The sequence below is a fragment of the Schistocerca americana genome, chromosome 1, assembly GCF_021461395.2.
Source record: "Schistocerca americana isolate TAMUIC-IGC-003095 chromosome 1, iqSchAmer2.1, whole genome shotgun sequence".
Classification (NCBI taxonomy): Eukaryota; Metazoa; Arthropoda; class Insecta; order Orthoptera; family Acrididae; genus Schistocerca; species Schistocerca americana.
In genome coordinates, this window is record NC_060119.1 from 1,220,565,750 (window position 1) to 1,220,637,838 (window position 72,089).

At 42.3% G+C, this 72,089-nt stretch overlaps 2 non-coding genes across 2 annotated transcripts; one reads left to right on the plus strand and one right to left on the minus strand.

Moving 5' to 3' along the window:
- Positions 1 to 27,905: 27,905 nt before the first annotated feature.
- On the plus strand, positions 27,906 to 27,979 carry Trnat-ugu. The gene has a single exon. It is a non-coding gene; the product is annotated as a tRNA-Thr (tRNA).
- Positions 27,980 to 35,764: 7,785 nt separating this feature from the next.
- LOC124554817 lies at positions 35,765 to 35,871 on the minus strand. Its single transcript, XR_006968461.1, has one exon. It is a non-coding gene; the product is annotated as a U6 spliceosomal RNA (small nuclear RNA).
- Between the last annotated feature and the right edge of the window lie 36,218 nt (positions 35,872 to 72,089).

Genomic DNA, 72,089 nt, shown 5'->3' on the forward strand with positions numbered 1-72,089 from the left:
GTAATTTTATTTCCCATCAGTTACTTCCTGGCAACTACTTCCACGCTCACCTAGTGTGATTAAATGTGTTAATGTTCTTGACGAATTGTTAGTAAATAAACCAAATTCTTTAAGAAAATATTTTGTAAGTAACATTACGGTTCAATAAGAAATATTCTCAACCGTTGGAGAAAAACATAGTGGGAAAGTTATTTTTAGCGCTTTGGTTAACATAATTCTACATTTAGGTTGAAAGTGTCAATAGTCACGGGACTCCACTGCCTGTCTCTGGAATCCAACGTTGGTTCTTTGTTGGGCGTGAAAAATAAGATGGTGGGGGTGTGTCCATTGATGGCTTCTGATGGCAGAGTAACAATATTTATTGCTTAACTGCAACACATTGGTCGCTGGGCCTTTGGCGAGGTTTGCTTACGGTCTTAATACTCTCAGCGACAACGAAGGCGGCCGTCGCTGCTTCGACTGTAGCTCTGCTGGTGTAACTGGAATCTGCAGCATGGGCAGTGGCTCTTTGGCCTTGCTGGGTCGTGCGGCGGCGGCTGGAACGACGCGCCGCGGACCTCTGCAGTGGTCGTGGCTGTGGGGTGTGGCGTCGGCGGCAGTGGGGCAGTTCGGTGACCTGCCTCAGCGACCACCATCCCCGGCAGGGGCTGTCTGGCGGTGGTAGGGTACAGTCCACAGTTTCGGCCCCGGTCACGCGATGTTGTGGAGGCAACGTCCCAGGACGATGGCGATAGTGCGTTACCGTTCCACCACGCACCTCAGGCGATGGCTCTCATTAGAGAGTTAGTTAGTTGGTTGCGTGTTCCACTGATCAATCGCACGGTACGATAGCCGTTATGATGTGGAACGTGTCAAGTGCACAAGAAATGCACATATGAAACAAGATTTTTTATCTATATATAACAATACAGAGTTAATGATTAATATTTCTATTAGTAACCCCATTTCATTAAATGGCACAAAATGCATATACTATATTTATAAATTTTTTTTATTCCTATTCAAGAATTCATTTATAGTATAGCAGGAGTTGTCAAGGAGCTATGATTTCAATTTATTTTTGAAACTATTACTGCTGTCTGTCAGACATTTTATTTCATCCGGTAATTGGTCGAAAATTTTTAGAGCAGCATATTTTACCCCTTTCTGTGCCAGAGATGGGTTGAGTAACGGATAGTGTAAGTCTTTCTTTTTTCTGGTATTATAATCATGAATGTCACTGTTGTTTTGAAACTGGTCCATGTTGTTGAGAACAAATTTCATCACTGAGTAAATGTACTGCGAGGCTGTTGTAAGAATTCCCATCTTTTAAAAAGATGCCTACAAGATGTGCTACTATGAACCCCGCACATTATTCTAACCACATTCCTTTGAGGAGTGAATACTTTTTGTCTAAATGTTGAATTACCCCAAAGTACTATCCCGTATGACATCAGAGAGTGAAAGTGTGTAAAGTATGTTAGCTTACTAATTTCAAAATTGGCAACTACTCTGATTGCAAAAGTTCCTGAACCTAGTCGCTTTAGAAGATCCAAAATATGAATTTTCCAATTAAGATTCTCATCTATATACACTCCCAAAAACTTAGTATGCTCTACCCCATCTACTAACTTCTGTTGATGTGTTATATTTATTGAAGGAACTGTACTGTTTGCAGCAGGAAATGGGATGTACTGTGTTTTTTCAAGGTTTAGAGAGAGCTGGCCCACCTATTTGCGTCACGGTACCCTACCAATGAGCTGCACAACTGAGTGTAACACACATACGATTTCTGGCTTCTAGTACTCCACATTTTAATTAGCTTTATTAGTGTTAAACCCCTTCTTTAACTAACTTCTCTCCTGTAACCGTTCGACCCTCTAAAAAAATAATGACAGTCGTTTAAATGTGGCAGTCATATTGACCCGTGTCGGCTTGGTCTGTCTTCTTACATCCGTCTCTGTCCAGGCGCCAAGTGGCGTTTCGGTCGCCTGTTAGTTGAGTCTTTGGTTGTAGTTTCGTGAGCAGCCAGTCGGTCGCAGTTAGGGAGGGAGAGAGAGAGAGGGAGAGAGAGAGAGAGAGGATGTGACGTAATGTGAGCTGTTCACGGAACTTACGATTGCCTAAGCGTCTGGTGGTCGGCAGAGTTGTGATGGTCTGCAATACTTTGACCTAATGTCGACGCAGCCGGTTTACCCTGGGTTAAGGAGACTTAGTTGCTGATGTGGTTGTTGGAGTGTTGTTTTATTTTCTGATGCCATCTGTTCTGCCCTCTGGGGGTAAGGTATTCGTTACTTGATTGATACATGTGCTCCCCTGTTGAAGTTGCTCCCTCTCGCAGGATTGCCTGTGGTTCTCCGTCACCCTGATTCAAGCATTAAATTTACCCCTAGTGCCTCTGTTTGAAATTACCTGAGTGCCATATTTGGTGTGTTTTAAGATTTCTTGTAATTGCAACTTCTTCAGTATATGTTTATCTTGTCATTCGGGACACCACGTGTATTAATGATCACTGGAGCTGAAATTAAGTGTTAGTTGTATTGGAAATTATTGCTTCCCTGACTGATGTAGCAATTATAAAATTGCCTACGGCCGTGGTAAGCCAAAACTAGCACCCCACTGAATCTTGGCTCATTTGGGTGATTAAGTTCCATAACTCTGCTCCGATTTTGCCCCTTTCAAAAGATTGATATTTATTGTTGTAAATATAATTACTATTGTAATTGTTTGAGTGTTAGCCCTCAAGATTTGCCAGTTACCTTTCATGTCGCTATAGATAATGTGTTTGCGTACTCTGTGATTTCTTGGTTTTTACATTAACTTGTTATGATATTTTATTGTAAGATAATTTCAAAACTTATTAAATGATGACAGGGAAGAATATCTAGAAGAAGGAACAGTGGACGAACATGAAGATGATGAGATCCCGATTTTAGAAAGTGAAGTACTTCAGGCGTTAAGAACAGGAAAAAATGGTAAATCACCGGGACCAGGCAATATCAATCTGGAATGTATGAAATGTGGTGGTGACAAAATTGTGAAACTGATAACATAGCTCTTCAACAAAATGATACATAGAGATTCAGTACCCAACGAGATGAAGCTAAGTTACATTAGTACCATATGTAAGAAAGGAGATCGCAAAATTTGTTCAAACTATCGAGGAATTTATGTTAGAAACACATTATTGAGAATTTTTACGAAAGTAGTAAAAAACAAACTGGAAAAAATTTTAAAACCCAAGAAAAACAATGTGCTTTCACGGCTGGAAGATCATGTGTAGACCATATTTTCACATTACGACAGATTTTGGAGAAACATAGGGAAAAATCAAAAAATATAGGATTAATTTCCATAGATCTAGAAAAAGCGTGTGATACTGTTCCAAGAAAATTACTTTGGAAAAAAACTACATATGGCAAACATAAACCCTTCCTTGATTAAGATAATACAACAGATGTATAAAGATAACATTTGCCAAGTAAAAGTTGGTAACAAACTTTCACAGAAATTTGTGATAAGCAAAAGCCTTTTACAGGGCTGTCCCATGTCACCATCATCATTTAATACCTATACAGATATTAGCCTTAGCACATGGTCTCGAAAATGTAATAGTATGGGATTAGAAATAAGAGAAGTAGTTTACCTACATCATTTATTGTTTGCTGATGATCAAGTAGTCGTAGCACAAGATGGGGATGATGCTAACTATATATGCAGTCAGTTAGCAGTAGCATACAAAACTTGGGGTTCATCTACATCTACATCTACATGACTACGCTGCAATTCACATTTAAGTGCTTGGCAGAGGGTTCATCGAACCACAATCATACTATCTCTCTACCATTTCACTCCCGAACAGCGCGCGGGCAAAACGAACACTTAAACCTTTCTGTCCGAGCTCTGATTTCTCTTATTTTATTTTGATGATCATTCCTACCTATGTAGGTTGGGCTCAACAAAATATTTTCGCATTCGGAAGAGAAAGTTGGTGACTGAAATTCTGTAAATAGATCTCGCCGCGACGAAATACGTCTTTGCTTTAATGACTTCCATCCCAATTCGCATATCATATCTGCCACACTCTCTTCCCTATTACGTGATAATACAAAAGGAGCTGCCCTTTTTTGCACCCTTTCGATGTCCTCCGTCAGTCTCACGACCTGTTGGAGCGTTGCCGCTCCGTTTTTCGTCCGCTGCGGCTCTGGATGTTCCCTCTGCGGTCCGCGCCCACCAGTCACACTTCTGGGTGTTCCATCTTCGGTCTGGTGCGCCTGGAGCAACGGGGCCAGCTGCAACACTACACAAACTGAAGAACCACGGACATGGAGATGGAAAATGAGCCCCTGACGGACTGCCAGGCGCACCAGATCTGGCCACATGGGATGGACAGGCTCAATGAGTTTCTTGAACATCTTAACTCATGCCACGCTAATGTCAAGTTCACCATGGAACTGGAGAAGAATGGCCAGCTGCCATTTCTGGATGTACTAGTCCAGAGGAAAGCAGATGGATCAATTGGCCACAGTGTGTACCGAAAACCAACACACACTGATTTATATCTGCAGGCCAGCCGCTGTCACCACCCTGCACAGACGAATGGGGTTCTGAAGACTTTGGTCAACAGAGCACGTGCCCTGTCAGAGCAAGAGAATCTACCTATAGAGATAGAACGTGTCAAAACAGTTTTCTCCAAGAATGGATACACGGACAGACAAATTAAGAGGGCACTCCAACCAGCCACTATACCACAGGTTCCTGAAGAAGACCAAGATGAAACAAAGGAGGTGGCATATCTGCCCTATGCTGGCTCTATTTCTGCCAGAATCAGTAGGATCCTCCGTAAACACAATATCAAGTGTGTTTTCTGTCCATCCAACAAGATCGGGGGACTGCTGGGGAGTGTCAAAGACGACCTGGGGTTACGAAAACCAGGGATTTACAATATACCTTGTCAATGTGGCATATCCTACATTGGCCAGACGACAAGAACTGTGGAGATCAGATGCAAAGAACATCAGAGGCACACTAGATTAAGACAGGTGACTAAGTCAGCCATTGCTGAACGCTGTCTAGAACTAGATCATGCCATGAAGTAGGAGGATACCAAGATTCTAGCACAAACACCCAGATTTTGGGACAGTGTTATAAGAGAATCGATAGAAATTAAAATGGCTGACGATCTTATGAACTATGACACAGGGTACCAACTAAGCAGAGCCTGGGATCCGGCTCTGGAATTGTTAAAGGAGCAACAGGGCCAGCTGCAACACTACACAAACAGAAGAACCAGAGACATGGAGATGGAAAACAAACCCCTGACGGACTGCCAGGCGCACCAGACCGAAGATGGAACACCCAGAAGTGGGACTGGTGGGCGCGGACCGCAGAGGGAACATCCAGAGCCGCAGTGGACGAAAAACGGAGCGGCAACGCCCCAACAGGTCGTGGTGAGCGGGCGCGGACCGCAGGGGGAACGCTTGGTACCCCAGACCGTAGATGAAACCCCCAGGAGCGGGTTGGTGGGCGCGGACCGCAGAGGGAACACCTAGAACCGCAGCGGACGGAAAACGGAGCAGCAGGTCGTAGGGAATGGGTGCGGACCACAGAGGAAGCGCCTGCAGCCGTTGGTGGAGGTGGAAGGCCATAGCCATAAATACTGGACCAGGTCCACTCGAGGAGCAGTCTCAGGTCACACCTGATGAAGGTTACGAGCTACGTGACCGAAATATCGTGCAAGTACAACGCTGATATCCGGCAGAACACCCGACAACCCAAGGTGCTTGAAGATTAATTACCAAAAAACAGTGTACTTGATTAATGATTCAGATGAGCTACAAATTGAAAGAAAGAAAATCAAAAAGATAAACACTTTCTGTTATTTGGGATCCATTTTAGAAATTGAGGGAAAATCCGAGTCACAAATCAATAAAAGAATTAGTAGCGGATGGAAGGTCATTGGGATGCTTAATTCAGTCTTATGGAGCAGGAATGTAATGAGCAGAACTAAAAATTTAATATACAAATCTATATTCGAGATTGTGGTACTGTATGGAACGGAGACCTTACATTTAACCTGGAGCACATTAAAAAATTACAAGCTCTAGAGATTGGTAAGATTCCCTAGGAAAGAGAAAATAATGAACACCGAAATAATAAGGAGAAATGAAATAAAAGAAAGAATATATGACGTAATGGATAGGAAGAGATTACAGTGGTTCGGGTACGTACGACGAATACTCCAGAATAAAATTGATACTGAAATGGGAACCGGAGGGGAGAAAAAGAAGAGGACTACCTATTAGCACCTGGCTCCAAAATGTACAGCACACAATGAGAAGAATGGGCGCATAGGAAGAGGACACATGAGATCGAAACACCTTGAGAAATATTTTGAAAATATAGTTTAAGAACGTTTATTCATTGTATAGTAATTTCCGAGTAAATTATTATGTTGGAGATAAGCCTCTGTAATGAGGAAAAGCTCAATAATAATAATAATAAATAAAGATTAACTGCTTGATTCCGTTAGTAATCCTTGTTGTAATACGTACGGTTTGGTTGGCACTTGGGACCATTCTCTCATTGAGTTTCTCGTCTTGATCTCAGCATTTTCATACGTTCTATGATTACTATGTATCTGCTTCTTAGCTCTCGGCTTTCCGAGCAGTTCATAGCGTTTGGATGCGCTGCCCCGGGGTGGTATCTATTACCTATCTGTTTATTGGCGTAGCCCGTCTGCGTCGGCTGAGTACGTGCGTGCGGGTGGAGCGCAGCTTCCCGTCTCACCGTAGCCTCTGAGACGTTGCGGCTTACTGACCTGCCGTGGCACCTCTCATGAGTTGAATTTCAGTCTTGTAGCAATCCAGCATTAATTTAACCAGAAGTGCCTGTTATTCTGAACCATTTTAATCACACCTGGCCGGCCGTAGCTGCCCTTCCATGCTTTCCCTGTATTTTATTATTTTTTCCCCGTCAGTGTCTTGATTATGCCCAAGAGCCTTTACTGATTGATCAAATATTGCATATTTGTGTTGAGAATTGTTCCTATACTCGATGCACAAAATATTAGTACGTCAGATACCAGGTACTCCTATATTACTACATATACTACTCATATATTACTACACTTCTTGTAAGATATATTCATTAATGTCAAGCAACCCCTTTGGCCAGGCAAATGTGCGAATTATAATCTTTAGCATCATTGCTGTCATTGTTGCCCAATGCTAAACGCGTATTTGAGTTGCATTTCATTGTACTAATTGCGTGTTATAATTTCCTAAATTGGTGCGTTTTGTTCGTTTAAGTTAAGTAATTAATCATCAATTGCTTTAATTGAAGACATTTTGGAGTCACTGCCTGAATCATTTGTACAGGGTGATTCAAAAAGAATACCACAACTTTAGGACTTTAAAACTCTGCAATGACAAAGGGCAGAGCTAAGCACTATCTGTCGGCGAATTAAGGGAGCTATAAAGTTTCATTTAGTTGTACATTTGTTCGCTTGAGGCGCTGTTCACTAGGCGTCAGCGTCAGTTGATGCTAAGATGGCGACCGCTCAACAGAAAGCTTTTTGTGCTATTGAGTACGGCAGAAGTGAATCGACGACAGTTGTTCAGCGTGCATTTCGAACGAAGTATGGTGTTAAACCTCCTGATGGGTGGTGTATTAAACGTTGGTATAAACAGTTTACAGAGAATGGGTGTTTGTGCAAAGGGAAAAGTTCTGGACGGCCGAGAACGAGTGATGAAAATGTAGCACGCATCCAGCAAGCATTTGTTCGCAGCCCAGGAAAATCGACTCGCAGAGCTAGCAGAGAGCTGCAAATTCCACAATCAACTGTATGGAGAGTCCTACGAAAAAGGTTAGTTATGAAACCTTACCGTCTGAAATTGGTTCAAGCACGGTCTGCAGCTGATAAGATTAAAAGAATCGATTTTATCCTTGCTCAAATGGAAACAGATGAACCTTTCGTTTCAAAGATTGAGTTTAGTGATGAAGAAACTTTCCATACTAACGGGAAAGTCAACCGTCACAATGTCTGTATATGGGGCACTGAGAATCCGCGGGAAACAACTCAGTATGAACGTGACTCGCCTAAGGTGAACGTTTTCTGTGCCATTTCAGCCAATAAAGTTTTTGGTCCCTTTTTCTTCGAAGGTGCTACTGTAACTGGACTACAGTATCTGGAGATGTTAGAGAATTGGCTGTTCCCTCAGCTCGAACAAGAAGCACAACAATTCATAATTCAGCAGGATGGAGCGCCACCACATTGGTACTTATCTGTCTGTAACTACCTGAACGTCAACTACCCGAGGCGATGGATCGGCCGCCAGGCAGCCCGTGACAGAGCACTTCATCACTGGGCTCCAAGAAGCCCTGATCTTACCCCCTGCGATTTTTTCTTATGGGGGTATGTTAAGGATATGGTGTTTCGGCCACCTCTCCCAGCCACCATTGATGATTTGAAACGAGAAATAACAGCAGCTATCCAAACTGTTACGCCTGATATGCTACAGAGAGTGTGGAACGAGTTGGAGTATCGGGTTGATATTGCTCGTCTGTCTGGAGGGGGCCATATTGAGCATCTCTGAACTTGTTTTTGAGTGAAAAAAAACCTTTTTAAATACTCTTTGTAATGATGTACAACACAAGGTTATGTTATGTTTCTTTCATTAAATACACATTTTTAAAGTTGTGGTATTCTTTTTGAATCACCCTGTATTATATTAGTGTTCTGGTATCCGTGCAATGGAAGATTGTTGTACTCTTTTGAAGTAACAAATGACTTGGGATAAATGGTCTGCACCTTTCTCATGCCCCTTTGATTTTTCTTTACCCTGGGGCGTCCACTGACTTTTCACATATGACACCTACATCTACAGATGCATCTATGCCTCGTAAGCTGGTCTACAGCATGTGGATCTAGATACTCCTGGTAGCACTGTGATTCTCCCCCTTTGCAGTACCATTCGCGAATGATGCTCTTGAAGAGGCTCTATCGATAAGTCTTTATGTGATCTCGAATTTCTTCAATTTCTCCGTAATGATCATATCGCGAGAAGTCCATGAGAGTATTTTGATGTTTATAATGTTAGAAGGCAAGATCGCTGATGCGAAATAGTTTTTTTCGTCAGTAGCTAGCTATCATCCAAGAATATTTCTCAGAAATATAACTGCATATCAGTCTCCTACACCAGTAAAAATGACTCAGGAAGACTGATTTGTCCACGACGCATCACCAAGTTTTTTTGTGTATTTGACAAAGCGCTGAAGACCTGTATTATTTTAACTGGAGCATGTGCTCAGTATGACGACGAAACTGATATGTAGACATGTTTCTCGGAAATCTGAGAATCTAAAGATGACAGTTAGCTACTGTTGAAACTGGTCATGATATAAGCTATCTGATATTATAAATTACGATATTATATCGTCCCAACCAGAGGTTGTACAGACTTTCAGGGAGAGCATAAGTGAACAATTGACAGGAATAGGGGAAAGAAATACAGTAGAAGAAGAATGGGTAGCTTTGAGAGATAAAGTAGTGAATGCAGCAGAGGATCAAGTAGGTAAAAAGACGAGGGCTAGTATAAATCCTGGGTAAGAGAAGAAATATTGAATTTAATTGATGAAAGGAGAAAATATAAAAATGCAGTAAATGAAGCAGGCAAAAAGGAGTACAAACGTCTCAAAAATGAGATCGACAGGAACTGCAAAATGGCTAAGCAGGGATGGCTAGAGGACAAATGTAAGGATGTAGAGTCTTATCTCACGAGGAGTAAGATAGATGCTGCTTACAGGAAAATTAAAGAGACCTTTTTAGAAAAAAGAATCACTTGCATGAATATCAAGAGCTCAGATGGAAACCCAGTTCTAAGCAAAGAAGGGAACGCAGAAAGGTGGAAGGAGTATATAGAGGATCTATACAAGGGCGATGTATTTGAGGACAATATTATGGAAATGGAAGAGGATGTAGATGAAGATGAAATGGGAGATACGAAACTGCGGGAAGAGTTTGACAGAGCACTGAAAGACCTGAGTCGAAACAAGGCCCCGGGAGTAGACAACATTCCATTATAACTACTGACGGCCTTGGCAGAGCCAGCCCTGACAAAACTATAGCATCTGGTGAGCAAGATGTATGAGACAGGCGAAATACCCTCAGACTTCAAGAAAAATACGATAATTCCAATCCCAAAGAAAGCAGGTGCTGCAGATGTGAAAATTACCGAACAATCAGTTTAATAAGTCACGGATGCAAAATACTAACGCGAATTCTTTACAGACGAATGGAAAAACTAGTAGAAGCCGACCTTGGGGAAGATCAGTTTGGATTCCGTAGAAATATTGGAACAGGTGAGGCAATACTGACCCTACGACTTATCTTAGAAGAAAGATTAAGGAAAGGCAAACCTACGTTTCTGGCATTTATAGACTTAGAGAAAGCTTTTGACAACGTTGCCTGGAATACTCTCTTTCGTATTCTGAAGGTGGCAGGGGCAAAATGCATGGAGCGAAAGGCTATTTACACTTTGTACAGAAAGCAGATGGCAGTTGTAAGAGTCGAGTGACATGAAAGGGAAGCAGTGGTTGGGAAGGGAGTAATACAGGATTGTAGCCTCTCCCCGACGTTATTCAATCCGTATATTGAGCAAGCAATAAAGGAAACAAAAGAAAATTTCGGAGTAGGTATTAAAATCCATGGTGAAGAAATAAAAACTTTGAGGTTCACCGATGATATTATAATTCTGTCAGAGACAGCAAAGGACTTGGAAGAGCAGTTGAACGGAATGGACAGTGTCCTGAAAGGAGGATATAAGATTAACACAAACAAAAGCAAAACGAGGGTAGTGGAATGTAGTCGAATTAAGTCGGGTGATGCTGAGGGAATTAGATTAGGAAATGAGACACTTAAAGTAGTAAAGGAGTTTTGCTATTTGGGGAGCAAAATAACTGATGATGGTCAAAGTAGAGAGGATATGAAATGTAGACTGGCAATGGAAAGGAAAGCGTTTCTGAAGAAGAAAAATTTGTTAACATCGAGTATAGATTTAAGCGTCAGGAAGTCGTTTCTGAAAGTATTTGTATGGAGTGTAGCCATGTATGGAAGTGAAACATGGACGATAAATAGTTTGGACAAGAAGAGAATAGAAGCTTTCGAAATGTGGTGCTACAGAAGAATGCTGAAGATTAGATGGGTAGATCATATAACTAATGAGGAGGTATTGAATAGAATTGGGGAGAAGAGGAGCTTGTGGCACAACTTGACTAGAAGAAGGGATCGGTTGGTAGGACATGTTCTGAGGCATCAAGGAATCACCAATTTATTATTGTAGGGCAGCTTGGAGGGTAAAAATAGTATAGGGAGACCAAGAGAGGAATACACTAAGCAGATTCTGAAGGATGTAGGCTGCAGTAGGTACTGGGAGATGAAGAAGCTTGCACAGGCAGAGTAGCATGGAGAGCTTCATCAAACCAGTGTCAGGTCTGAAGACCACAACAACAACAACTTCAGTTGTGGATTACTTTCTTTTACTCTTTTACTCTTCCCGTGGATCTCTGCCTACCACCTGCTTCTCTTAATACTGTTTCTATGTGGTCTTTCTGTCGAGAAATAGAGGTTCAACTTCGATGACACAAACCTGTACTTCGTGTCAAGTGTTTATGGGAGTCTATAATGTATGAAGTAATACAAATAAAATTAGATAATTATATAGTGAACAGAAACAGCGACTTCAACCTCATCTCTGCTTCCGGCGACGTACTACCAAAGTACACAAGGAGCGTTCACTGACTACACCACTTTCTACAGACAGGACAGACTGGCCTTCCCGAGATCCAGACACTCGACAGTCGATCACTCCACCACAACCTCTACACCTCACCCCCCCCCCCCCCCCCTACACGACACCCGTGACTCCCACATTCGGTTGCTCGCAGATGGGCAGCCTGGCGCGACACCATGAAACGAAAAACACGTCACTGAAACAGTCAAAAGTAGCATCTGACAGTAACCAAACTCTTCGCCAATAGGTTCGAAGCGTCGCTCCAAAACAACCATATTACTTTGTTGATTTGCCAAGAAGAATCGTAATGAAAGACTTTTTAAATTAGATCTCCGAACACCGTATTTAAGGACAAATCAGATACCTGAGAGAATTCTGGAGGCAGTGGATGATCGAAGCAATATGCCTTAAACTGGTACTGTCTAACGAATTAGAATTATTTGTACACTGGGACTCAGAAGCGGACTGTTCAAACATGACTCACGACTATGAAGAAGCCAGATGATTGCCTTTAGCCGGAAATTCTTTTACCAAAGGGTCGGTCAAGCCACAACTTACATCTGTTGATGACGAGGTCCCATACTCCGAGGAGCGTAGGTGACGATGCGGTAGACCCGCACCGCCGACTAGGCAAGGTCCTAACGGAGGTGGTTTGCCATTGCCTTCCTCCGACCGTAATGAGGATGAATGATGATGATGAAGACAACAAAACAACACGCAGTCGTCTCGAGGCAGGGAAAATCCATGATCCCGCCAGGAATCGAACCCGGAACCCCATGCGCGGGAAGCAAGAACGCTACCGCTAGACCACGAACTGCGGACATCTACACGTCACAAAGTGATATGTAGGAGCCTCTCACTGAAATTCCTGGTGCAGCATACAGAAATGATCTCTCAAAAATATTCGCAGCCACACACAGTTCCATGAAGTACGAAATTTTCGTCGATTGTGCACTGATTTGTAATTTAGCTACGGGTTGAGCCTTTATGTCGAACAGTGCTTGAACCACGTCCCTTGCTTTATACTGCCTTTCAGAAGGAGACTTACAAATCTTTTTACTTTGTTTTAGAAATTACACACAGACACTACCCTTTTTTCCATGCCTTTGATGTTTCCTTGCGTATTTTAATGACGCTGTATGAAACTTCTTCTATAATGTTGTTTGTAAAAATACAGTACACCTCCTGACGCAAAAAGGAAATTTATAAAATGGCTTCTGTTGTCGAGTCACCATTTTTTACCAGTTAGATGTTTCTAAGTTCTAAATTAAAATTTTTCTTTCATCAAAGCAATGACAATTACTGGTTGTCGGAGTTTACAGATTGTTCAACTTAACCAAAGAAATAAACAACAGTATATTGTATCAGTATTAATCACTCATTTTAACTATTAAATTAAAAAAATGCTTCCTCTCCTAAAGCCTTAATGCCTCACTTCTTTCTAAATATTGTTAGTTATGATTGTTGATAAATAATAAAAATGCTTGTGGTGTGACAAAACACCGTAAGTGAATTATTCGCTTACTGTATATGTAAAAACATTAAGTTATTCTTCTTTCTGGTACTTTTTGTTTGTTTTATAACCTTAACCTACATTATGTAAATTTGCAGTTGACATACATTGAACACTGAATTTTATTGTGTTGTGTCAAACTTAATTAAGGGTTTCAGAGTGAGAGACAAGGAAAACTATTCAGTCAGAGGGAGGACGAATACAGAACAGAAATTATTTTTCACACTTCCCTCTTGCTATTTGAGTGTACCACCCCTGGAGGCTGGTTTTTTGTGGGTTTATGCGCCAGAGAACGGTACTCGCATTCAGCCATTAGCAGGGGCTTAAAAACTCTCGCTGTTCATGGTCCTGCTAGCCAAAGCAGGGCAGCTGTTTGGATTTCCAGCTCAGCTGACGGGATTATTCGTCCAGTCGCACATGAAATCAGCAAATATTCTGCTGCTGATTTGTTCAATGGATGATTACACCCAACTCTGCAGTCCAAAACACTAGCTCGTCAATATACATGCAAGTGTGTGTTGTGGACTGGTTCAAATTTAGTAAACAAGATACCACTCTGTCGCACAACGTGAAACAAAGTTCCAGTGGGAAATGGGGACAAAGTGTTTCAGACGATACACCAGAATCAGAAACTGAATATTCCTTTCTGTTCAGAATTTTCCTTTCTGTTCAGTATATGTTACGACTGCTACGCCATCATATTGTAGTAAATTCCGACCATGACACTTATGTACTTTTGCAACATATTTAAATTGATACAGTATTCTGAATGTAAAATACGGTATTAAGGGCTGAGGAAAGAGGATTATATGTATATGGTTCAAATTCCAGCTCAGGTACTCAAGCAGATTCTGGGGATGTGGCCTATCCCATCCTTTTTAAGTCAGCTTGGATTACTTCTATTATTTTTTTTTTAATATGTCATACTTCTTGCGAGTGGTTTGATGCGGTCCGCTATGAATTACTCTCCTGTGCAGTCCTTTTAATCTCATAGTAGCGATTGCCCTTTATGTCCACAGTTATTTGCTGTATACGAATCTCCGTCTTCCTCTACGGTTTTTCACCCTCTTCAGCTCCCTCTAGTATTATCGACGTTATGTGTTAAGATATGTCATATCGTCCTGTCCTCACTTTTTCCCCCCGCCGATTCTGCGGAGAACTTCCTCATTCCTTACCTTATCAGTCCACCAAATTTTCAAAATTATGCTGTAGCTCTACATCACAAACGATTCCATTATCTTCACTTCTTGTCTTCCCACCGTCCATGTGCTCAGAAATTTTTTCCTGAAATTAAATGGTTCAAATGGCTCTGAACACAATAAGACTTAGCTTCTTTGGTCATCAGTCCCCTAGAACTTAGAACTACTTAAACCTAACTAACTTAAGGACATCACACACATCCATGCCCGAGGCAGGATTCGAACCTGCGATCGTAGCGGTTGCGCGGTTCCAAACAGTAGCGCCTAGAACCGCGCGACCACTCCGGCCGGCCCCTGAAATTAAAGCCCATATTTATATCGGTAGACTTCTCATCGCCTTTTTGCCAGTGCTAGTCTGTTTCTTGCATCCTCTTTGTTCTGTCCGTCATGGGCGATTTTGCTACCTTGTTAGAAGAATTCCTTAACTTCATCTCCTTCGTGATTCACAATTCTGATGTTCAGTTTCTCCCTGTTATCATTTCTGCTACTTCTCATTACTTTCGTCTTTCCTTGCTTTAATGTAGTAATGCTGTAACAGTAGTACGAACACTCGTTATACAAGATGTTACAAAAAGGTACGGCCAAACTTTCAGGAAACATTCCTCACGCAAAAATAAAGAAAATATGTTATGTGGACATGTGTCCGGAAACGCTTAATTTCCATGTTAGAGCTCATTTTAGTTTCGTCAGTATGCACTGTACTTCCTCGATTCACCGCCAGTTGGCCCAATTGAAGGAAGGTAGTGTTCATCACGAACATGGTTTTGCAGTCGGTGCAATGTTTACAAATGCGGAGTTGGCAGATGCCCTTTTGATGTATGGATTAGCACGGGGCAATAGCCGTGGCGCGGTACGTTTGTATTGAGACAGATTTCCAGAACGAAGTTGTCCCGACAGGAAGACGTTCGAAGCAATTGATCGGCGTCTTAGGGAGCACGGAACATTCCAGCCTATGAGTTGCGACTGGGGAAGACCTGGAACGACAAAAAAAAAAAGGTTCAAATGGCTCTGAGCACTATGGGACTTAACTACTGTGGTCATCAGTCCCCTAGAACTTAGAACTAATTAAACCTAACTAACCTAAGGACATCACACACATCCATGCCCGAGGAAGGATTCGAACCTGCGACCGTAGCAGTCGCGCGGCCTAGAACGACGAGGACACCTGCAATGGACGAGGCAATTTTTCGTGCAGTTGACGATAATCCTAATCTCACTGTCATAGAAGTTGTTGCTGTACAAGGTAACGTTGACCACGTCACTGTATGGAGAGTGCTACTGGAGAACCAGTTGTTTCCGTACCATGTACAGCGTGTGTAGGCACTATCAGCAGCTGATTGGCCTCCACGGGTACACTTCTGCGAATGGTTCATCCAAACATGTGTCAATCCTCATTTCAGTGCAAATGTTTTCTTTACGGATGAGGCTTCATTCCAACGTGATCAAATTGTAAATTTTGACAACCAACATGTGTGGGCTGACGAGAATCCGCACGCAATTGTGCAATCACGTCATCAACACAGATTTTCTGTGAACGTTTGGGCAGGTATTGTCGGTGATGTCTTGATTGGGCCCCATGTTCTTCCACCTACTCTCAATGGAGCACGTTGTCATGATTCTATACGGGATACTCTACCTGTGCTGCTAGAACATGTGCCTCTACAAGTACGACACAACTGTGGTTCATGCACGATGGAGCTCCTGCACATTTCAGTCGAAGTGTTGGTACGCTTCTCAACAACAGATTCGGTGACCGATGGATTCGTAGAGGTGGACCAATTCCATGGCCTCCACGCTCTGCTGACCTCAACCGTCTTGACTTTCATTTACGGGGGAATTTGAAAGCTCTTGTCTACGCAAGCCCGGTACCAAATGTAGAGACTCTTCGTGCTCGTATTGTGGACGGCTGTGATACAATACGCCATTCTCCAGGGCTGCATCAGCGCATCAGGGATTCCATGCGACGGAGGGTGGATGCATGTATCCTCGCTAACGGAGGACATTTTGAACATTTCTTGTAACAAAGTGTTTGAAGTCACGCTAGTACGTTCTGTTTCTGTGTGTTTCCATTCCGTGATTAATGTGATTTGAAGAGAAGTAATAACATGAGCTCTAACATGGAAAGTAAGCGTTTCCGGACACACGTCCACATAACACATTTTCTTTCTTTGTGTGTGAGGAATGTTTCCTGAAATTTTGGCCGTACCTTTTTGTAACACCCTGTATAATGGCTGTTGGTATAGTATTATTATCCTTCATCGAACAGCCGCTGTCGCATGCTCCTGAACCCAGAATGGAGCTACGTTTATTCTTCAATTTACCCTCAGTCAATTTTCTGTACTCTTTAGCCGAATCATTCCATTCACCAGATCTTTTAGTTTTTCTTTAAGCTCACTGAGGATAGCAATGTCATCAGCAAACCTTTCCTTCTGCTTAGCTGCCCACAGGTACACAAATAAAGAATTTAAGCACACTGGGGGAAAAAATTAATGATCTCCAGGAGCCATCTCGCTAATACAGGTGGACAACGCCCAGGTCTTGATAACGGTCATATTTCTGCGACAAACAGAGCCAAGAAGTTTTTTCGGGTACTCTATAAGACCCACGAGCTTATCTCGTATAGCTACCAAATCGGAGAAATGTTGATTTATACTTTTCACCCGCTGTTCCAAAAGGTCCCCGAGATTTTCTATGATCTTAAGATATGCTGACGTAGCCGACCAGTGAAGGTGACAGGATTTCTGAGTGTTAGCTAAAAATCAGGAGAGTATGCACGTTGCCCAGAGAACACAGTCGTCGTCATCTGATAAGACGTGTCTGTACAAAACACACTCGTCATGGCGATTGGAGGAAAGGGCATGTGCTGGCTTCCGCCCTCGCTAGCACACGGTCGGCACTAGGAAACATTATATGGCAGCGGTGAACTGAGTGCCCCTATGGCAAGAGAAGACCAGTACACTCCCCCAGTACGAGTATAGGCGTCGATAACGCTCGGGCATCGTGCATATAGGCAGCCTCCGCCGACGCAGCTGTATCAATCTCAGTACCTCAGTACGTCGCATCTGGCTCAGCTCACATTACACCTCAATACGTTGCACTGTGCTCTGGTCTTCCACACCTACATCTACATCCATACTCCGCAAGCCACCTGACGCTGTGTGGCGGCGGGTACCTTGAGTACCTTTATCGGTTCTCCCTTCTATTCCAGTCTCGTATAGTTTGTGGAAAGGAAGACTGTCGATATGCCTCCGTGTGGGCTCCAGTTTCTCTGATTTTATCCTCATGGTCTCTTCACGAGATATACGTAGGAGGGCACAATATATTCCTTGTCTCCTCGGAGAAGGTATGTTCTCGAAACTTCAGCAAAAGCCCATAACGAGCTACTGAGCGTCTCTCCTGCAGAGTCTTCCACTGGAGTTTATCTATCAACTCCGTAACGCTTTCGCGATTACTAAATGATCCTGTAGCGAAGCGCGCTGCTCTCCGTTGGTTCTTCTCTATCTCTTCTATCAACCCTATCTGGTACGGATCCCACACCGGTGAGTAGCATTCAAGCAGTGGGCGAACAAGTGTACTGCAACTTACTTCCTTTGTTTTCGGACTGCATTTCCTTAGGATTCTTCCAATGTATCTCAGTCTGGCATCTGCTTTACCGACAATTAATTTTATTTGGTCATTCCATTTTAAATCATCCCTAATGCCTACTCCCAGATAATTTATGGAATTAACTGCTTCTGGTTGCTGACCTGCTATATTGTAGCTAATTGTATGTATTGTATTCGCAGCACGTTACACTTGCCTACATTGAGATTCAATTGCCATTCCCTGCACCATGCCTCAATTTGTTGCAAATCCTCCTGCATTTCAATACAGTTTTCCATTGTTACAACCTCTCGATGTACTACAGCATCATCCGCAAAAAGCCTCAGTGAACTTCGGATGTTATCCAAAATATCATTTATATATATTGTGAATAGGAACGGTCCTACGACACTCCCCTGCAGCACTCCTGAAACCACTCTTACCTCGAAAGATTTCTCTCCATTGAGAATGACATGCTGCGTCCTGTTATCTAGGAACTCTTCAATCCAATCACATAACTGGTGTTATAGTCCACATGCTCTTACTTTGTTCATTAAACGACAGTGGGGAACTGTATCAAACGCCTTGCGGAAGTCAAGAAAAACGGCATCTACCTGGGAACCCGCGTCTATGACCCTCTGAGTCTCGTGAACGAATAGCGTGAGCTGGGTTTCACACGATCGTCTTTTTCGAAACCCATTCTGATTCCTACAGGGTAGATTTCTAGTCACCAGAAAAGTTATTATACTCGAACATAATACGTGTTGCAAATTTCGACAACTGATCGACGTTGGAGATATAGGTATATAGTTTTGCACATCTGTTCGACGTCCATTCTAGAAAACGGGGATGACCTGTGCCCTTTTCCAATCCTTTGGAACGCTACGCTCTTCTAGAGACCTACGGTACACCGCTGCCAGAAGGTGGGCATGTTTCTTCGCGTACTCTGTGTAAAATCGAACTCGTATCCCATCAGGTCCACACTGATAGTTGTCACCTCGCGCCTTATACATTAGTCATTGTATATAGTTGTGATATGGACACGGACAAGATTCAAGAATTTGTACATGTTATTTGATTGCTGTTAACCACAGAACTTTAGACTGGATATCATTGAGTACTCATTTGGTTCCTATAATTTTGTGTATTTTAACCATGTGTGCATTTTGTGCTGAAGTGAGAGGAAGCTGGCCACCCAACTACCAAACCACACTCTCCTCATCCAGACAGGAACCACAAAACAATACTAGAGGGCACAGCCACAACAGAGCAACGACACCAGGAGCGGTGGGATAGAATTCCTGGTTCAGCTTCTCGGAATAATATGTGTGTGGCCTTAAGGTTCGGCAAATACCTCCAAATACTGCAGGATCATTTTCGACCTGAACTACAACATCGATACTCTGTGGGTTGGAAGTATTTACACTTGTGACCACACACCTTAACCACTACGTTAATTTTTAAAGATCAAGTTTCATATTCTTGCCTTAACTACATGAACTAGAGCGCAAGCATCTCTCGCGATACAAATGCCAATATGGCTATTGGATGCTTATAACATCTAGTGGTAGTAGTAAAAATTAACGAAAGTCGGCAGAAGGCGATTATGTACTGTACTGCTCAGCGACGAAGATTGTAAATAATTAACTACTTGCTGTATCACTTTCCAAAGACTGCTTGTTCATCATTCAAACTTTTAATACTAAAATATTACTGTGTATTAAATGTATAAGTAAATGTAACAGTAAACATATCAAGGTAAATAACGAGAGCGTAATGGCTGTAAGGAAACTAGAGATTAACCCAGTTAGGAGAATTACCTACGGACAAAAATCGGATTTCAATCCTGCCTTTTTGAGGAGTTTTTCTTTGTGCTCAGTAGTTAGAACGTCATATTTCTGCAAGTATGTAACAGCCAGCTCATGTGAGGATGAACTGGACATTGCAATTTATCTTGTGACTCTTGGCTGGTTAACGACACAAAAGAAACAGCAGCTTATCTGAATTATGAGCTGAGGAATGGAACGAATTATTTAATTTACTGCACCTGTGGCAATTACGTAGCATTTACAAGTGAGACAAGAAACTGCCCACTGACGTCGCTACGTAACTTATTTCTATTACAAGTGTTGTCCAATCAGTAGACTCGTTCACAGGAAGCTGTCGTGCAAAGATGAGTTTTCATTTTGTGAAGCCAAGCTGTCTCAAGTGTGGTGATTTTACTTAGGTAATTATTTGTTTTATCGTTGCAATTGTTCTTCTGTGTTTCATTACGTAAGTAATGAACGAGTCTTGATCCTACGTTCCATGTGCTTAAAGTATTTCGTGTTTAACAGCGTCTACAGTGGAAGCTGGTACCAGTCAAATTAGTGTATCATGAAAGCAACTAATGCAGCGGAATTGTATAAACAGTAAACCAACTTGCTGTAGTGAAATTTACACTCGCTACGTGAGCTACAATGAAATTGAATTTAAGAACGTGAAGAGCCAAATTCATTATTAAAAGGTAGAGACACTATGGTGATCACAATTTATTTAAAATAATACTCTCACTGAATGTGACGAAATTGAAGATTTATTAAGCACAGTTACATTTCAGAAGCACTTTCAGTTAAATATTGATTTCACGTTAATAGATATAAAGTGAAACTCTGCAATCCTTCATTTGTAAAAATTGAATGTTTCTCACACTATTACTTAAATGACCTTCAACCAACGTGTGCATTGTGCCATTTGTGCACTGAAAGTTAGTCGCATACTTAATTACTGGATATGTTATATAAATGTCTTTTGTTGTAGTGCGTTTCAAATGTTAAGATCGTCTGCAAGTACACATACAGGTAGGTTCGAGAACTTCAGTTAACGTTCTCCAGTTGTTGTGTTTGTTCCCAGCTACCTGTCATCTCAAAGCTACAATTCAGTTATCAGTGCTGGCTCCATATTAAAATTTCATTTAATTATTTCATGTGTGTTAGCTCATTTGCACCATCTTGCCATGAATTGCGTGCACAGTGTAACAGTAATTACCGAGCAGCTGCTGCAAGCGATCGTTACCGTGTCAGTCCCATGTCCCACGGTCCAATAAAGGTTATTCCTAATTAGCGAGAGACTAATTAAGTGAAACGGAATGGTACCATCGCACGCTGGAAGTCTTTCATCTGTACAAACGAGGAAAAATGGCGACGTTCGTGCCACACTGCACGACTATAGTCGGCTACTGACCGGGTCTGTGTTTTTTTGCCCATCGAAGACCTGTTGTTTCACGTGTCGCTATGAGCAACGACCTTTACGTAAGGGATGTGATTAGAAATTTTCCTTTGCGTGCAGTTCCCTCTCTAAAGTTCGCTCAGAAACTGGTTGAGATGGAAGTGCATTCATTGACAGGAACACGTCCCTTTTAGTATGAATCCGATGTGAGTCATGTCTTGTCCTTGTCGGTTAACACTGTACGATGAAGTCCGATCGTAGCTCGGGCCACAACTCTGTGTGCAGAAGACCGCTCCTTTGTTCATCTCACGCCTCGATCTTCTACGACGGGTGAGCCACATGTTGGTCAAAAACTGGACTCAGCTCTTATTAGAATAATGTACACACGTCTCGAAATCTGTCCCTTGATACATACTGCCTTCTTTCGTCAATTTTCACAATTATTTCGAAAGAAACAGTAGCAGACGTAAGAGCTGCTGTCGCGACTAGCTGAGCCAATGTGCGTTCGCTTAGCCGTGAGAGCCCTGCTTGGACTCAAGCTTTGCTGCAATTCTACCACAAAAACAGTGAGAGTCGGATTCAAAGGTACATGCTTTGAGCGCTGATAGTATTATTGATTTAGAACAAAAAATTTCCATATGGACATATGTTATATTACAAGTCGTTTGCGAGACAGAAGACAGTCTATATCACTTTTGTACGTTTTCCTTAAATAACACTAAATTCTCACCTAGAGCGAAAATTCGTCGCAGTAGAGAAGTAAACTACATTAAACAGCCTACAAAAATGGTTGCATTCATTTTTTTCTAGGGCTAACATTTTGCCCGAATAGAGCGTAAGAACACTGAAATTTTTGCGTGACGTGCATGTGCTGCAGGTTAGGTAATTTCTATAGGCTAATTTAAGGGACTTTCCCATCAAGGTAAACAACAAATGTCTCGTACCAGATTGTTCACCTCTACTTCCTGTACACTACTGTGGTACGTTGTAAACAATGACTAAGTTAAAATAATACTCGTACTTAATACTCGTAATAATAGCTGAATAACATAATGTACATTAAATGTGTTCTATTTCGTAAACCATTCGGAACAGGGCACATATACGTATGAACTTTTGGTTCAGAATAACTGTCTCCTCTCAAAGCATGTACGTTTCCTTCTGACTCACTCTGTATGTCACGTTTGTCAAGCAAGATATTCTGGAAGGTCAGGACGGAGAAGTCAGTGAATCTGGATACGGAGGGAGAAATGTCATAGTGGGAACGGTGTGAAGTAAGCTGCAGCCTATTTTTCGTTGCTAATATTGTTGCTGCAGTCATTGCTGCTGTGATTACAATTTCATTCTATTTTATTTGTCTCAATCTCGTCTTTTTAGGGTTCCGTGCCTCGGTGTGTAAGAATGGAACCCTTACACGACCGCTTTGTAGCCCATGTGTCTGTCTGACTGTCTGTCCAACTGTGAAGAACTTATAAGGATAGCCGGTATCAAGTTCAAATTTGTGTCACATATTAAGGCTCTTGGTCCCTTACCAGTATCAAAATTTTAAGCTTCCAAGTCAATTCAATCAAAAGATAGAATTATTTATGTCACATATTTTGATACTAGAAAAGCCACCCACAAATCCTGTAGGGTACTTCCATTGACCACGAATCATAAACTTTGATAAGAAGCAAGGCTACACAGTACAAGTAAAGTAAAAAAATCCTAAATTTGTCAGCTTATAGTTACATCACATATAAGAAATTATTTTGGAATAAGAACATACTTCCCATTTATTACCATCAAAAGTATAATAGACGAACATTACTGTATGCAAAGGTAAAATGTCAGCTGTACTCCAGTTTTAGTAAGTAAATACTAATATCTTATTAAACCTTCTACGTCTACATATGCAAATCGATGTTCCTTGCTCGCTTCCTTTTGTACGTCTGGGCTAGACAGAGAAAGCAGTGAAAAGATTTTAATACGGTGCGAGGCCGGTATTTTGACCTATTTTATTGTGTTTTTTATGTATATCTTTGCTTAAACATTTGTAAGATGCGTAAAATGACGTGCATAGCCATACGCTAAATAAATAAATAAATGCCCTATCACTTCCACACGAAAACCAATTACATGTCATGATGCTCAAGAACTCACCTCTCTCTCTTTCTGGAAGGATAGTTACATTCTCTGCCTTCGTGACTATAAAACTGTGATCCTTGAAAATAACTAAAATAAATATCAAAAAATAAGCCTTGAAACTTGGGTTGTTTTAGCGTGGATTACCCTTTAAGCTACATCAAACGCAAATTTGCTGGTAACATTTTAAAAACGGCACAAATGGGATGTTTTTGGGCCCGAATTTTTTCTAAGTGGCTGGACTTCAAAGTTATTTTCGTTTACGACCTCTGTTCTGGCATAGTGTTTAAAGGCTGGGGATGGTGCACTTTCCTTTCTAGACACGTTTTTCAATGTTTGCGTTCATACACCAACAAATCGGAAAGATTCGTTCACAGTGTGGTCACTGCACATCCAAACGGCTCCTTTGTACCATTCTGTCTCGTCGACGCATTTTGCTGAGTTGATTTCCACAAAACGCCTGGTACATATACACCACCTCCCTATCGTGAGGTCAGTAGAAAAATCTCTCGTGTTTACGTAATAACTGCAGGGCAGCAAATAAGGTATTGCTCAAGGAAGTAAACCGTACATCCCGTCATAGCTGGAATTAACATTATCACGTTGGAAGGAGCTTTTCATGTGATTGTCAACTCCAATACACCTTTTACTCTGGAATTAGTTTGGCAGGCTGGCTTTCTGCTAATCTTTTATTATACTGCTGTACTGTACATGGGGAAGTGATTCCTAGAGACTAGTTTATTCAGTTTTGTGTTTCACTTTATCAGCTTCTTCTAATTTCCATGATGTCATTTATGAGTAAGCTCTGTAACATGTGCGAGTAAATGAATCTGCTTAGGTACCAGTAGAAACTGCACTACTTTTCTTTCGGTGCCGTGTTTTGGGAATTTGCCATTGAGACCTGAAGCCTTTTTCCAAGAGCAACGAACAATCCCGCCTTTTTAGCATATTCTGATTGGAACCGCGATGTAAAGTCGTGGTAATTTTCCGTTGAATTCTATTCAAAATTTTGCCTGGTGAACGGTCATGGTGCAGGTCGGCTGTCAAACCACCTTTTTTAGTGTCATTGCGACTGGCCAAGCATCGTGCAGACTTTTAGCGTTTTCAGATTGCTCTTCTGGTTACCCACTCCGTATAAAAGAGAAGATAACGATGGCTAACAGGGGCAACTGGAATGCTTTCTGGCAACACTCTTCATGAGGACGTCGTATCGTGCTCAATAGAGTGCACTTATTAAATTTCAATTTCAGAGCGGGCTCGTTAAGAAGATCATTGGGTATATTTAAACTGACAGTTGCGAAACTATTCCTAAACGTGCACATTTTCCTTTCTTCAGTTAACGTGGATTTTTGTGATTGCATACATTGAGCTAGTATCGCGCTAAACTATTGTTCAAAAATGTTCAAATGTGTGTGATGTCTTATGGGACTTAACTGCTAAGGTCATCAGTCCCTAAGCTTACACACTACTTCACCTATATTATCCTAGGGACAAACACACACACCCATGCCCGAGGAAGGACTCGAACCTCCGCCGGGACCAGCCGCACGGTCCATGACTGCAGCGTCTCAGACCGCTCGGCTAATCCCGCGCGGCTTAAAATGTTGTTCTTCAGCGCTATCTTTAGTTGAATTGTGGACTCGAGTCTGGAAATGCTACTTGAGAAACGCTCCCTCGTATCGTGCAAAGCGAATATCTGAATGGAGGTTTTGTGTTCTTGAGCTAGGAGGGTGATATTTGTACCAGGTTATCACCGTTTCCTTACACCTCTCCAGCTGTTCATAGCTTTCGGCAAATTATCGGTAAATTTTGACTAACATTTTGATCGTTTTAATTTTACTTACGATTAGTATACGATAATTAAGGCTGAACTAACGTTTAGTATCAGTCACCACGTGGGCCCTGAGTTGATTCTGTTTCTGGTAGGAAACTGGTTTTCTAGAAGTTCTCGTCTAACTGAGAGGAACGATTACTTGTAGGAGCGTCTATATTTGCCTGTGTCAGACTTTGCAAATTTTATTACCTTTTTTTTTTTTGATGGGCTGGTTCAGGGACTGGTGTCCATTCACGATAGGTCCATATAACTGCATCATACTCAGTTTCCTGAACAGAAGTTGGGAAAAGTGCTGGTAAGTTGGGATTTATTGAAATTATGAAACCTATCAGAGATGATGTACTTAAATGTTCACCCCTTGAAACCCAACTGTAACCGTAGCGCATGCTGGTAGGTAAATGCAGCGACATTCCTCCTGTAGTTTTCGGTCGCGTGAATGATCGTGTGTTGAGAGGCTCAGAGTTTACTATGCTCTTTACACGAAGACCGAAACTGATGTAAATGTAAAGATTGCTTTGTGCTAACCCCCATTTCATCTAAAGGAACAATGATGATAGGATTTGTCACTTAATACACGGTAAGCGCTGTGAGACGAAAGAAATTTGTTAAAAACCGTGTGTTTACTGAAATATTATGTACTTTTCCTCTCACCGCATACATTTTCCGACAATTCCTATCTCCCTGTAGAATTGTGGCGCGTGAAATATGGCATCCCGGCTAAGACACAAGTTGAAAATATGATCACTATTTTTTATTTACTTAAATTTCCCATATTTCGTGACAGTACCTTTTCTGTTTGACGTTTGCAAGGCGATATTAGTCTTGGCTTCAGTTGTCTAAGTATGATTCCACAATGCATCGTTGTCGGCTGCAGAAAATGACGTGGTTCAGCGTGTTTCTCTCATTTTGGTGTTTCAAATACAGTTTCTTCCAATGTGGTTTCTTCTTTTCAGATAATACAAAAATAATAGTTAACATAATTCAAAATTATTTATGACTGCGACCTTCACATTGTTCTTCCGTCAACACACACCAAGAGTTAGCTTCCGACTCGGACTGAGTCAAAGACTACTCCAACGTCAAAGATATTTTACACAATCAGTTTCTTTGCTATTCTTCGATACATTTTCTAATAGTAATCAATATGCTTTTACTCTCAAAAACAGAAGTAAATTAACATATAATAAGACAAATTATAATAAATTCTGACAAAAATATAAGAAAACATTTTCAATTCAGTATCGACAAATACGGTAAAAAAATAACATCTCCCAGATCCATTACACGTGGCAATTCTGTTCCCCTATCTACAAGAGTCATCAAGCTCTTCAGAAGTTCCCCCAAATAATCTCTACAAATATGAATAAGGACCAAATGGACCGCTTTTAACCATATAGGTATACCAAAGATGACGTTCAGAATAGCGCGCGTTGATACCTCGCAATGCCAACACAGAATGTGGTCTCGTGGAAACCCAACACCAGAATCTGCTTGCTGTCTACGTCATTAAATTTATTGACGGTAAGAAGGAGAACGGAGTTTCAGTGCTGACGGAAAGGTGACGAAACGTTCAAATACAGTATGTTCGACAAGTATATCCTAGTTACGGTAGGAGTGGTTGGGTTGGGTTGGGTTGTTTGGGGAAGGAAACGAGACAGCGAGGTCATCGGTCTCATAGGATTTGGGAAGGACGGGGAAGAAAGTCGGCCGTGCCCTTTCAAAGGAAACATCCCGGCATTTGCCTGGAGTTATTTTGGGAAATCACGGAAAACCTAAATCAGGATGGCCGGACGCGGGATTGAACCGTCGTCCTCCCGAATGCGAGTCCAGTGTGCTAACCACTACGCCACCTCACTCGGTACGGTAGGAGGGATCCACTGGTGAGGAGAATTCTATTCCACTGTCTGGCAGAAAGAAGAGAAACCACACTGTACACAATAAATATCCCAGTGACGATATCCATAAGTGTTTCACTAGGGATCAATCTCTGTAGGGTCACGAACATCAAGATCGACTTACAAAAAAACAATAGCTTTTGTAGCACAGAACAACGCATCACCGCCAGCAAGGAGACTATGGAAAATGTATTTTTTGCTCGATTTGGGCTTAAGACGGTAGCAGAATAAACGAAGCAACATATGCGACAGAGATTATTTAATTTCAAGAAAGATATTACATTCGATTTTTACAAAAAAATTGAAGTATCAGTCGCGCTTTTCATCTGTGTCCTCGGTGTCTCAGATGGATAGAGCATCTGTCATGTAAGCAGGAGATCCCGGGTTCGAGTCCCGATCGGGGCACACATTTCCAGCTGTCCACGTCGAGGTACATCAACAACACCTGTCGGCAGCTGAGGGTTTCAATTAATTATCATTTATTCTAGAGAAGCTGCACGGTCATCAATGGTATCTATTCTTTCGAGAACATATATATATATATATATATATATATATATATATATATATATATAGGCTACCCAGGCATTGACCTTCGTCTGTGCGAATGCGCACAGGTTGCCCGAACTTTTACGGGAATCGTCAGTGTGCGCGAGTAATGAGTGGATGGGCATATATCTATTAGGAACATTATGTACGTAGATTGTGGACAGTTGAGAATGTGGGTCTCACGGGAGGCGTGCACGGTATAAGCCCCGGTAGTTGCGCTATTCATCTGTGTCCTCGGTGGCTCAGGTGGATAGAGCGTCTGCCATGTAAGCAGGAGATTCCGGGTTCGAGTCCCGGTCGGGGCACCCATTTTCGGCTGTCCACATCGAGGTATATCAACAACACCTGTTGGCAGCTGAGGGTATTAATTAATTATCATCGAATTATCAGGATTAAAATATTCAGACGAAACATAGATTCAGTTTCGAGCACATCCTGTTGTCATTGGTTCTACTGATTAATACCATTTATGTCACGTATCACTTTCATGTTCATTGCAGTTCTTTAGGACACTACCTTACCGGTAGGCCTAGAAACCCGATTCATAGCTAATTAGCAAGTTCTGCTTCTGTATGTGAAAGAACTGGCAGCCAACAGTTCATAGAAAGGGAACGAGTCACTAAATGTTTGAAGATGCAGGGAGGTCTACTTGAACACCTACTTTGAAGCGCACGTAAGCATTGTGAATGATATACTGCCACTGGTAACGTATTTAAAACATTACAACTGGCCCCTTTATTGAATATACATGCACTCATACAAGCACACATATCTAACGGTGGAAGGCCGTGCAGAACACACGCTGCCGCCACCAGCTGCCATCATTCCTTTCTGATTTGTGCTCGCTTCCTCCAGATGTCTTCATTCCCCAGGGTTGCCAGGTTCGGGTCAAGTCGTCCATCCAGCGCTGCCTTGATCGTCCTATACGACGTCTGGCATCTGGTTCCTCCTCAAGTGTTTTCTTCATCTGTCTTTCTGTGTGTGAAATCTTATGGGACATAACTGCTAAGGTCATCAGTCCCTAAGCTTACACACTACGTAACCTAAACCATCCTAAGGACAAACACACACACCCACGCCCGAGGGAGGACTCGAACCTCCGCCGGGATCAGCCGCACAGACCATGACTGCAGCGCCCCAGACCACTCGGCTAACCTCGCGCCGCTCATCTGTCTTTCTTCAGACATACGGGCTACATGGCACGTCCATAGGATTCTTTTGCTCTTCAGCTGATGTGTGATTGTTGGTCGTTACACGAGAAATTCCTCCTTCTTTCTCCTTCTCCCTTATCTAATATCGCTCCCCATATCTTCCTCATTACTCTTCTTTCAAATATTAATAGTTCCTACTTTTCTCGTCTAGTCATGCTCCAGATTTCTGAACTGTACATGATTGATGGGCCAATCAATCTATTATATATTCTCAGTATTTGCTGACACGCATTTAATTCCCACTCCTGTTCAAATGGTTCAAATAGCTCTGAGCACTATGGGACTCAACATCTGAGGTCATAAGTCCCCTACAACTTAGAGCTACTTAAACCTAACTAACCTAAGGACATCACACACATCCATGCCCCAGGCAGGATTCGAACCTGCGACCGTAGCGGTCACGCGGTTCCAGACTGAAGCGCCTAGAACCGCTCGGCCACACCGGCCGGCCTCCACTGCTGTTCTTTCCATGATGCCTATTTTGGGCTGTTGTTGCTGATAAACCAAGATCCCAAGTGGTGAACTTTCTCGAAACTAATACCATCCATCTGAAGCAATTCTTCCTGCTCTTGTGTTCTTCCTAATCGTATGAACTGCGTTTTATCTAGTTTCACCCTTATCACCAACTTCCATGCTTAGGTGTCCATTCGCTGCTATATTTCCCTCAACTCATGTCCCTGCGTGGTAACATTTCTCTCGACTGATGGTTTGGTTCACTTATCAAAACTATATCATTTTCTTATGCGACACTACCTAACTTGCCATCCATATGTACTCCTGCCACTCCTGTTGCCTACATTCCCCTCTTACTTTCTCTAAGATGACGCAGCATCTAAGAGAGCATCTTCTGGTCTGAGGTATGTCTCAATCCCCAACATTTCCGACGTGACCCTTCGAAAACACCGAATGGGGTAGTGCAGTGGTCAGAATACTGAGCTCCATACGGGAGGACGACGGTTCAAACCAGAGTCCGGCCATACTGATTTAAGTTTTCCGTGATTTCCCTAAATCATTTAAGGCAAATGCTGGATGGTTCCTTCGACAGCGGACGTCCGATTTTCTTCCCCGTCCTTCCCTAACCCGAGTTTGTAATGACCTCGGTGTCGACGGGCCGTTATAGACTATTCCACTCCTCCTCCTCTCTCGGAAACACGCTTCTGCCCTTGAGAGAGCCATATAAGTTGGCACCATTCTCAAAAAATGGTTCAAATGGCTCTGAGCACTATGGGACTTAACATCTTAGGTCATCAGTCTCCTAGAACTTAGAACTACTTAAACCTAACTAACCTAAGCATGTGACACACACCCATGCCCGAGGCAGGATTCGAACCTGCTACCGTAGTGGTCGCGCTGTTCCAGACTGTAGCGCCTAGAACCGCACGGCCACCACAGCCGGCGCACCATTCTCATATTCTGAATCTACACAGTGTATTGTATAGGCAATTTCTGTGGGTGCTGACGAATATGCGTTGAAAATCGACGAACAGATGTCGTATCGTATTCCCAGTGCTTTTCCAACAACTGTCACACGGTGAAAAAGTCGATCGGTATGGTCGAAGGACACCTTGGTATTCCTGCATGTTGTTCTGTACGGATAGCTTTAATTTAATGAGGATAATGGTAGACATTACCTTACGGATTACATTCAGCCAGCTCATGCCTCTGTAATTACCAAATTCCATTTTGTTTCCCGTCTTGTATATCCTGCACATTATGGCCAATTTCCATTCTTCTGCCAATTTCCCATTCTTCCATACCTGCCAGATCAGTTTATATATCTCTAAGTGCAAATTCTCGCCTCCCTCTTAGATTAACTCTTCTGCTATTCTGTTCTGCCCTGGGACCTTGTTTCTGAGTATTTTAATTGCACCCTTCACAACTTTTTCAGCCACTTTCCATTCCTTATCGCCTCACCTTTGCTCCGAGATATTTGCAGGAAGCATCTGATCTGAATTCTGAGAAGTACTATCTCCATTTTTTCTTTGTCAATTATCAGGTCCTTGTTCTTATCTCTAAAGAAAAGTGTTTTGCTCTGAAATCCACATTTACGAATTTTGACGCATTGGAAAAATTGTCTTCAATTGTTGTGGCTCTCTGAGTCCACTTGTTCCAATAAACTGGTTACATATATCCTCTTCTGTGCTCTCAGAATTCGCATCTTCTCGTTCCTGTTGAGAAAATGCGCCTTTTCTGTTCATTCTCCCTGTCAGCCAGTCACTTTTTCCTCATCTTCCTTCTGTTTTCTGTAGCTTTCTCACATGTCTCGTTGAACCATTTTCTCTTCTTAATTCTCTTCTCTCTTCACAATGTATCCTCCGTTACACTAGTCCTCCACGTTCTCTCTTGCTTCCAGGTTTTGTACAGACTCAAAATGGTTTCTGATTTATGTAGCATATTTTTTTTATTGCACTTCTCGCAGTTTCCAACATTCAAAAAGATTCTGTTGTCCGCTTCTTCTTTTTATGCATGCAAGTGAATATCGTTTTACAATAGAGAATATATATATATATATATATATATATATATATATATATATATGTGTGTGTGTGTGTGTGTGTGTGTGTGTGTGTGTGTGTGTGTGTGTGTGTGTGTGTGTAAAATCTCCACATTGATGTTTTTCTTTTATTTCCCTTTTTGCAGAAAATTCAACTAATTATTGAGCTTTATGAATATTTTTCTACACCCTATAAAGGAACAGTTACGGAGTTCGACACAATCCACTATGGAAAAATTCATTTCATGAGTATTTCTGAAATGTCTGACAAATAACGATTACGCTTAGCCATTAAAAAACCGAGGTTGTAAGACATGTATAACATGTGTGCTACAGATTAGTGGACGAATTCCCCTCTTGTGCCAAGCTCTTCATCTCAAAGTATCACTTGCAACCTGTGTGAATTATTTGCTGGATGTATTCCGATCTCTGTCTTCCTCTACAGTAATTGCCCTCTACAGCTCCCTCTAGTACTACGGAAGTTATTCCCTCACGTCTTAACAGACATCCTACCATCCTGTCTCTTCTCCTTATCAGTGTTTTCCACATATTCCTTTCCTCTCCGATTCTGTGTAGAACCTGCTCCCTAACCTTATCAGTCCACATAATTTTCAACTTTCGTCTGAAGCACCACATCTCAAATGCTTAGATTCTCCCTCTTGGTTGTTGTACATATTGTATATGACCCGTCTCTCCCTGCAGTTTACCCCTACTTTTTTCAGAATTTCGAACATCTTGCACCATTTTACACTACTGGCCATTAAAATTGCTACACCAAGAAGAGATGCAGATGACAAACGGGTATTCATTGGACAAATATATTATACTAGAACTGACATGTGATTATATTTTCACGCAATTTGGGTGCATAGATCCTGAGAAATCAATACCCAGATCAACCACCTCTGGACGTAATAACGGCCTTGATACGCATGGGCATTGAGTCAAACAGAGCTTGGATGGCGTGTACAGGTACAGCTGCCCATGCAGCTTCAACACGATACTACAGTTCATCAACGAGTACTGACTGGCGTATTGTGACGAGCCAGTAGCTCGGCCACCGTTCACCACACGTTTTCAATTGGTGAGAGATCTGGAGAATGTGCGGTCCAGGGCAGCAGTCGAACATTTTCTGTATCCTGAAAGGGCTGTACGGGACCTGCAACATGCGGTCAGCATTATGCTGCGAAATGTAGGGTTTCGCAGGGATCGAATGAAGGGTAGAGCCAAGGATCGTAACACATCTGAAATGTAGCGTCCACTGTTCAAAGTGCCGTCAATGCGAACAAGAGGTGACCGAGACTTGTAACCAATGGCACCCCATACCATCACGCCGGGTGATAAGCCAGTATGGCGATGACGAATACACGCTTCCAATGTGCGTTCACCGCGATGTCGCCAAACACGGATGTGACCATGATGATGCTGTAAACAGAACCTGGATTCATCCGAAAAAATTACGTTTTGCCATTCGTGCAACCAGGTTCGTTGTTGAGTACACCATCGCAGGCGCTCCTGTCTGTGATGCAGCGTCGATGGTAACGGCGGTCGTGGTCTGCGAGTGATAGTCCATGCTGCTGCAAATGTCGTCCAACTGTTCGTGCAGATGGTTGTTGTCTTGCAAAAGTCCCCATCTGTTGGCTCAGGGATCGAGACGTAGCTGCACGATCCGTTACAGCCATGCGGATAAGATGGCTGTCATCTCGACTGCTAGTGATACGAGGCCGTTGGGATCCAGCACGGCGTTCCGTATTACCCTCTTGAAACCACCGATTCCATACTCTGCTAACAGTCAATGGATCTCGACCAACGCGAGCAGCAAAGTCGCGATACCATAAACCGCAATCGTCATCGGCTTCAATCCGACCTTTATCGAAGTCGGAAACGTGATGGTACAGATTTCTCCTCCTTACACGATGCATCATTACAACGTTTCACCAGTCAACGCCGGTCAAATGCTGTTTGTGTATGAGAAATTGGTTGGAAACTTTCCTCATGTCAGCACGTTGTATGTGTCGCCACCGGCACCAACCTTGCGTAAATGCTCTGAAAAGATAATCATTTGCATATCACAGTATTTTCTTCCTGTCGGTTAAATTTCGCGTCTGTAGCACGTCATTTTCGTAGTGTAGCAGTTTTAATGGCCAGTAGTGTATAATTCAGATTTTTCTATCATGCTAAATACCTTCTCAGTAGCAAGCTATCTTACATCCATTTCAAAAAAATGGTTCAAATGGCTATGAGCACTATGGGACTTAACATCTGTGGTCATCAGTCCCCTAGAACGTAGAACTACTTAAACCTAACTAACCTAAGGACATCACAGACATCCATGCCCGAGGCAGGATTCGAACCTGCGGACTGAGCGCCCAGATACATCCATTTCAAATCTCATTTTTAAACACAAATTTTATCAACACTAGACTAACGATATTCAGATGAAGCAGTTCCTGCATCTTCAGCTGCTGCCAAAAATACGCTACGAAGCGAAGAGGTTCGGGACTGTCTAGTCAGTCAAGCACGAAGAATGGTACGCTATGGTTCACGTTACAGGTCGCACAATTGAGATCTCGGTCTCGCGCCATGTCAAACTGTAGTAAACAGTCGCACTCTGTGTGAAAAACAAAGAAGTGTAAAGTAAAAGTTTATATTACTGTTTGTGAATATAATTTCCCCAAGACACTTAATGTAATAGTCGTGATGGTTTCTAACATGAAGTGTGGATCGTGTGACTTCGTAGGATTATACTGACTGCAGTTACGTTGCTTTACCTGCAAAGTGTTTCGTGTGATGAGTAAATAACGAAAATCATTTGGTATTCAGAATTTCGAAATCAGTAAATCATTTTGTAGAACTGAGAGCCTTAGTGTGCTGGCGTAAGCTGCTACCAGTATAGCGGTCGGCAAAGACGTAGCGAGAAGATAGATAGTAGGCGCTGGCTTAAGCGTGCCTATCACGAGAGAGGTCACGGACAAACCGACAAGCAACGCGCCACCAATTCCCTCTAGACAGCAAGTACTTTGGCCACCGCCGCTGACCGGAAGACCTCACTAACTCACAAGGGGAGGCCACGACGTTTGGAACGCGGATTTACTGCAAACTTCGTTCATTCGTAGTACTCCGTGAGGACAACAAAGTGTGTAAGCTTTAGCAAGTACTTCTCAAGCGTTATTGAGAAAATCGTAAGATAATTTTGGTCATCAAATAGATACCTGTGCGTGGCAATTTCTACGATAAAGCAGCGGCAGCGGAGTGGTTGGCGTTCAAGCCCCGTAATCGCTGGATCGAATCTCGTTCGTCAGTTTTTTTTTATATTTTCAACACAGTCATTTTCTTTACTATTAATATTACAATTGATATAATGGGGAAAATACGTGTAATCGGATGAACGTTTATTAAATTTTCAATGTTATTTGACAGTCTACAAATTTTTACTATCACAAATAATATAATATTCATAACTATCGACTAGTACACGACCATACGCATGAAGTGATACTGAAAGTGTATGCTTGTCCGTGTGTTCAAAATTGTTCGTATTTAATCGAAAGAGAACGAGAAATTGCTTCTCGTGGAGACGCCATTAAAATACACTCGATACTGCATGACCAATTATCAGCGCCGATATTTAAGGAAATGCTGCGATATGCATGGTTTGCTTCCAAATTAACGGCTGAAAAAGGAGTTTTTGAAAATATTAACGTGGTTTGTTTTTCCACGGAAAACCTCAAAAGACCTGGCGTATGCGGAAACATAGCATTTATTCAATGCAGCTGGTGCGGTTTAGCTTTATGTTTTCCATTTGTTTTAGGAAAAATACCATCCTGCAACTTGTTCTCGTAATGGCGAAAGCGACGATTAATTCTACATCTTTCGAAAGCCGTCCGTTCCGGTCAAAACTTGCAGGTAACAAGTCGTTTCGGGCTCCTTCCAGGTATAGGGGACTTCTCAAATCACGGACAAGCACACATTTTCAGTATCACTTTATGCGTTTGGTTGATTACTAGTCGATAGTTATGAATATTATATTATTTGTGATAGTAAAAATTTGTAGACTGTCAAATAACATTATAAATTTAATATAAGTTCATCCGATTACATGTATTTTTCCCACTGTATCAATTGTAAAATAAATAATAATGAAGAGGACTGTTGAAAAAAAAAGTGACCAACGGGATTCGATCCAACGATCTAGCGATTAAGAGGCTTGAACGCTAACAACTTTTTTTTTAAATATCATTCTGTTCGCTTTTGTTCGTTGCATCCGTTCCGAGCGGACGTCGCAAGACACCCATTTAAGTTCGTCGTTGAACGATTAACTCAGTTACTTTATTAGAGAGGGCAGCTAACACTCTGACGGAACACACTGAGCTATCGTGCCGGCAAAAAATGTGGAACGCTTCACGATTTTGCGTGTCATCCTTGTGCAGGGGCCATGCTAATCTTCTTTGTATCGTTCCAATTTTAGTATATGTACCGCCGAAGCGAGTAAATTCGGCTGCCGCCGCTTCCTCATACAAATGGCCGCGCACATGTATATATTTGAAACCTAAATTATCTTGAGATATTGTCAATAACGCTTGACAAGTACGCGCTACTGCTTACACATTTTGTTGTCCTCACGAAGTTTGCAGTAAATCCGCGTTCCAAACGTCGTGGGCTCCCCTTGTCAGTCACTCTGACGCATTACCTCGCACTCCATTTTGGCGTCTGTCAGTACAGATTACTGTTCGTAGTGGGAGTTGTACCTTTCCAGCAGTGTGGTTAAAGTTTATAATAGCTAAATTACCGATATTGTTTGCAGGAACACTATTACGGATGGGCTTGTACAACATGTGGACTCTATTAAAGTTGAATAGCAGCTGTCTTTTCATGTAAATAAAGAACGGTGTTAATCCATATGTTGCAGAAGTAGGATACCAGTACCGATAACATGCTTGTCTCCTACGGTAGAAGACATTATAATGGCACGAGGACGCCACATTCAGCCATATCACCAGATATTTTTCAGCCTCTTCCCGAGCACGATGAAATCATGACAAGAGCACTACATCTGCGGAGTGACAAGGACATGTATAACAGATGTTAGGAGTATTTCAGAATCTCTGTGTTCTACCTTTATGTGGCAGGACATATCTAGGTCCCTTGCATATACTGCACCTCAAGCGCATATGTTATTCGCGACAACGCGGAGGACGCAAGGTGCACAAGATAATGAATCGTCACATTCAAAGATTAGCTCAGTTAACTCTCGATCGGACAGGAATCCCACAACTTCTCTTCTTTATCGTTCGTTAATTTTCTTTCATTTTTACCGCCGGAGTTACTAAATAAAGTTTTCGTAACTCCTTCACGAAAGAAGACGAAGTAAATATTGCAGAATTCCAAACCAGAACAGCTGTTAGCATGAGTGTGATAAAAGTAGGTATGTTAGGTGTTGTGAAACAACTCAAATGACTTAAGAAAGGAAAGTCTTCCAGTCCAAATGGTATACCAATCAGGTTCCTTTCAGAGTATGCACACACAATAGCGCCTTTCATAGCAATCGTATACAACCGCTCACTTGACGAAAGGTCTGTTCCTAAATACTGGGAAGTAGCACAGGTCATACCAATATTTAAGAAAGGAAATAGGAGTAACACATTGAATTACAGACCCACATCACTAACCTCAATTTGCAGTAGGGTTTTGGAGTCTATACGGTACTCGAACATTATGAATCACCTTGAAGAAAATGACTTGTTGATACATAACCAACACGGATTCTGAAAATATCGTTCCTGGCCGGCCGGCCGAAGTGGCCGTGCGGTTAAAGGCGCTGCAGTCTGGAACCGCAAGACCGCTACGGTCGCATGTTCGAATCCTGCCTCTGGCATGGATGTTTGTGATGTCCTTAGGTTAGTTAGGTTTAACTAGTTCTAAGTTCTAGGGGACTAATGACCTCAGCAGTTGAGTCCCATAGTGCTCAGAGCCATTTGAACCATCTTTATTCCCATGCAGTAATGAGTGCTGTCCTCAAGGGATCTCAGATCGATTCCATATTCCTAGATTTCCAGAAGGCTTTCGATATGGAGTATCGTCTCAGTTGTGTGACTGGATTCATGATTTCCTCTCAGAGAGGTCACAGTTCGTAGTGATAGACGGTAAATCATCGAGTAGAACAGGAGTGATATCTGGCGTTCCACGAGGTAGTGTCATAGGCCCTCTGCCGTTCCTGATTTACATAAATGATCTAGGTGATAATCTGAGCAGCCACCTTAGATTTTTTTAGATGACTCTGTAATTTACCGTCTAGTAAAATCATCAGACGATCAGTTCCAATTACAAAATGATCTAGAGAGAATTTCTGTATGGTGCGAAATGTGGCAATTGGCACTAAACAAAGAACAGTACTAAGTCATCCACATGGGTACTAAAAGAAATCCGATAAATTTTGGGTATACGATAAATCTCACAAAACTAATGGTTGTGAGTTCGACTAAATACCTAGGAATTACAATGACGAGCAACTTAAATTGGAAAGACCACATAGATAATACTGTGGGGAAGGCGAAACAAAGACTGCGCTTTGTTGGCAGAACACTTAGAAGAAGCGACAAATCCCCTAAAGAAACAGCCTGTATTACACTTGTCCGTCCTCTGCTGGAATATTGCTACGATGTGTGGGATCCTTACCAGGTATAATTGTTTGAGGACATCGAAAAAGTGCAAAGAAGGCCAGCTCGTTTCGTGTTATCGCGCAATAGGAGTGAGAGTGTCATTGATATGATACACGAGTTGGGGTGGCAGTCACTGAAACAAAGGCGGTTTTCTTTGCGGTGAGATCTATTTACGTAATTTCAATCATCAACTTTTTCTTCCGAATGCGAAAATATTTTGTTGATACCCACCTACGTATGGAGAAATGACCGTCATAATAAAATAAAAGAGATAAGTGCTCTAACGGAAAGACTTAGGTGATCCTTTTACCCACGCGCCATTCTAGAGTGGAAAGTTAGAGAAGTAGAATGAAAATGGTTCGATGAGCGCTCTGCCAGCTACTTAAGTGTGAATTGCAGAGTAAGCATGTAGATGTAGATGTATTCTTCGGACATACTATTCTTCTGACCCGCCTCGTTACAGAGGTTGTGTGGATGTTTTCCTTGTCAACACGTTGTATTGATGTATCAGAGATTAAAACCAGTTGGTCATGGGTCACCGTGACACAGACACTTCACCACTGACCAGTCATTTCGATTGAGAACTGTATCGTCGATTCGAAGCAGCCATGGAATGAGGCAGGAGGAGACACATTTTTTTTGGATGCAGAGCCGTCAGCGAGTAATCAGAGAGGAATAGGTAAGAGAAGAGTCTGAGTCTGCCTTCATTCTGATGTCATTCCACATCAATTCGACTCGTTGCTCAGCTTGATAAGAGGCACTTTTCCTGCTAGAAGCAGCACCCCAAAACACGTACAAATTTAATAATCTATTCTTACTATTACACTGCGCCATACGTACAATATCAGTAATTTGCTATCCGTCATGTCGTTACCACTTCAGTGACCACCATTGTAGTTACTTTTACCGGACCGCAGAGTGCTGAAGTGTGTAGAGCACGCGGTACTCCTTATGAGCTGTCAGAGCTTGAGAATCAACAGAGAGACTGCCGCGCTGGATTAGAATCGGCCCAAGTATAACGGATCATGGAGAGGAATAATGCCCATTGCGCTCTGCAGACAATGGCAGCCGACAACCCAACGCACTCCGGAGCTCACATCTGTCACGCGGAAGCGGTGATTAAGGGATGACGAAGCGCGCATCTCTGACAGGGTAAGGTCTGGGGGGAGGAGGCTGCTCACAATGCAGGGGACATGTTTCTTCGTCGCCCTATTCTGTTCGACGGGAGCTCCTACGGCGGGAGCTCTCGAACGAGTAAACAGCCCCCAGGTTTCCCCCTTCAAGCTAGACAAGTTTCGTTCTTTGTAGTTTTTTCGTGTGACGCTTATTTCGTGAGATATTTGGCCCGGTCACTATCAATGGACGACCCTGTATAATGAGGTGACAGAACTCATGGGATAGCGATATGCACATGTAAAGATGACGGTAGTATCGCGTACGCGAGGTACCAAAGGGCAGTGCATTGGCGGAGCTGTCATTTGCACTCAGGTGATTCACGTGAAAAGGTTTCTAACGTAATTATGGCCGCACGAAGGGAATTAAAAGACTCTGAACGTGTATGTAGATGCATGGGACAATCCATTTTGGAAATAGTTAGGGAATTCAATATTAGAGACCCATAGTGTCAGCAGTGTGTCGACAATATCAACTTTCACGCATTACCTCTCACCGCGAACAAAGCAGTGGACGATGGTCTTCACCTAACGACTGAATGCAGCGGCGTTTGGGTAGGGCTTTCAGTGTTAACAGACATACAGTACTGCGTGAAATAACTACAGAAATCAGTATGGGGGTACGATAAACAGTGCTGCGCAATCTGGTGTTACTGCGTTATGGCAGTAAATGGCGGACGCGAGTGCCTTTCCTAACAAGGGAACCTCCGCATCGCACCCCCTTCAGATTTAGTTATAAGTTGGCACAGTGGATAGGCCTTGAAAAAATGAACACAGATCATTCGAGAAAACAGGAAGAAGTTGTGTAGAACTATGAAAAAAATTAATAAAATGTACAAACTGAGTAGTCCATGCGGAACATAAGTATTATCGAGGAGAATGTGGGCTCAGGAGCATCGTGGTCCCGTGGTTAGCGTGAGTAGCTGCAGAACGAGAGGTCCTTGGTTCAAGTCTTTCCTAGACTGAAAATTTTACATTCTTTATTTTCGCAAAGTTATGATCTGTCCGTTCGTTCATTGACGTCTCTGTTCACTACAATAAGTTTAGTGTCTGTGTTTCGCGACCGCACCGCTAAACCGTGCGATTAGTAGACGAAAGGACGTGCCTCTCCAATGGAAACCGAAAACATTTGATCGCAAGGTCATAGGTCAACCGATTCCTCCACAGGAAAACACGTCTGATATATTCTATACGACACTGGTGACGGCGTGTGCGTCACATGACAGGAATATGTTGTCGGCCCACCTAACTTGTACACTTAACGAATGGGTAAAAAGATTCTTCTACCTTGCCCGATTTAGGCAAAAGTGATGTAAACATAAGAGTTTGTCACATAAACTGAAAATAAAAAATTAAACATTTCCCTCGAGGTAAGACTTGAACCTAGGACCTCTCATTCCATAGCTGCTCTCGCTAACCACGGGACCACGGCGCTCCTTGGCACCCATTGTCCTTGATGTTGCATATCTTCAAATGGACTACTAAGTTTGTATATTTTACTAATTTTTTTCATAGTTCCACACAACTTCTTCCTGTTTTCTCGATTGGTCTGTGTTCAGTTTTTCAAGGCCTATCCACTGTGCCAACTTGTAACTAAATCTGAGGGGGGTGCGATTGGGAGGTTCCCTTGTAAGAGCACAGCAGCGCCTCTTCGGGGTGTGAGGATATTGGTAAGCCCTAGACAGTTGGAAAATTCTTGCATGAGTCCAGATTTCAGTTGGTTAGAGTTGATGGTGGGGTTCGAGTGTAGCGAAGATCCCACGAAACAAAGGCTCCAAGTTGTGAACAAGGCACTGTGCAAGATGGTTGTGGCTCCTTAATGGTGTAGGTGTCTTTACATCGGATTCCCTGAGTCCTCTGGTCCAGCTGAACGGGTCATCGACTGGAAATGTTTGGCTACTTAGAGACCATTCGCAGCCAAACAACGACGGAATGTTTATGGGTCACTATACGCCATGTCACCCGACCACTACTGTTCGCGACTGGTCTGAAGAACATTTTGGACAATTCGAGGTAATTGTCTGGCAATCCAGATCGCACGGCACGAATCCTATCCAACATTCATGGAGCATAATCGAGAGATCAGTTAGTGCACAACGGCTGCACCAATAATACTTCCGCATTTATACACTTTCGCATTTATCGACGGCTATAGAGGGAGTATGGCTCAATATATCCGCAGGGGACTTTCAACGACGTGTTGAATTCACGCCACGACGAGCTAAAGAAGGTCCGACGCGTTATTACGAGGTATCCCATGACGCCCGTCATCTTAACGTACGGGGTGAACAGGACGACAAACTTTAAAAGGTTGTTCGGTGATACCTTGTTAGTATTTTGATACAAGGGATCCAAGGTCTCCGGCGGGTCGTTACGAAGTAATAATGCAGTTATGATTTATTCGGTTTGTTACCACAATCATTCTTCTCTCTCCGAAGATACCTTCACATCGCGGTAAAAACATCAGCCCTCGGACGAAACACGTACACTTCTATAACAGTGTCTTCTCTACGTTCCGTCAGTGTACAGTACAGCCCGTAACTGCAGTAGTCTGACGTGCAGCTGCGATTAGGCCCGTGCGAGTATCGACTGGAGTCTCGTAAACGACGCACTTCACATCCATGGGCCCGTAAGAAGAAATACATTAGTGTTACGTCTGGTGACGGAGCTGTCCGTGGAATAGGATCACCGCGACCAACCCACTGTCGTCCAAACTGTGCTTCAATGTGATTCTTAACATCGAATACAAGGTGTGACGGCGCCATACCATGTTGAAACCATATAAGCTGACGAATGGAATCAAAACACAGTGCATACCGTCGAAATTTCCATTCTTGTGCACTGTTTCCAGTGCAATAGAGACAATAAGGCTAATTGGGGCAAGAAACCAAACAAAATGCAGTAAATCTGTAATTAGTCACTGCTGGGCGCCATGGATGATTCAGTAGCCCCTACCGATGTCGGTTTTTGCAGCTCGCAATTTTAACTCCGGCCTTCAAAAACCAAGTGCGAGATTTTTATATTCTCTCGCTCATAACGTGTAAGCTATTAGTCCTACAGAAAAAAAATAGACACGACCTTTTTGTAGGAATTTAAAAATAGTTCAGTTCTTACTGGGAAACGTTAATGCTATATACTACGTATCCAGTATGTTGTCCATGGTACTCTCCCTTTCACTGTACAAAATAAATGACAATCTTTTTCGGCCATCATTGACTAGCCTTATCACGCCACCTCTTAGTCGAGCACATAAAAACTATATAACTCAGAAGAATGAGATTTTCACTCTGCAGCGGAGTGTGCGCTGATATGAAACTTCCTGGCAGATTGAAACTGTGTGCTGGACCGAGACTCGAACTCGGGATCTTTACCTTTCGCGGGCAAGTGCTCTACCAACTGAGCTACCCAAGCACGACTCACGCTCCGTCATTACAGCTTAACTCCTGCCAGTACCTCGTCTCCTACCTTCCAGCTTCACAGAAGCTCTCCTGCGAACTTTCCAGAACTAGCACTCCTGAAAGAAAGGATACTGTGGAGACATGGCTTAGCCACAGCCTGGGGGATGTTTGCAGGATGAGATTTTCACTCTGCAGCGGATTGTGCGATGATATGAAACTTCCTGGCAGATTAAAACTGTGTGCTGGACCAAGACTCGAACTCGGGACCTTGCCTGTCGCGGGCAAGTGCTCCCGAGTTCAAGTCTCGGTCCAGCACACAGTTTTAATCTGCCAGGAAGTCTTATATAACTGACGTTTGTGTGAATTTTACCTCACATTTTTGTGAATTTTAATAGCATAAAAAATAATTATATCGTTGACGTTGTCAGGCCTTTTGAACTCGAAACTACTATGCTTTTAATGGTCAAGTTTGGGTCAAATAGTGAAAGTAATTAGTTTAGCGTAACGTTTAAACTAATCGTTTTTGTTTCACTTCTCCCATGGGCACGTTTAGGTTAATAATGTTAACGAAATGGCCGCCCATAGTGGTGACGTAATAGCCCAATCAATAGAGACCAAAACAGCTCGCATAATGAGAAATTGTGGTCGGAAATTTATGTACAGTGTTCGGAGGGAGTGCCGCAAACGACACACAAGAAATCCTGACTAGTGAGGGATGAGCGTGGGGATGAATATGTGTTTAAATGTCGTTTTTGTGCGCTTTTCTTCAGTAACTCGAAATTCGTGGCCTCCAGCGAAAATGCATCCAAGTGAAAACATTACCTACATTAAATTTCCCGTAAAGAGGTCCTGTTCATTTTTTCTCAAAATGGCTCTGAGCACTATGGGTCTTAACATCTGAGGTCATCAGTCCCCTAGAACTTAGATCTACGTAAAACTAACTAACCTAAGGACATTACACACGTCGATGCCCGAGGCAGGATTCGAACCTGCGACCGTAGCGGTCCCGCGGTTCCGGACTGAGGCGCCTAGAACCATTCGCCCATACCAGCCGGCCATTTCTTTCTATAAGACTAATAGTTTGCGCGTATCCAGCGAGAGAATATGAAAATCTCGCCCTTGATTTCTGTTTGCCAGATATAGAAATGGTTCAAATGGCTCTGAGCACTATGGGACTCAACTGCTGAGGTCATTAGTCCCCTAGAACTTAGAACTAGTTAAACCTAACTAACCTAAGGACATCACAAACATCCATGCCCGAGGCAGGATTCGAACCTGCGACCGTAGCGGTCTTGCGGTTCCAGACTGCAGCGCCTTTAACCGCACGGCCACTTCGGCCAGATATAGAATTGTGGGTTGCATAAAAGGACATCGTTTGGGGCAGCTGAATCACCCTGTGCATGGAGATGTTTGTGTGTGTGCGTGCGTGCCTGTGTGTGTGTGTGTGTGTGTGTGTGTGTGTGTGGGTGGGTGGATGTGTGCGTGGGTGTGTGTCAATATCGAGAGTGGGAAACCGTCGCTAACCATATTACAGAACTACCTCCCCGTGCAGAATTACAGAGGACAATCAGTGTGTTTTCTCATTCGAGAATTGGAAACGTCATCAGTGAATATAAAAGAGCGAGCAAGGCAGATGAAAGGCACCGCGAGCTTGTTTACGCAGCGGGCAGACGGCCGGGCGGTGGGTGACTCTCCGGGCCGGGCGCCAGTGATGAATGCGGCGCGCGACGCTGTATCGGCCCGGATCGAACGCGGCCACTTTAACAGATGAGGACACCCATCTGGCTGGTGCAGACGCCCGCTCCCATTGCGCTAATGAAACCTGCCAGTGGCCGTGTTGCTAATTCGGAGTGCCACCACCCGGCGCGCTGCTGTGCTGCTTTAAATGAGGCTGTCCCCGCCCCGCCACGCCGCAGTCCGCACGCGAAACCCCAGGGAGGAGGCCGCCAGGCTCGCAGGTGTTCGCCACTGTTGTTGCTGCACCCTGAGCGAATCGCTTTAGCTCTCCAGGGCTATCGATGATTGTAGTGCCCCCGTGGGTCAACTTGACATTCCGAATGAGATGATCCACGTTCCAGGCAATTTCTTATTTCAAACCCCTTTACTAGTTCGGATGCACAGTCACTCAACGTGTAGGAATAAAATTGTGATGAACCAAAATGTTATTATTTCTCGGTCTTATATAGAACGAGTCATTTTTACAATAATTTTCCTGGTACTGGAAGCACCCGTTGGCTCTTTTCTGTGGTGACGAATTTGTATTTTCGAAAGTTCTGCCTCCCTCAAAACACTGTAGACCACCTTTCTTTTTTTTTTCCTGCAATCGAACACGTTTTGACGATTATGCTTTGCTATCAATAGGTCTCGTTTGAGTTCTGTAAAACGTTTTGCCAAGTGTATCTCTTTTGAGCGTAAAAGCTACAAATCGTGAGTTTTTATTTTGTTGTGATTGGTCATCAGAAATTCTCTGGAAAAGCATGTAAAATAATTTCTCTTTGAACAAACACATTCTTCAGAATACTTTTCATATGGCTTGTTGACACGCCGTATTGTTGTTGCGTCAGTATAGAGACCGGATTGATGCAGCTCTCCATGCTAGTGTATCCTGTGCAGGCATTTATATCTCTGCATTCCTGCTACCTGTTTGAAACTCCCTCCCCAAACACCACCACCTCACACGCACATACTTCAAAAATGGCTCAGAGCACTATGCGACTTCACTTCTGACGTCATCAGTCGCCTAGAACTTAGAACTAATTAATCCTAGCTAACCTAAGGACATCACACACATCCATGCCCGAGGCAGGATTCGAACCTGCGACCGTAGCGGACACATACTTCTCTTTATTATGGAACTGACGATTCTCTCATGTGTCAGAACGTGTTAGTCAAGTTACGACACTTGTTTTTGTCCAATTCTTTGAAGATCGTCCGATCAACTCATCCAATCTTTAGCATTCCTCTGTTGTATCACATTTCAAGAGCTACGTAACACGTAATAGCAAGCAAACCTGTACGATCCCAACTTGAAAATTAATGCAGTTTTACATGAGCTAATTTGGCAAAATAAAAGGCCTAAAATACGAAATCTTCCAACAATTTTGTCTAACAGTTTTGCAGAAAGAAAATGTGACTGACTGAAGATGACAGATATGTGTCGAAACACGATTGGAAAAAAAGGAAGAACACAGTCTTCTGCAGAAGGCAGAGATTAAAAAACTGCATTTTCTCAGTCACAAATGGGAACATGAGGACTAATTCATTGTATCACATTACTTTCTGTTTTTCATCTGGTCAGTTCCATCAACCCCTCTTCTCTCTCTCTCTCTCTCCCTCTCTCTCCCGCTCTCTCGCTCTCGGAAGGTCGGCGGTTCAAATCTTTCCCCAGTCCTAGGCTGCACTTCATCTCAAATGACCTCGTTGCCGTCGGGAAGATAAACCTTAACCTACCTTCCTACTCTCTCTCTCTCTCTCTCTCTCTCTCTCTCTCTCTCTCTCTCTCTTCGTACACACACACACACACACACACACACACACACACACAGAGAGAGAGAGAGAGAGAGAGAGAGAGAGAGAGAGAGAGAACGTTATCACACTTCCACACATTGTTCTGTGCGGTAGAGGAAGTTGTTAAGCGTGTATAATTTCCGTCGGTATTTGGGCTTAGTTTATGAGCAATCTATGAAATTTCTTACAAGGTGTCAAACGTTTTTATGGCTGAGCCCCTCACTTTTTTCAGTACCACACTAAGGCTGCGTGAAGGATAATTTAGTTCTCATTGCACTACTATATCTCTGAATTGATGTGATATTAGCGTTCAGATGTTCATCTCAGTTCTTGATTCCATTTTTCTGCGCAATATCTCGACGACCGACTGAGCTTCGGGCGACGCAAGTTGTAATAAAACGCGAACTAACTGCCTGTTCTCCAAGCAGACCGTTGAAGTGTTGTCGGTGTTGCAACGCTTTTTACAGCCGAGTTCGAATCCCGGCACTCGCTAGCCCCTTTGACGCTCATTTGTTGCTGTTCTATTTATTTATTTTTGATTTTTCGAAGCCCACATTTTTATTCCGTGAAACGCGCTTTCTCTTAGCAGGCAAAGATCATCAACAACAAGTCCTAAAAGAGTCGCAGACCAATGTCAAGTTTCTGAAAAATCCGCATTACGGAGTCTTCCCATGTGAAATATGTTAGGACACAGGTCTCAATTTAATCAAGGATTCTGCTTTACTAAGATCTCGGCAGAACTGGAAGATGCTTAGAGAATCTGCGTTTCACGGGCTCCGAAAGATAAAAAACAAATATGCATTAGAGGACGTGGCTGACATCGGTATTCGAACGCAATAGCGCTCTACCAAAAGAGCCTGGCTGGGTTCTAGTCTACGAGACCCATAACGATACAGCTAGTAGCACTTGAATGAGCCGTCTCTCTCTCCATCGGCAAGAATCACATGGTCGTTCAAACGTAACCTGTTCTTAAGAGAAACGTTAGATCTTCCGGAGAATTTACCGAGTTAATGGTTTCTGAGCCGTGGAGCGGCATTTCGATTTTCCTTTGCGCGAATTTCCTCTTTGCCTCATACATCGTAGTGGTCAACTCTTTGTTTGCGACCAGAGGGTATGACGGAGCGGAGTAGATACTCAGTAGAGCTCTCTTGGTGAGGGACCAGTAGAGAGAACAATAAGGGCTGGATGGCGTTCGTTGAGATGGCGTGCGTTCTGGTGCGCTCTTAGAGATACTAGTGCGCTTGCTATAGACTTGAGTGGCGAACGGACAGAGCACGCCCGTATTGCCGTGGTATTCTGAAGCGCGCCACGGCGAGACGGTTCGCTGGCCTGGAGTACAGTGGACGGAAATTTCTGCTGCACGCCTGGGGAGGAGCCATGGATCTTGTGAAGCAGCAGTGCGATGGTGCCTTCTCTCTTGGATCGTGGACATCCTGGGGATCTGGCTTGATTTGTCCGCTTGTTGCGGAGACTTCCTTCGTTTAATGGTGAGTTGCGATAAATTTCCTTTCGAAATTGTTATTCTTATGAGGAAACCTACCAGCCTTATAGCACTCTCGTTGCGTCTCTTCCAGAGACGGATTAATTTTTTTAAAAAAAAGGGAAACATAGTCCGCGAGCGAGTGTAGTTATGCGAGACGTGATAAAATTTCTCCTGGTACTGGTGGAGTAATTGAAGTGTGCTGAGCACGGGAAAGTTGGGTGACTGAGCTTATCACAGTGATTAAGCAATTAAATAATTGTGTAAGACACTGATCGAAGATGCTGACTGATTGAAATGGTTAATGTGAGTTAGTTCCACAATGAGGACGGGGCGTGAGTCGTGCTTGGGTAGCTCAGATGGTAGAGCACTTGCCCGCGAAAGGCAAAGGTCCCGAGTTCGAGTCTCGGTCCGGAAAACAGTTTTACTCTGCCAGGAAGTTTCATATCAGCTCACACTCCGCTGCAGAGTGAAAATCTCATTCTGGAAACAACCCCCAGGCTGTGGCTAAGCCAAGTCCCCGCAATATCCTTTCTTTCAGGAGTGCTAGTTCTGCTAGTTTCGCAGGAGAGCTTCTGTAAAGTTTGGAAGGTAGGAGACGATGTACTGGCAGAAGTGAAACTGTGAGGCCGGAGCGTGAGTCGTGCTTGAGTAGCCCAGTTGGTAGAGCACTTGGCCGCGAAAGGCAAAGGTCTCGAGTTCGAGTCTCGTTCCGGCACACAGTTTTACTCTGCCAGGAAGTTTCATATCAGCGCACACTCCGCTGCAGAGTGATAATCTCATTCTGCAGACATGAGGAAGCAGTATTTACATGACATAGTCATTGTACCGTTACGGTTCTCTCAATCAGTACCAGCCGACACCTGAAGTGATACACAGTGGCTTGCGGCACCCTGACGCCAGGAGTAACTTAGCGGTCGAAGAACAGAACCTCTCCCTAGATTGCCAGCATACTCGTCGACGATAGTCATCTGACATAGCGGAGAACGATGATTCATGGCTGAACACAGTATGGATGATGTTCGAAGGTAATCTACGCTTCCTAGTCACAGTGTCACTCCAAATGCAGGCTTTTGTGCTGATGTGTAAATGACGTACTACTCATGGGATGGCAATTCCCTAGTCCGGCTGCTGCTGGTCTCCGACCAATTGTCCTCGGATGGTAGGCACACATTCGAAGGGTTTCCGATGTTCTTGGCGCGTATTACAGTGATTCTCTAGTTTGGTGGGCAGACGTCGTTGACCAGAACGTTGACGACGACTATGCCTGCTCTCACGTTCCCACACAGTGCAACATCGGGCCGCTGTTTACATGAGAAGGCGCCACAAATCTGTACACTGCACGAATCGAGTAGCCTGCCAAATGGAAACCTAGAGTGAGGCTCCTTCCGAACTCCATCAGAAGCTCGTAACACTGCCTCAAACGAGCAAGTGGCATCTCCGTGTCCTTTACGACAATCACATCTGACGCTATTCACGTTCCTTATATAACCCACGTGGCCTGGTAACAACGTGAAAACCATTAATGTGTTCTCTTGCCTATCCTACCTGTCAGAAAGTATTGCAACTCTCATGATTTACAAATGCGTCGTTGGATTATGCACGAAGTAAAATTGATAGCCGACCACACTTTCTGAGTACTTCATTTCTCTTGTCAGGCAATGTAGCACGTAAACTTCACCGCTATGACGGCAAGACATCTTGATGCACAGCGCACTCGGGAACCATTCTGACACACTGTTCCCGTTGCTCAAAACCTGTAGATGTTGGTCGGAGTTTCGATTAGGCTGCGTACATTCAACTTGATGTCTCATGCTCATTCAGAAGGATTGTCAGGTGATCCGACGAGGAGGAGGCGATGGGCGTAGCCGACAATCACCATCACTTCTGAGGAAACTTTCTCTAGCCGTTGTGATACAAATGGCGAGAACTGGGGTTGTTTCGTGAGGTTCTTCAGCGTGATGTAGAAGAACAAACTATGACAGCGAGAGACTGCGGAAAACTATCCACGCCTTTTACAGAAACTTCCTCACAGCCGACGACAGCGTCAATACACTGGCCAGTGCCAGTATTATGGTATTACAGGAGGGCATCATGCAGTCCCAGCATCAGCAATATGGTAGACACCTCTATGAGACACTGACGTGTATAGTAGCAAAGGTCACCAAGGCGGTATTTATACGTATCTGTTTAAACGTATCTAGTATAGAAACAAATTGAGTGACACAAAAGGTGAAGCACCGAGAAGAGGGGAAGGAGGAAACGAAATGGAACTTCAAGAGTTGAGAAGGTATCTGATGTTAGTGAGGTCATTAAATGAAGTAAAATTTACAAATAAATAAAAGAAACACGAAAAGGGCATCATCCGCTCAACAACCACTGTATCCACCGGGCAACTGACACACTTTCGACGATCGTCTACAGTCAGAGGATGCGGCGTCCGGGATTCAACGCCACCCGTGACGGCTCGACTCACCGTCGCCTCCAGTATTGCAGCAGCCACTATTTCACATCGACCTGAGAAATGAGAAGACGACGCATCAGCTTACAGCACTGTGCGAGATACCACAAGAATAACGTCACTGGCGGGCTGGGTCCTCGCGCTTCTCATCATGTCCATGACCTCTACGGCCGCTGATCGAGCTTCCAACACTTGAGTGGAGAGTAGCTAAGCAGTCCAGACCAAGAACTGTCTCCCAATACAGCAGTAGTGGTTCAATATACTCCTGTGAGAAACCGTGCTGCAAGTCTTCTGTAAAAAACACATTATAATTTCCCCACTACCTGTCTCAACTATGCATTGCCGACAAGGCGTTGCTCCGCGACTTGTGGTTTTCGTGACTTTGGATTACCCAACCATAATGCGAACTAACTTCATTGTGTAAAGCCGAGTGAGGTAGAGCAGTGTTTGGCACACTGGACTCGCATTCTGGAGGACGACGGTTCAAACCTGCTTCCGACCATCGAGATTTAGGTTTTTCGTGATTTGCTAAACTGCTTCAGGCAAATACTGGGATCGTTCCTTCGAAGGGCACGGCCGAAATCCTTTACCAGTTCTTCATACAGTCCGATCTTGTGCCCTATCTCTAATGACTTCGATGTCGACACAGCGTTAAACCCAATCTTCCTTCCTTCCTTTCTGGGTGTGAGATACACCCACCTTATAGTTTCATTTTCCGCGTGTCATTGCTTCCACAGCAAGCGTAGAAAGTACTCAATGAAAATGTCATCACCGAAAGGAGGACGCTTGCTGTAACCGTCCTTAAATTCATTCACGATGAGTAGCAAAACGAGTGACAGAGCCGACGGAGAAGGCAACACGATGTACAAGCATAAAATATTAGACTCTTAAGAGAAGTAAGGATTGAGAGTCGTGGTGCCTAGTGGCTTATTTAGGTATGCCTCCGCCGTTGACTGGTCAGGGTGTCTGACTGATGTGCACGTGATGTGGTATGGTATTGGTAGGAGGACCGGAACATGGACTTTCCGGCCTGATGAGACCATAGGACCAGCTACGTCAGTAAGAAGGCCGGTTCGAAGGTCTAGAGAGCCGACAAACGCTGAGACAGCTGTACTCACACCCCACACCTGAGTTCACCGTCTGGCAGAAGATGACATGGCGATCGATCGGGTAGCGAGATCTTCTGGGCCTAATCCTGAACTTCTTCACTTAGCGGTTTATGTCGACGAACTAGTGGAATTAAAATTCAAAGTGGAAGGATACCAATCACAAGTCTCGCTGATGGTAGTAGAGAGAGCTGCAGGGGGCAAAACCTGTAGACCAAGACAGAGATTGGAATAAAACCAGCAAATAATTGAAGACGTAGGTTGCAAATGCTACTCTGAGATGAAGAGGTTGGTTCAGGAGAGAAATTCGTGGCGGATAGCAGAAGACTGATAATTCAAACAAAAAAAGTCTGCGAAGTATGTGTGTACGAATAAATGAATGATTAATGACAGAGTGTGAGAAGCATTGCCGGACAGACGACCGAGCCAGTCCTCCACAAAATTAAGGAAATCCACGCGTGTAAAGGAGTATACTTTCTCAGCTGCCAATATTTCCGTTGCGAACTGTCCGGCTATCTTCGAAGCGAAAAGAACGGACTGACGGTAATTTTTTCTTCATTGTTGTATCAACTCCTCACAAAGAGGCGATATGGCTTCTGATAAAACTGCTCTTCAGCCAAAGGTTACAAAATCTGGAAAGATATTCTAAATTACATAAAAGCATATGACAATAAATAGTTTTTGTTGAGGACATATTGTTCGATACCATCTAAGATTTTCCCATAAAAAGGATGACACTAAATTATGATTTAAGATCACACATTGGTGAATACTGTTGACGATTTTTAAACTTTCAAACATTATTTGAGGTCACATTTAAAGAATAATTATGACAAAGTGATCTATGCTACGATGGATGATAACGCCGGTGACTCATGGAAAATGATCGTCGTGATGAAAGCGCAATTATGAGTACGGAGACGAGGCCTTGTAGACTAGCAGGTAGCGACTAAATGTGAGTTGTAGGAAGGAGAAGATACAAGAATAAAGGCAGAGCATGAGGAGGGATGTTATCACTAATCTGGAAAGAGCAGTAACCTCTGGACGGATTTCATCGTTATCTATGGGAGTTGGTTGAAGTTCCCGACGGAGAAAATGGATAAGGCATGAAGGTGCTTGGAAGGTAGAATATGGATGCAATGGAGCAATATAACTGGATTGGTGATTAGTTGATAAGCTACTGGGTGTCAGTTTTGGGTTTTGCGTTCAATGTATTGAATCCAAAGGTGCTCTAGGGAGAGAAGAAAGTGTGGGAAGAGTAAAATCAGGTACCGGATGTGAGCTGGCGAGTATAGACGGAAACTCAAGAAACTTGTAGAATTTAGGGGAGATGGAGATACAGGGAACGTTGGCGTAGGGGAGAATGGGGGAATGAGGATTTTGTCGGTGAGAATAACGGCACCAGGATGTAGATCACAGGTGTGTTTCACTAGCAGTTTCCTGTTTTGCGTTGGATGTACGGTGGTGGGCATACCATATTGGCTTTCTGTCAAGGATAGTCGTCTATAATAGTCAGAAGGATGAATTGGTTATAAATGGAGAGATGGAAATCTAGACGACGGAAACGCAGAGTGATGCGACCAAATATAGTACCTTGTCTCTCCCGTAGATGTATTAGAAGTTTCCACGTATTCCACCACTGGACCAGAAGATTGATGTGGTTCAAATGGCTCAAATGGCTCTGAGCACTATGGGACTCAACTGCTGAGGTCATTAGTCCCCTAGAACTTAGAACTAGTTAAACCTAACTAAACTAAGGACATCACACACGTCCATGCCCGAGGCAGGAGTCGAACCTGCGACCGTAGCGGTCTCGCGGTTCCAGACTGCAGCGCCAGAACCGCGCGGCCACTTCGGCCGGCGATTGATGTGGCGTTGGAAGGAGGCAGTGGAGAGTTGAATGGACTGGTCAGTGGCTTGGAAGGTGGTGTTTTTAGCATATTGCAGGAGGTAATTTGAGGATGGTGGTTTGGAAAGGTCTCCAATGTACAGGATGTAAAGGAGGGGGGATAGGACAGAGCCTTGAGGCACCGCTGCAGTCGGTTAAGAAGGCTTGGTTCAAATGGCTCTGAGCACTATGGGACTTAACTACTGAGGTCATCAGTCGCCTAGAACTTAGAACCAATTAAACCTAACCTAAGGACATCACACACATCCGTGCCCGAGGCATTATTCGAAACTGCGACCGTAGCGGTCTCTCGGTTCCAGACTGTAGCGCCTAGAACCGCACGGCCACTCCGACCGGCCCGGTTAAGAAGGAAGGGTGCTGTAAGACAGAGGTAGTTAACTGTGAGAGAATGGTAAATGGCTTCCGTCCACTTTATGTGACCTTAGGGCTGAGCAGAGTGCGTATGAGTGCATCACAGGACATGGTAGAAGAAATGCAACACAGGTAGAAAGGATGTATGCTACTCAGTGAAGGTCCAGAAATTACAGTCTACATGGCGACACTACTGTTGTCTGTGCTATCGTAGGATTCCACAATCTGTAGAGGTTAAAATTGTCATAAAGATCAAATAAACTATTTGTCAATTGCATTTCATTCGCTTCCTTCAAAACTGAATCCCAGAAGGTAGAAACACATGTTAAAATTTGGGCTTTTTCAGTATATACATCATGGCCTGCCTGTATGCGGCATTTGGCTACGGCAGATTTATCTTGCTGTAGCAGGCTGGTATAGCGTCGATGCACCGCACAACGTGCTTCAACTGTACGTAAGGTAAGTCCAATTTATGGCAAAACACACTAAGAGGAAGTTTTATACACCTTGCTTTCGGTAGATACAAATCATTCTTACCAAAGCCAATGACCGTATCTTTGATGATGACGTTAAAATAATCTTCACTATATGTTTAAAGAGGATAAGATTTATTTCCCACTATTGGCAGGAAGGCAAGGAACCTCAACCTTTCCTCTTCATGTTCTGAGGTGGTGCACTCACCTTCCGTCTAAATGGCAAAGTCTTGCTGATTTTACTTGGTGAGTAGTTATTGCCACCTAAAAAGTTCATGAGATCTTCAAGTTCTTCCTGTTGATGGTCTCGATCAGCAATCAAATGCACCCTGAGTAAAACTGCATTCACGATACTATTTGTCTGCACAGGATGATGACAACTGACCGCTCACAGATATAAATTTATGTGTCGGCTTGCGAAAGACATTATGTGGAAAGGTGCCGTCGGTTTTACGATGATGCAACATCCTCAAAATCTTCTATAAAAAAGTTGGCCACCAAGAAAGACAACGAATTTTTCATAGTAACCATGTCAATTAGTTCATAAAACGTGTTAGTAAATAAATATTGAGTTGACGAAATAAGGTTATAATCTGTTTTAATATAGTAATCAGTCTCGATCGCAAAATATTTTATTGATGGTAACCGGTTTAAATCTTACCAGACCGTTAAGTGTCTCTTTTAGCGATCTGCGGAGACCGCAGAGGAGCCAAACTTATGTTCGTTGACGAATGTGTATTTTGACTCATGTTTGGCTCCGCTCGCCCCCTCTGCAGGTCGCTAAAGGAGAGAATAGTTTGATGATGACCTTCAAGTATTGAAATTCGTTAGCATGAATCAAACATTCTGCGTTGAAAGCTGATTACGTTATTAAAATTGAATTAATTCACTGTTTTCCATCCACTTTGTGAAAAATCAATCAATCTATTTTTTACCTTAAGGAATTAAGGATATGGTGTAACATGGGTAAATAATGACACAGCATTAAAACTAATCAGCAAATCCGAGCTGCTGCAACTGTAAGTCCTCATTTTTTCTAAGTCATCAGTATCCTGACTGGTCCGATGCAGCCCGCCACTAATTCCTCTCCTATACCAAGTTTTTTGTCTCTGAGTACGAGCTGCAACCTAAATCCTTAATTATTCCCTAAATCTTCAAGGTATTCTAAACTCTTTCTTCCCCCAGACTTTTTACCATCTATATCTCCCTTTAGTACCATGATGTGTTAACAGTCCTGTCCCGTTTTCATGTCAATGTTTTCCATATATTACTTTTCTCGACGATTCTGCTGAAAACCTCTTTATTCCTTACTTACCCCGTAAGTTCACCTGATTTTCAACATTCATCTGTAGCGCCACATCTCAAACGCTTCGGTTCCCTTCTGTTCCGGTTTTCCCACAGTCCGTGTTTCACTATCATACAATTCTGTGCTCCAACCGTACATTTTAAAAGATTTCTTCTTCGAATTGAGGCCTATCATTGATACTTGTAGATTTCTATTGACCAGGGATGCTCCTTTTGCCAGTGCTGCTCTGCTTCTTACGTCCTCCTTGTTCCGTCCATTGGTTACATGTGATCAACCAATTCTGATATTAAGTTCCTCGCTGTTCTCATTACTTTCTTCTTCTTTCGAGTTATTTTCAATCCGTATTTATTCCATTCAGTAGATCGTGCACTTCTTAATTTTCGCTGAGGATTACCGATATATTCAGCGAATCTTATTATTGATACCTTTCCACCCTGAATTTTAATCCCACTCTTGAAAGTTTTCTTTCGGTCATTGCACCTTCGGTGAGTAAATTGAACAGTAGGGGCGAAAGACCACATCTGTGAGACACTCTTCTTAATCTGAGCACTTCTTCCTGGTCTTCCAGTGTTAATATTCGCTCCTGGTCCTCACACATTCTACATTGAACATTACCAATCTTTCCCTGTACCTTGTCCATATTTTTCTCATATTTTCGAACATCTTGCACCATTTTACGTTATGGAACATTTCTTTCCAAATTGACAAACCCTAAGAAAGTGTCTCGATTTTTCTTCAATCCTGATCCACCGTCAACAGCAATTTCAGAACTACCGCTCTAGCGCCTTTAATTTTCCTAAAGCCAAACTGACCGTCATATAACCGATCCTTAAATCTATTTTCCTTTCTGTTGTATATTGTATTGTCAGCCACTTGGATGCATGAGCTGATACGCTGATTGTGCAATAATCTTCGCAGTTGGACGCTCTTGCAATTTTCGAAGTTGTGTTGAAGATGTGTCTCCGAATGTCCGATGGCATATCGTCAGTGTCATAAATTCTAGACACCAGCACGAATCGTCGTTTTGTTACCACTTCGTTCTATGGTTTTTAATAAATGAGATGGAAATTTATCTATCCCTTCTGCCTTATCTGATCTTAAGTCATACATAGCTCTTTTAAATTTCGATTCTAATACTGGAACCCCTATCTTTTCCCTGCAGACTCCTGTTTCTTCTATCACGTCACCAGACACGGCCTCCCCCACATAGAGGCTACCTGTCCACTCTCTTTTGCTTTTAACAGTGCAATTCCCATGAAACACATAAAGTTACCGCCCTTGCTTTTAATTTCACTGACGTTTGTTTTGACTTTTTTATATACTAAGTCAGTCCTTGAGACAATCATTACTCTTTCGATTCCTTCAAATTTTTCGTACAGTCATTTAGCCTTACCTTTCCTGCATTTACTTTCTATTTCGTTCCTAAGCGACTTGTTTTTTTTTCTGAATTTCTCTGCACATATTTTTGTACCTCCTCCGTTAGAGGATCAACTGTAGTATCTCTTACGTTATCAGTGGTTTCTTCGCAGTTACCTTCAGCGTACCTACGTTTTCCTCCAGCTTCTGTGACTGCCATTTTAGAGACGCACATACCTCTTCAACTGAATTATAGACTGAGCTGTTCATAATCGCAGTATCAATAACTCAGAAAACTTCAAGTGTATTCATTTCTTAGTACCTCCGTGTCCCACTTCTTTGCTCATTGATTCTTTGTGAGTAGCCTTTCAAATTTTAGCCTACACTTCATCGTTACTAAATTATGACCTGAGTCTATATTTGCTCTTTAGGCCTTACAGTACAATATCTGATTTCAGAATTTCTGCTTGTCTATGGTATAAGCTAAATCTTCCCATTATCTCCCGCCCTTTTCCAATTAGTCCTCCTCCTGTTGTCATTCTTAAACAGTGATTCTTGAACAGAGTATTCACTATTACTAGCTGAAATTTAGTGCAGAATTCAGTCTCTCTCCTCATTCGTTTCAACCACTAAGCCCATATTCTTCTTCCCCTACAACCGCGTTCCTGTTCCCTACGGCTATTAGATTATCATCTCCCTTTACGTACTGAATTATCCGTTCAGTATCCTTATATACTCATCATCCTTTGCTTCCGACGTCGGCGCGTATACGTAAACTATTGTTGTCAGTGACGGCTTGCTGTCAATTCTGATAAGAGCAACCCCATCACTGAACTGCTCACATTAGCTCTCTCCCTGCCTTACCTTCCTATTAATAAAGAAACCTATTCCCTTGTATCATTTTCTGTTGATGTTACCCTATACTCGTTGACGAAAAATCCTTGTCCTTTTGTCATTTCACTTTACTGGCGCCAACTATATATCTGCTGAGTCAAAGCGTTTCTCTTTTCAGATTTTCTACCTTAACTACCACGTTCAAACTTCTGACATTCCACACTCCGACTAGTAAACCATTATCCTTTGTTGGTTATTCGAACTGTTGCTCAATGTCACCTCCCCCACCCCCCACCCCCCCACCGCCCGCCCACCCCGTGGCAGTGCTCTCCCGGAGATCAGAATGGGGGACTAGTCCGGAAACGTTTGCTAATGGAGAGATCATAATGACACTTTTTCAGTTCACATTTCCTGTGGATAGACATTATTTGTTATTAATGCCTTCTGCATCCTCTTGCCGTTGAGCATGGCTCGTTCGTCGGCCTTTTGGGAATAGTTTCCCACCGCACGCACAAGTGAATACCGGAATCACTATCGCCTCTCCGTCCTGTTTGATAATTCCATTGGCAGAAGGGTCACTTCTTATACGGGAAGTCTTCGACCATCATTGCTCGTGATTTTCACTCAAAATGTACGTAGTGGCGAAAAATCAAATGGATCCAAGCACTATGGGGACTTAGCATCTGTGCTCATCCGTCCCCTAGACATAGAACTACTTAAACCAAACTAACCTATGGACATCACACACATCGATGCCTGAGGCAGGATTCGAACCTGCGAGCAGCAACTCGGTTCCGAACTAAAGCGCCTAGAACCACTCGACATAGTCGCGAAGTTCGAATCCAGCACGGAGGATGTTTCAATTACTTCTCAAAGCCGCTACCACTTCGCACTGCGGATAACATATAGTGAATTCAAAAAAATGGTTCAAATGGCTCTGAGCACTATGGGATTTAACATCTATGGTCATCAGTCCCCTAGAACTTAGAACTACTTAAACCTAACTAACCTAAGGACATCACACAACACCCAGTCATCACAAGGCTATAGTGAATTCCGAATGTAGTATGGACACCTCGCAACGAAAGGTCTCAACGAAGAGGCTAAATGGTTTGGCATGCAATTTGTAGGAGAACCAATATTACTAAGCGCTGCAGCGGTACATCGTTCTAGACCTTGGGAAGGCAATATAATCTCGGAGGATCAGCGCCCTGAGTTCTTAATGTTGTGACTTGGCAAGACAGCCTAGCCACTATGAGGTAGCCGAAAGGCACGCGTTTAAGCTCACGCAGGCTGGCGTGAGGTCTGGAACAGTTAAAGGAGTTGAGTCTAGTAAAAAAAGTACGTAGCTTCTGGAATACTTAACGTTAATCCATAATTGGTAAACATCGGTCTGACGGTACATGCATCACAAGATAAATAGCAAATGATAATGGCGCTTTGCTATGTCGTAGCAAATGACGTAGCTGAAGGCTATGCTAACTATCGTCTCGGCAAATGAGAGCGCAATTTGTCAGTGAACCATCGCTAGCAAAGTCGGCTGTACAACTGGGGCGAGTGCTAGGAAGTCTCTCTAGACCTGCCATGTGGCGGCGCTCGGTCTGCAATCACTGACAGTGGGGACACGCGGGTCCGACGTATACTAACGGACCGCGGCCGATTTAAAGGCTACCACCTAGCAAGTGTGGTGTCTGGCGGTGACACCACACTTAATATCCTCACAACTTCGTTGGGTTAGACCGATGCATTCACGAGCTGGGTGTTTTGCGATACAATGACTATTTTGGATTGTTATTTACTGTCCAACAGACATTACACCTGAGAATTGCATAGTTCACGTGGTATGAAGAGAATGGTTTTTCCCTAATTATCGTGGGGAATAACGGTACCTACGTCCTTACAAAGTATTTGCAGCGCCTCCAAAGATATCACCTCGTTGTTGCTGAGACTTGACAATCGCCTGCACAGCTTCGTGCCTTATTTCTTTCGCGGAAATACTGGAAAGAAGCTGCACACCACTGATGAGAGCTGGTATCGTCAACGTTCTTGAAGTGGTCACGAAGTTTAACCCTTTTCCCAGGACAACCCGCATAGAATCTTCAAACTCTTATCAGTAAAATTAATAAAAGAACATCGGGTAACCTCTCCTTTCGTGAAGTGCGAGGTACGTGGAAGACGGCCAAATATTATAGTCTATTTAGCTGTAGCCACCCCAAGCACCCGATTAACCTTGGTCTGTGTAGAACCATCATACCAGTTTCATAAATGAACAGGCAAACCCATAGACATTTTCCTATGCAGATGATACAGTTGTAAAGAAGCAGTGCCCAATGTCCTTCGAATTAACCGGATCCTCTCTTTCAAATGGCTCTGAGCACTATGGGACTTGACATCTGAGGTCGTCAGTTCCCTAGAACTTAGAACTACTTAAACCTAACTAACCTAAGGACATCACACATATCCATTCCCGAGGCAGGATTCGAACCTGCGACCGTAGCAGTTGCGCGGTTCCAGACTTAAGCGCCTAGATTGGTTGTTGTAAACCGGCGGATCCTCTCTTTAATAACAGCTGTACTAGCTGTTCGTCATAGTCTACACACAGTAAAGGACTTGATGAAATATAGGAAGAAGAAAACTTGGAGTTTATGGCTGTCATTAGAGACGGAGAACAAGCACGGATTACGAAAGGATGAGGAAGAAATTCGGTCGTTCGCTATTCAGAGGAATCATTCCAGCATTTACCTGGGGTGATTTATGGGAGTCACGGATACCCTACAACTGCAGTTTAAATAACCGCACGGATATTTGAACTATCGTCCACCAGAATGATGCTTTAATCGACAGTTATAGCCAAAATGAACTAATACAACTCCGCGTGAATGAGAACGGAAAATCGTGGTTTGCAACTGACACGACGCGTGAGGAACCGTCATTGAGAGCTCAGCTGAGGATAAAAAAAAAAAAAAACTAGTTCTGCGTGTACTGACAGCGACGCGTCCTGAGCAGTTGCGGCAAGATAAAGGTAATGTACGCATTGTTTCTATTCTACATGGGCATTTAATTCAGTGACGACTGCAGACGTGTAACGCGACTGCACTTCAAATATAAGAACACTGGGTTGTGGAGCATTGCTGCATACCTAATTTTCCATCTCGTTTCTAGGACGTAAATAAAAATATTGTTTCCAACTGGGTAGTTATTATGTTCGCTTTTTCGGGGTTTATTTGTTATTGTCATACATTAATGAACATCGTTATAATAAAAGAAAATAATTTGAATGGGGAAGGTCGTAGCTCTTGAAACGTATTAATGCTACGATGTGTGAAGGAGAATTTCTGTGGTAGGTTAAAATAGGAGAGAAAGGTTAAATTTATCACAAGACTGGAACATAAAATGTGCCCCCATAGCTGTTTGATCTCAATCATATATTTTTTTTTTTTAACTTAGTGCGAAGTGTCAGAGAAGCACATAATCCTCTCTGTTTTTAAAATGTATTCAGTGACACTTTACGCATTTCTTTATTTATTACATTGTAGCCAGTTACCTATAATTTAGACGCTATGTCAATTCTTATTCGTTATAGTTCTGTCAACCGTTTTTTTTCTTTATATCTGGAACATTTTCTGCATCGAATGATTTAGTAATGAAACGTATGACTATGCCGAAGTATATAACGCTTGGTTGTTGTGCAAGTGGTTCAAATGGCTCTGAGCACTATGGGACTTAACTTCTGAGGTCATCAGTCCCCTAGAACTTAAAACTACTTAAACCTAACTGGCCTAAGGACATCACACACAACCATGCCCGAGGCAGGATTCGAACCTGCAACCGTAGCGGTCGCGCGATTCCAGACTGTAGCGCCTAGATTGCTTGTTGTAAACTGCAGAAGAATAGGAACGTCGTCACTTTTGTTGATGTGAAGTCAAATTCTATACTTTTAGATAATGGATGCGATGGTTAAAAACAATAGCTGTTATTCATTACGGTATTAAAGTCCGTCCAAGTGAGCACTTCGATTAGCGCGATCTGCCAAGTGATGCAGAACTCGAGAGTTCCACGCAGTTATGACGTAGACAGTGGTTCCATCACGGGAGGAACGATTGAACAGTATGAGAACATTAGGAAAGGCATTCTCGACTTGATTACTTTCGAGATGTAATTGCGAGGTGTATGGTTTACAGCATAATTGCGCTAATGGGTGTGGCACGCCGCAATTACGTGGATATAGGCGTGTCAGGGGCCATACAGCAGGTGTGAGGAGACAAGCGGTGCGCCGGTCTCAGGTGGCGCCCTCGCCAGTTAATGTGTGGATTAGCTGATGAGGCAGCCAGCGTATTGGGGATTAGCGCAATGAACCTGCGCTAGCTTCGCGATCACTTGAAGAAGGAACTGCGGACATGTTAAGTACCTTTGTGGGATTTAAAGACAGGATTATCGTGATGAAAATTAATGTAACTGCAGATCAGTACGTCTCATTAAAAATTTTCCTACTTCAGTGTTTGAGCCCTTCTCATCTCACCTTGTCTGACATTAGCAATACTCAGTCTTCTAGTCGAGGGTATAAAGTTACATATCCCTCACCATCCAAATGTTCGTAGATGCACAAAAAAGTAATTATCTTACGTCGAACTAATTAGTCTAGAGTTGGCAACGTTTATACAATTTCATAAGGGCAGAAACATTATACTAGTAGATAAACTTTACATATCTTGCTACGGCTGTCTCGTTGTCTAGAGTGTCGGAATCATGTTTATGCTTTCCACTTAATAGGTCCAAGGTTCTTTTGTTTCAGGAATAGTCACTGGAATACGGTTGCTGTCTGATACCATCAGCAATTATTGATAAATACTTAACACTTTCTCTAACACCATCTGTTAGCTAAATACATTGTGCAACATTTCAGCACAACGCAAAAAACTTGATAGTTACATTGACCAATCTCGGTGACAACTAAAAAATTATGTAGCGTTTCGCGCTGGAAATTTTAAAAGTATTCTTCTAGAACAGGATGTAGTTCAGATGAATTTCATTATAGCTATCTTAATTGAAATGACTTTTCAGATACAATTTACATAAAGTTTTGTGGAAATAATTGTTTACACAAATATTTATGTGCCTAAAAATTAATAATTAATGTTGCAAATTTGACATTACAGAAACTATCATCTTCCTGTCTTTATATTATTGTCGACTGAATCATGGGTAGTAAAATTTAAAAAAAAATTAGAAATTAAGACACGAATTTTGTTTACATGAAAATAAAGCATAATATCAGTTTCATTGTAAAGTTGTTTTTGACTCATTTAGGATGACACCTGTGATTATCAGTTTTCATGGTTCAGGATCGATGTTGCTAAATGGAACCTTTTGAAAAATAAAATTACATAAATAGAAAGTGTTTTGATGACCAAATATATGGAAAGTTGTCCTTAGATGTGGAATACGTAACTTAATTTTACAAATTAACTCAAGTCATGCCGAAATTTTTACAGAATACAATATTGCAATTGAAGCACGAAAGTTCTGAAGAGGCAAAACTCATTACAATGGTTAACGTACATTCACCACATTTGGACTCTGCACTATACCTTCTTTGGAAATTTATTGCTTTGTTTATGTTTTTAATTGTTGTTTCAAATGTTCATGTTCCTCCCTGGTTAATTACGGACAAATATCGTTTTTTAAAGGCGAATTTATTAAAATACTTGCTCTTGCGTACTACGACATGATTTTTACACACGACCTTCCTTAAGCCATGGCTTCAAATCTATATTACGTCGGCACTGTTTTGGCTCATGGGATGCATCATTTGCTTCAGATACAGGTTCTTTGTATCTTCTGATGTTTGTGTGGTTTGATCTCTGGGTGCTCCAACCTGAGCAGCAAAAATTTCAGCTTCAGCATCTCCCGTGAAAGGAACAAAGTCTATGGAATCGCTGCAGTAAAATAACACCAATTAAACACAAGAGGAAGGTAAACATCGATTGACAAATGTTGACTCCATTACCCGATGCAGCTGATTTCAAATAAGCAGTGCTCAATAGATGACGTGGTCGTCAACCAGCCATGGTCAACTTGTCTCAGCGGCTATTTTAAAGTATCTGAATCTTAAAGTAGCACTGACAATAATAAGGCACGAGTAACTAATGACTGTGAAACGTATACTATTTGTATATCAGTTATTTCACAAGGGCTTATAAATAGCGCCTCGATAATTTTACCAAGGCAGTAACTGTATACGACAGTTACTTAATGGACGTGGAACTAGCAGCCACGGTTTCACCCTGCAGTTTTTTAATTCATCACCAGTGAAGATTTTGTGGTAGGCATATGATGATGGGACCTAGACGTATGAACTCAGAATTGCTGATTAGTCATCTTACCGCGCTCGTCAACATCCTCCATCTGCCATATACCTTGCAAAACTGTATCTATCGACAGTTAAAATTAGTTTATAAATACCTATAGGCTGTTAACAGAGTAGCCCGTATCTGTGCATGGTATAGACAAAAAATTTGAAAGAATCTTGAATGAGTTATTCCAAAGTATGTCCTCTTCCCCTACCCTGTAGACATTAATTAATTTTAGGTACACGTGCTGTTGATGGAACAGGAGCACTTAGCTCAACGTGTTGAGGCAAACTGTGAACTGGACTTCACAGACACCGATCAACAGTTAGATTCATAGTTTGTGTTCCCTTAAGCAACCCATAGGTTTGTAGGGTCTCTTACATCCAACAGTAACAGGTGCCCCAGGAAGTCCTGGAATCGAATGGAGAGACCATACTTGGTTTGAAAATGAACATATTGTGAGATTTATAACGTCATTAAGGCTGTGCAAGAAGTGTCCCAATGTATAAAATCTGATTCTATCAAAAAGCAACCACATCATTGCCTCAACACATGGCCCTCGTGTTTTGTATTCCACAACAATTCATCACGTACAATTAGCCTATATTTTAAATTAGCATTTAGGGACGTTCCTATATAATTACGACCCAGATAACCTATCATTTCAAATGCTATACTATGACCTTACTGTAGTTTAGTCAAACTCACAGATATTCTCACTAGTACGACTTGTAATAAATGTAATGAAATGCTTTATTAGTATCTGTTTACTTGCTTGTTATGATTAATATTTTTTTCTCAGTGCATGTAATATTTATGAAATAACGCTGATAAACTGAAATGATTTATCCGAATTTGTTTCCTTAATTCGAGTGATTTTATGGTCATCGACAGGATCTAAAAAAACAGGTTCTGTTCTTCCGAGATAACTGCCTTTATTCGCGACTATGTTGCCACTTGCAGAAACAACCATCTTTTGGACGCTGTAGCTCTTCTTGCTTTTCGTATTCGCCAGAAAGTATTCTAGAGAATACACATAACTTTGATTTCTCTCCAAATATTAATTCAACTGGCTGGTATATGAAAGGCATTCTCAAGGCATCTCAGGTGTGAATTTTCTGCACGATGTATTTTAGCGTAAGAGAGTCTAAACAACTCTAGGTAACAGATAGATATAATATAATTCCGCTTTCTTACTTTGTCATTGTCTCTTTCCCGCTTTCAACGACATCGAACAGAGAATAATGCAATCACTTCTCAGCAAATAAAAATATCCACATATCAGCAGTAATCTCCACGATTGTATCACACTAATAAATTTGATAGATGAGACATTTTATAACATAATGAAAACACTGTTGTTCCGAATAATGCACCTGAAACATAAAGAGACAGCATGTGTCTGCAGATATACTGAGATCGCTTCGTTGTCAGTAATGACAGTTACTGTAAATTCATTTCACGGACTGATACTAGAAAATACAGTTTGGCAGTGAATGAAATATTTGAATAGAATAGCACGTTTATTGTCATATGGCATGTCATATACAATCATCTCACTGAACTTAGGTGATTCGTCAATGAATACTGTTGTATACCTATATAGGTATATATATACCTTACAACATGCATGTGCATGCATGCGTATTAATATTACAACATAATAAGGTATATAGGTCTTATAAACCTTCCTCTTCCTAAAACCTTTCACATCGTCACAACATTTTCTTTTTAACTATTTTTCAGTGTTCGTTTCTGTAGTTTAGTACTACAAGTATATGCGCAAGTGATCAATTTGATGACGATACTGGAGAAGATATAGCAGCCTCCTATTCAACAACACCTTACGTGTATTGCTAAAGTGTGCTTGTTGTTATAACCCGGAATCTAGGAGGTGGTTCACTATGATCAAGTAACTCAAACTGGTATGCCCTAATCCACCATTAGCATTCAGTAAAACAGAGTTATCCAAGTCATTTATGGTATAATGATGTTGCTTCCACTTTTTGGCTGTCAGTGTTAGTAAGTGCCAACTGACTGCATTAAAACAAATTGATAATACAATAGCTACAGAAAGAAATGTGTATGGCTTGAGCAGTATCTACAGTAAAGCATTTTAAAATTAATGTTAATTTAACTCAACAGTTTTTCTCATCTCCAGTATTATGTGTTCCTCATCTTTCACATTTCTTCTGCATTCCCTCCTGTCCATAGTTCGCATAGATGCTATATACTCTTATTTCATTTTCATTACTATAGTAATTAATATTCTTTATTATTATTATTATTGTTAGTACATTTTCTTTAGAGCTTAACGAATGTTGCAGTCTTTTATGTTCATAGTTGTTGCGTCATATATGGAAGATTTATTTTTTATCCTCATCCAGTGTAAACGATTATTCTAAAAATCCTGTAACTCTGTCAGTAACTACTTAAAATCTAGATTTACTGTGTAACTTATGCAGTAACACATGCACTTGTATGTAAACTCTATTAACATAATTAGTCCAAGAAGGTCATTAAATAGCACTTTGAGATTCATCTTTTGCATCAAAGATCATTTAATGTCGTATTTCATTTCGAATAAAGTGTAGCAGGAGTATAGAAGCCTCTGAGGATATAATTGTTACACGTAAGAGATAGCACCATGTACAAAGTTTGATCAACAAATAAGTCGCATTTCAACAATGCTCATTATTGGTAAGTACAGAGAAACCAAGAGTTTCCTAATCAGAAATATTGGTTCTTTTTGCCTTTCTAAATATTAATGAATTTCTGATTGATGTGAGTCAGTCCACTGTAGCCAAGTTTGTTTTGTTGTGACAATTCACTTAGAATGTCTGGGACAAGACAAAAATTCACATACACGAGTCTATTATCGCCTCACACCGTTTCCTACCCTTACAAACGTCTACATCGTGACTACTTGTGTGGTGTAGAGAACCTTTCATTCTGGAGAATCCATCTTCTAAACTTGTCATCATATGGTGCAACCGTTATTGTATAGTTCTCTGATGTTGTGTGTGTACACCTGTGTCCTCTTTTTTATTATGAAACATTGAAATTTGCCTAAGAAAGAACACTACCGATCTCTGAACATCTATGGTAATCGCCTCCTTGTAAGCTCAAGAGAATGTGGTTGCTGATTCACGCTGTAGCATTATACATAATCCTGTGAAGCAAACGAATCATGATGCTACAATTCATGGTACTGTTGCGATGGACTGGTACCTACTTGTTTTGATGTCGATGTTTTTGATATGCTGCGGAATTCCATCACTCCAAGTTGGTATTTAAGTGTTTCCGGTGGACTAGCAACACTGACTTACCTGAAACAATAAAAAACAATAATGAGGCACAATTGAGCTTATAAAAGGGCGGTTGCTAAGCTGCATACTTCCATCTACTATATGTCATTTCTCTAGTGCTTTACACTACCCGTCTACAAAGAATTATGCGTTTCTTTAAGACTGATCTTCGTATTTTCCACTAAAAGGGAATGAATATTATCCTGAGCGTCACTTTGGTTTAAGAAACAATATCGCAACGCTAAAGCTACATTTAATACGAAGGAAGGTGTATCACATTTTAACAAAAATCTTCGGCCAGTTGCAAGTAATGGTAAATGCTTCCCTGATAGGAAATTTTAAATCAACAGTGAATTAACTATGTTTCATTCTTTTCTTCACTGCTATCATTGTCAGGTTCACTGTTCATACCCATTGGTCTGTATGTCATCATTAATGATGCTAGAATTACTTTATATTCTATGTGATGAGGTTAAACTTTTTGTCTCTCGTGTTAGTTATTAAGGAGATATGCTGTTTACATCCCTTATTACGACTATTCCTATTGTGATGAACTGCAATATTAGCGTACTGACTATGTGAAAAAAACTGTAATTATATCCCCTATTAAAATGAAATTCTTATAATTACTATGAGGACGATATGAATTTAGGACTGTAACTTACTTATAGAGACTGTAGGTTCCCTGTTGATATTTTGTATGCTACATTAACTAAACAGGATTTTTCATACCTTGGATTACTTGACAAAAATTATGTGTATTTACAGCGGGCATGTATCACGTGAAGAACTTTAAGTTTAGATCTCATGTACATTATCAGAGATCACAATATCTGGAGGAATTTGTGTTAACATTGCCTTTACAAAGGTGTGCCACATGCTAATTTGTCATCCTAAAGCAATCTAGGTTGATCAAGATTATTATGAGTAGTATTACCCACATCAAATAAATTTTTAAAGAAGCGAACGTAGTAATTACTTAATTACTGTGCAGGGCAAAGCATTTGTCTAGCTTTTTTCACCACATCTAGGAACAGTAAATAGATGCTGGATACATAACTGACCGAAACTGTACAGTAGCGGAAGGGGAGAGTTTCGACCTGACTTTTCGGCTGGCTTGCAACCATTCTTTCAGTGCCGGTATCCGTTCGACGGGACAAACGCATTGCGGTCGGCAACGAGGACGTTCCGGTAGAACTCTCCCTTTGTTTGGCTGGAGTTGGTGGCGCAGCAGCCGCACCTGTTCCGAATAGCGGATTGGCCGGCGCGCCGAACTCTCTCTTTCGTCGCCACTGCATTGCACTGCGGGCTGTATATCTTCCCCTGAACCGGACGTTTACACGCCGCGCGCAGCGATCGCCGACCCGCCCAGGTGGGCACCAGGTCGTAATGAATGTTTCCCTTCATGCGGCCGAACAATGAAACGCGGCGCGGATCACGTCACATCCTTTATGGGCCAAACAATCCGTTTCAAATAGCTGATGCTGTCCCTCCAGCGGGGTAAAAAAGGCCAGCCGCTGAATAATGGAGCATGTTACGCGTGTTTGCACCAGCTCTGACACAAGACAAACCGAGTTGCACCAACTCTATCTGTGCATGCTAACTATCGCATTACACTGAAAATAAAAAGGCATCTGCACGTGAGCAAATATCAGATTACTGTATACCGTAGTATATAATGATTAAAATCAAGTGTTATATCCTGCTCGCACCATGAAAATAGCATGCCGCTTCTAGTTTTTCCCTTTATTTTCATTTTTTTAATTTCATGTTCCAGAGGAAATCCTGCGTACACAAAGATGATGTTGAATTGTAACGAAAGACTGTAACGTATCATCATTCGGCAGTCTCATAAACAGCGTTTAAATTAAATTATCTTGTTTCGTAGAATCAATTGTGCTGAATTTTCTTAGTCATGGGGAAACCTCAACAAAATGCTTTCATAAAAAATCATCAAAGATTTTGTGTAGTATACGCAATATAATTAGAGTGTAGGATTCTACCCTACTGCGAGGAATCTCGCAAAGAATAAAACGAGTGTGCAGCAACAAAGTATTACCAATCAGATATCGAGATCTGTGTTTATCCCACAAATTTTCCAATACTACTTGCTGCCTGCATAAAATGAAACATCTAGAATAGTGCACAAGTTTCTGTACAATTGTTAAAATAGTGTTAAATATGAACAGGTTTTGCCGATACCGCTTCTAGTAACAAAAAATTTTGGCTATTTCGATTATTTTTGAAGCATCATGTTTCGAGGAATAAATCATGAATTCGGACTACAAAGACAACACCAAAAACATTCAGCAAAAGTATACGAAGACATTAAAGTTGTTCTGTACACTCTTGGCATATGCTGTGATCATCTTTGGGAGAAAGAGAAGGATAACCTACTGAGAAGGAATATTGACTTCTATTCGTGGGATTGTGCTGAGATAGTCCACCCGTCGGCGATCAACACTGTGTCTGGGTGGTTCAATGTTGATGTAGCTTCTTAGTATGCAGAAGATCCCGTGTTCGAGCCCCCGGTCTCCACATATTTTCACTCGTTGCCGCTCATTCGGTATAGAATCTCGATACAGCTGACGGCATTCGTTCTTTCCGTTACTTTTCCTTTATCCTCACGCCACCTTCAACGTACGTAATATTAACTTTGTTTCTTCGTCTACCGTTCAAATAAAAAATTTCAAGGTAATCACTCAGTTTATTCCTATGAAATCTTCATGCATGGTGTGTTCAGTTCCCTCCATTGCCATGAATCCTCTGATCTTTTTCTAACGATAGTTCATAAATCTGCGCAGGAGACGTAAGTCATAACTTCACATACAACTCTCCTATGCACTAGCAACAAGATGACAGTCAAAGCAAAGATTGCTTCGAATTCACTGTCGATAAGTCCGTCTCTGTTTTGACCACCGTCTTGCATCTTGTACACAGGATGGCTGACTGTGATGTGTGTTATGTATCCTCTGGAGGTTTGTGAACAGTGTTCAAACAAGACGCAAGGAGCCCCAACAGTTGAGGTAAGAGAACACGCCCAACAAGATGTTTCATATGAATAAACTGTGAGATTACTTAGAACATTTTTATACGGAGAGCAGACCAACATACAAAGTGAATATTCCCTCAAATTAGGTTATCCTTCTCTTTCACCACAGTGCGAGGTAACATCCCAAAGATGTTTCGGCTCACATGCGTTTCCTCTTCGTCGAAATGTCTTGGCTCAAACTCGTCTAGGGCTTTAACCGCACGTGTCGCATTACACGCCCTAAATTAGTCACTTGTGACCCTTTGGTTAAATTGACTGGCTGATGACAAGTTTGTGAAATACAAAGTTAATATAACATATAATAACAGTAATAACAATATCAGGAACTAAATTGAAGACCCATAAATGATGTAGACCAGTCACTTACTATTTGGTTATAATAATGTTTATTCAGAAAGCAAACTAATAGCGAAAGTGTTAGTATTTAGAGTTACTGTTACACTCTAGGGCGTATCCATTTGACACAGTCCAATCATTCACAATCTCATCGCGAAACGCAAGTCTGATACTCCACCTCGTCATTTACACGAAAAGTCGAAAAGTTAAGAGTTCATACCAGGTGCGCGGCTGCTCACCGCTCAGATACCAAGTCCCGCAATACCATACAACTCGAAAGTTTCTAAGTTCTTTCACTTCCTAGCTACCTAAAGACCGACTGTCCGCTTTCACGTCTCAATCCGAACGGCCCACTTTGATGCCTCCAGCCGAACTGGAAGAGTTTCGTCGTGGCTGGATATCCAAAGGCTATCACTAGTTGTGACGGGATCTCGACTAGTCCAGAGGCCTTGCTTTGATTTAGGTCTTTCAGAGCTTTGTCCAATTCTTCATGCATTACCATACCTCTAAACTCATTTTCATCTACGTCCTCTTCCATTTCTGCAATACTGCCTGCATCTCCCTTGTGTCGACCCTCTATTTACTCTTTCTACCTTTCAGCATTCTCTTCTTTGTTTACTACTGGTTTCCCATCTGAGCTTCGACATTCATATAGCTGCATCTCTTTCCTCCAGAATTCTCTTTAATTTTCATGTAGACGGTATCTATTTTTCTCCTAGTTAAAATGCATCTAAATCCCTACATTTGTCCTCTAGCAATTTCAGCTTAGCCGTGTTGCAGTTCCGGTCAATCTCTTCTTAATAGTCAAAACATTTTGTGACTAGTAGAGGTCTGTGAAAAATCATTCCATATTTGAAGAGACTCACGGTCGATTAATAGCCAGCATCACTTTAAATTGTGAGGCAGTTATTGTATTTCTCATGATTTGGTACACGGGCCGGTCACATAAAATTACGTTACCCAAATTAAGACAATGGGATCATAGCGAGGAGGAACCTAGAATCACAATTTCAGATAGCAATGATTTCCCAAAATTACTTAGAGCACATTCTAGGATGATTCATTCAGCAGTACTTTACTTACCTGTACGTATGTTCTTCACAAGAAAACAATTTCCAATTGTTTTTAATTTATAATTTCTATTCGCTAGAAATATCTGAACGTTGGGCTCAAATCCGAGATGTGAGAACGGGGACAGAACAGGCAATTTTGAAACTCGACAGTGAAGCAGAAAGAAACATTAAGCTAGGCTTGTAGACAGTTAAGAACATCGTCATTTTTACTGCCGAGAATGGAGAGTCAGCCCATTTTGTCATGAACTGAGTACAACAGCACGAAAAACTCTAAACACCTGCAATAACAGTTCGCATTCCACTAACGTTTTGAGGCCTTGGGCTAACAGGTTGCAGTTCCCCCAACACTGTACAGCCTACCGCAGTAACGTAAGTATGGGTCCCCTCTTCGCTCAGATGTAAGCAACACTATAACGCCTACGCATTGCTTTGCTATACACCTTGTTTCGTCGTAGGGACTCGTTGTGTGCAGCTGTCACCATTATATTCGGGATTCAGAAGGTTTTGAAAACACTTAAACTGCAACTGTTGAATGTTCTGGTTAGGTTTGACTCTGTATCCTTATTAGCAAAAGTGCCT